Source organism: Sparus aurata, chromosome 24 (genome assembly GCF_900880675.1).
Source record: "Sparus aurata chromosome 24, fSpaAur1.1, whole genome shotgun sequence".
Lineage (NCBI taxonomy): Eukaryota > Metazoa > Chordata > Actinopteri > Spariformes > Sparidae > Sparus > Sparus aurata.
This window is the reverse complement of record NC_044210.1, coordinates 16054275-16126363: the sequence shown is the minus strand read 5'-3', so window position 1 is coordinate 16126363 and position 72089 is coordinate 16054275. Positions and strand designations below refer to the sequence as shown.

The 72089-nt window shown below is 41.4% G+C and overlaps 2 protein-coding genes and 1 long non-coding RNA gene across 4 annotated transcripts; all 3 read right to left on the bottom strand.

The window, feature by feature from the left end:
- Positions 1 to 29774: 29774 nt before the first annotated feature.
- Positions 29775 to 32609, bottom strand: LOC115577250 (uncharacterized). Its single transcript, XR_003983056.1, has 3 exons — positions 32563 to 32609; positions 29978 to 30056; positions 29775 to 29823 (listed from the first exon to the last, which is right to left on the bottom strand). It is a non-coding gene; the product is annotated as an uncharacterized LOC115577250 (long non-coding RNA).
- A 3782-nt stretch (positions 32610 to 36391) lies between these two features.
- Positions 36392 to 39029, bottom strand: jagn1b (jagunal homolog 1b). The gene is made up of 4 exons (XM_030410231.1): positions 38872 to 39029; positions 38183 to 38280; positions 37650 to 37722; positions 36392 to 36955 (listed from the first exon to the last, which is right to left on the bottom strand). The coding sequence occupies exons 2-4, from the start codon at positions 38269 to 38271 to the stop codon at positions 36566 to 36568; spliced, it is 552 nt and encodes a 183-aa protein (XP_030266091.1). The 5' UTR covers positions 38272 to 38280; positions 38872 to 39029; the 3' UTR covers positions 36392 to 36565.
- A 256-nt stretch (positions 39030 to 39285) lies between these two features.
- On the bottom strand, positions 39286 to 59853 carry LOC115577234 (collagen alpha-1(VIII) chain-like). Of its 2 annotated transcripts, none has more exons than XM_030410216.1 (4): positions 59591 to 59852; positions 45162 to 45329; positions 42711 to 42999; positions 39286 to 42453 (listed from the first exon to the last, which is right to left on the bottom strand). In XM_030410216.1, the coding sequence occupies exons 3-4, from the start codon at positions 42994 to 42996 to the stop codon at positions 40505 to 40507; spliced, it is 2235 nt and encodes a 744-aa protein (XP_030266076.1). In that variant the 5' UTR covers positions 42997 to 42999; positions 45162 to 45329; positions 59591 to 59852; the 3' UTR covers positions 39286 to 40504. The 2 variants fall into 2 exon arrangements, with proteins under 2 accessions (XP_030266076.1, XP_030266075.1); XM_030410215.1 differs by having other exon boundaries at positions 40505 to 42453; positions 45110 to 45329; positions 59591 to 59853.
- Positions 59854 to 72089: the final 12236 nt, after the last annotated feature.

Here is a 72089-nt window from a genome sequence, read left to right as displayed (position 1 = left end):
CTTTGTCAGATGTTGTGGTTACAAATACAGGCTCCCCACAGGGTTGCTCCCCTTCTTTTTATTTTGTATACAGACAGTTGCAGGTCTCACAAAGAGGGCAGCTACCTGGTGAAATTCTCGGACGACACGGCACTTCTGACTCTCCTCCAGGGGTCAGAGTCAGACCACGGTAGTGCCCTGCCAGACTTTGTTAGCTGGTGTGATGAAAATGTCCTCGATCTTAACGTGAACAAAACCAAAGAGCTTGTCATTGATTTAAAAAAAAAAAAAAAATTGGTGGAAAACCTAAGGCAAGTACAATTCATGGGAATAAGGTCGAAATTGTTGAAACTTATAAGTACTTAGGCACTGTTTTTGATTCACAGCTGAAGTTTGACCAAAATATTGAGTCCATTGTCAAACGAGGCCAGCAGAGAATCCACTTACTAAGAAAGCTGAACCCTTTTAAAGTCTGTAACAAAATGTTGTGTATGTCTTATCAGTCTTTTGTCGAGAGCATTTTAACTTTTTCCTTCATCTGCTGGTTTGGTGGCCTGGCTGTAAGAGACAAAAACAGCCTCTGCAGCATTGTAAAGGTCTGCTCTAAAATAATTGTCATCCAGCAGAGGGACTTGGGGTCTTTGTGGGAGAGGCAGGTGGTTCAGAAAGCCAAAGGAATAATTTCCCAGTATGGCCACATCCTGTCCTCTGAGTTTACGACGATGCCTTCGGGCCACCGTTTTATAGCACCTATTGGGAGGACAAATAGGTATGCCAATTCTTTTATCCCATCTGCTATTAGGCTCTTGAACATGGACAGTGGCAGCCACTATGTAACATTGTAAACTTGTGTCCCAGTGTCCCTGTAACTTAATGTGCCACTTATAATTTATTACTTTTTTTACTCTTATTCTTGGTCTCTGTTATTTAGTTGTGCCACTCCACACTAATTATGTGACAGTGGCCTAAGTGCCTTGGCCCCCTGGGGATATGTACTGATCTGCATATTAGTGTACTCCTGTTTGTCGCCTTGCTGCTCATTATTATGTCATGGTTGTTGTTTGTGTTTTTCTATGCCAGAACTGCTTGAACTGAATTGCCCCCCGGGGACTAATAAAGTTGTCTGAACTGAACTGTCACCAGATTACTTTCATACTGATGAAACTTAAAAATGTGAAGTTTCTGAGGCGAGCAGTTCAAAGATTTCTGAACCATTTGTCCTCCACAATAGTGAAGGGCTGTGAATCCTCAGTAACCATGGTGACCATGTCTCATCCACATCAGTCTTCCCTCCTGATGACAAAAAAATGCAGTATTCAATTACAGATGTCATTAATTAGTCACAATTTAAAACATGAATTAATGTTGTAGTTGTATGTTTGTATGCTGTCTCATCATGGCATCCTAAAATGTCTTACCTGAGTTTGGTCCACCTTGGTTGGTCTCCTTGTTCCCATGTAAGGCCCCATAATGCCTCAGCATAGAGGAGGTGTTGTTGTATCCAAGTTCTTTGGAACACAGACACTTCACCTTTTAAAATACCAGACATAAGAAAGAAATCAGAACAAGGGATATGCTGTGTTGCCACATTTATATTACACTAGTAATATACATTATTATGGGAGATCAGCTCAAATTGTTCCCAGACAGGGAAAATCTTTTCTTTCTTGCAGGTTCCATCATAAAGTTAAAAAACACTCGAATAGATCGCAAAGAAAAAACAGAAACTACACAAAATGTGAGGTAACGGGGGACCTCCATTGCATTTTGTTGCCCCTTAAATTTAGAAACCACGAAACAGTCCCTGAATCAGTCACGTGGTACGGCCGGCTCGTGAGGCTTCGAACAAACCTCGATACGCGCTTCACAAATATCTTCCTGGACTACTCGACACAGAAGACACATCACTACACACGCCACACTGAAGAACAAAAGACCGTCTGTGTGGCAGCAGCTCAGCTTTATAGGCTACAGGTGGCTGATCAGGTGCACTGCAGTGGCCCCGCCCCCGGAATGTACCATTTCTGTGGGGGAGTTTGATTCTCTTTGAACAAATCCAGTTCCATTGCCTCAATTCATTGATTCAATCAATCAATCAAAGCTTTTAAAGTTACTAAAATTTCCTCCCAGTAAAAGGTCTGAACCTCACAAAGTCCAGCTTGTGTCTTACAGTCTTCCCCACATTCAGTGTTCAACACTTGTACAGTCAACCAGATATTTTACCAGAAATAGAAGTCGTCACAGGCGAATGAATTAAAGGCCTTTATTTCAAGTTAAAGAAAACAGAAGCCTCAGTATAAAAGCAATAAAAAGTGCAAACAGAATAACATTTTTTACACTTCAATCAGACATTTCAAGTGAAAACACGTCAACATATTCAGAAAACAGTCAATAAAAAGTGCAAACAGCTTTTTCTCTTTGAATATCTGCTTCTTTCTCTCTTTGACTTGTCTTCCTGAGAGGAATGGGCATGTGATGGTCCTGCCACTGATTTCAATCTTGGCTGAATGGAGTCGGTGCCGTTCTCATGCAGATCTGTAGGTGTTCACCTGTGAGCCTGGAACCAGACTTGTTCTTCATATTGTTGACGGTGGAAAAAGCCGACTCACAGCCGTCAGTGGGTCCAAACGTGGTCCAGGTGTGCAGTGCTGCTTTGGTTAGACCATGAAAACAGTGTGCAGCAGCCAGAAAGCAGCAGGTCAGTGGCCTCTAAATGCTCTTCATGCATCACTTCCTCACAGATCAATGAGCTCCAGCTGCAGAGATCCCACATGAGCCCACCTCAACGTCTGTGTCACCTCCTGTGAAAAGTTCTGTGATGAGGAGAGGATTGTGGGTCAGCAGGAGGAGCTGCTGCCCGAGGCTGAAGCTGTCAAAGCTTTTACTGAAGTTTCCACTCAGCTTGTGTATGAAGTCAACACGGGGAGGAACATCTCTCTCAGACTGAGTGTGTTCTGCAGCTTTGGGAAGTGTGTTCACTCTCCTTCAACATCTGCTGTGAAAATGTGCAGCTTCCTGTGGAAACATCTGACAGCTTTCATCCAATGAACCACTGAATGTTTCCGGTCCTGCAGCTTTAACTTGAGCTCATGAAGGTGTGATGTGATGTCAGCCGACACAGCAACCGTCTCCATGTTGTGCTCATCTTGCAGAAACAGTGAAATCTGTGTTGCTGTCTGACTCTTGAGCTGCTCTTGTTCATGACTTCAGCGCACAGAACAGTGTGATGGATGAGACGGTGGTGAGCTCTGAGATCAGGGTCGTCTTCTCTCTTCCCACCATGGCAGGGGCTCCATCTGTGGTGATGAGACCACCTGGTTCAGATCGACACCTCTCTGTCTCAACATCTCCTTTATTGCTGCATATATGTCCTCTCCTCTCGATGTGTCTCAGTGGTGTTACAGACAACAGCTCCTCACAGAGCTCTTTATCATCTCTGGGAAAAGATGGAAACCTTTTAGAAACAGGTGAGCATCATCAAAGATCATCTAGACTCTAGACGATCTTTGATGATGCTCACCTGTTTCTAAAAGGTGAAACCAGGTGTTTCTACTGACAGAGGAGATCATTCCGGCTCCGTCTACTTCCTGCTAAGACCCTCAGACTATACAATCTTTGATGATGCTCACCTGTTTCTAAAAGGTTTCCACCTCTTTCATTCTTCCATCCTGAGTATTTTCAAAGTAAAAGTGATCAAACTCTGGTTTAACATGTCACATCTGTTGTCAGAACGGTAAAAAACACTTAAAACAATAAATAACAGGAAGTTAACAGTAGAAAAACACCACATCAGCACAATGAGACATTTTAATGAATATATATAATAATACAGACTTGTTTGTTTGGTTGTATTCTAATGAGGTGTTAATATTCAGTTTCTGTAATAAAACATCCTGATAAACAACCTGTTTTTACATCCATCTGTTTATTATGTCACCATGGAAACCATCAGATGAGTTTATGAACACGATCACAGGTTTTTTTTTTCTTCTCATCATTATAAAAACACATAAAACAACCAGAAACATCAACATGTGAGTGACACACATCTTGTTAAATAAAGCTTCAGAGACGTTTGATTTTACGTCCTGAATGTTTTTCAGGTGAAAGTGTTGAAATATAAAAACTGAAGTCGTATGGAAAGTATGACATGTGTTATTTTCAGAACATCAGTAAACGACAGAGTAAAATAAGATATTTAGATGTTCTGTAGATACGGGTCGCTCCACACCGACTGACCCAGGACCTGCCAGCTCATGTCACACATTCTTTTAAAGACATTTGTGTTGAAACTTTTGTTCAATTCATGACAACTTGTAAAATCCAAATAGTTGTTTTGTCCTGAAACTTAACCAAAATCCTGAAATTGAGTTTAGAGAGTCAAAGTTCAAAAATCCACGAGTTAAAAAGTATTTGGAGTTCAGCTGCACGATCACATTCAGTTCATTTAAGTTTCTACATGAAGTGTTCTGGAGAAGCAGGGAAAAGTTCTGGATTGTGGGTGAGTTGGCTGGTTGGAACGACCCATAATCACTACATGACTTATTGATTCACACACATGTTGAAGCATTGAACATATTTGGTGAGAACTTAAAGCGTTTAACGAAAGAAATGAAGAGAAAATGAATGATTGAATGTGAGTGTTAAACAAATGAGTCACATACAGATTGATGAGAGTCGTCAGGACAGAAGATCTCTGAGTCCCACTGATTCTGTGCTGCCACCTGCTTTCATTTCACCATCAATTCATGTCTCATCAAACTTTTACACTCATTCTGTTTTGCTTTTATTATTTATTTGTTCCTTCTCTAAAAGAAAACATGTTTAAGCTTTAAGAATATTAAAAATCTGTTTTAAAAACACGTCTTTTATCCTGAAACAAGTCAGAATAATAAAATAAAAAGAGGAGTTTAAGTTGTGCTCGCTGTGCTGCAATCAGACAGAATAATACTTGTTTCAGATATTTTCTAAAATCAAGTCAAAGTTTTTGTTCTTCACTCGATTTCTGATGCCAGGAAAGAAAGTTTAAAGGAGCAGTCTGTAGTTCAGTTGAAGAAACAACAACGAGCAGACAAAGATCTTCATCAGCTGATCAACAAACTAAATAAACAAACTTTATACTGTTTGACTGTGTTTATATGTGGCGGACCCTGCCACCTCTCTAGCTTCAAACAGTGTTCTGTTGGAAAAAAAAATGGTCTTATTACCTCATTAATATTGTAAATATTTGATTTTCTTACATTGAGCTACTTTAACAGAGGAGAAACATTTCAGTGATGCTGTGCGACATCTTTCAGTCTGATTATAAACTCGTCAGCTGATCGTTTCACAAACAAAGTCAGTTTGAAAGGAACAATTTGTACAAGTTTTGGACTCTTTGCTCTGAACATCAACGTTCAGAAGCATCAAACATGAGCTCAAATCTCTTCAGCACTTGTTTAAAAACGTCATCAGGACAGTTTAGTTTGTGATCTGTGAAAGTGTTTCAGTATTTCATCCGGCTCTCAGACTTCCAAACATCTTCAGCCAACCGGGTCAGAGAAAGACTTTTCTCACAGCTGTTTAGTTTGACGGACCAGATTCAAATCCAACAAACATCCTGAAAATACAGCCGGACTTCAACAGCCACAAAACACTGAGAGAAACACAATGAATGTCACTTAAATGGGTTTTCTTCTCATATAATAATCAGACAGAAATGAACAGATGTTGTGCAGTTCATCACGTCACTACGGACATAATTACATGTGTTAACTAACACCATCAAACTTTTAGTTTCATCATCAGAAACACATGAAACAAGTCAGAGTGTTTCAGGTGGAGTGTCGAGTACATTTGATCAGATTTTACTGTCCATTCACAACTTTGTTCACAATGATTCTTTACAATTAAAGCTGCAGACGAGTCAATGTTTTCTGTTTCTTACATTTCACTAATAGTTGTGGATTTTATTGTAACAAGAGCCAGAATTCAAAACAACACATGACAGAAAGTACAAGTCAACGCAATTTACACAATTTAATGGAAGAAGTTTAAAATGTAAATGAAGAATCTTTTCAATCAGTTTGAATCATTTTGTACAAAGTTGAATGATGAATTTATTACAAGAAGCTGAAAGATTGATGTGACTGTGATCCTGTACAGACTCAACTGTTCAGCACTGACAATGTTTCTGTGACAGGAGGAGACTCTGCACACTAAACACCACACAGACACACTGAGGAACCAGAACTGGACCAGATGAACCCAAATCCAGGATAAAGAGGTTCAGTGAATGTGGTGTTGAAGGTGTGGAGGTGGATCAGTGAGTCAGAGGAGACTCTGTAGAAGGACAGAGTGCCAGCAGGACAGTCCACATACACTGCTACTCTACCAGAGGAGGAGGAGGAGGAGGAGGGGGAGGTGGAGGAGGAGGAGGAGGAAGAGGAGGTGGAGGTGGAGGAGGAGGAGGAGGAGGAGATGTCTGTTTCTCTCTTATTGTGACAGACAGAGTAATGACCATCAGAGCACCTCAGACGCCAGGACTGATCATTCTGTCCAAACCAACAGTCATTACTGTCTCCTTTCCTTCTGATTCTTCTGTAACTCACTGATATAGAAACTCTTCCTCTCCACTCGACCTCCCAGTAACAGCGACCAGTCAGACCAGTTCTACACAGCAGCTGAGGACACAAAGACTCAAACCTCTCTGGATGATCAGGATATGACTGATCCTCCTCCACACGTGTCATCTTCCTGTTGTTGTCAGACAGTTTGATGTTTCTGCTGACTGTGTTTGTGTCGACTGTGAGCTCACAGGAATCTGATGGAGAGAAAAAGAAAAACACAGCTGCAGTTATTAATGTGTCATCAGTGTGATGATGACATCACAGATGTGAATGAGTGATGTCACAGTGTTTTCATGAATGAAAGTAAAAAGACACTCACACTTCCTCAGACCTGGTGTCAACCATCGGACTCCAGCAGGCTCCACCCTGAAAGGAGGAGGGGGGTCAGAGCAGCACATCCTCTTTCAGCATGCAAACATGGACATGACATGACTCTCATACACAGAAACACAATCTGTCCACCAGGCTGCTTCTCCCTGTTCTCCCTGAACCTCTTCACCTCTGCCACTCTCCTCACACACTGAGAGTGAGCCACAGGATGTTGGTGTGTGTGAAAGAGGACGACAACATCTGAGAACACACACAAACCTCCTGTTGGATTTATCACTTCATCTTTATTTTATTGGATGTTGTTGCTGTTTCCTGTGGGCGACCTTACGCTTGCTGTTTGATCCAATGTCAACTTGTGACCAGGTTTCTATATTATAGGACTTTTGGATTTGGACGTCAGAACTTTTGAGGTCCGATTCCTGTTTGAAGCTTGGAGGGCTTTACTGAATCTCAGCTGCACAGTCTGCTTTTTGTTCTTGCTGTGTTTCTGCTGCTTTGTTTTACTGTGCAAAGAAACAAATACAATTTATACGTAATAAATCAATCAGAAAACATTGGACGTTGGTTCCCGACCTCTGCCACAAAACCAAGTGACAGAGACTCCCAGACTGTTTCCCTCCAGAACCTCACAAGTGTCACTGAACCTGTTTGTGATAGAAACAGCTTCATGGTTTCATGTGTTGACATGTTAAAGCGAAACTCTTACCAAAAAGCAACCAAGGCTTTATTTGGTCGACACAACATGAAACTTTGCTCGTAGCATCACCAGGGTCTCTACACATGAACACGAGCATTGAGAACATTGTTTGTGTACACAGAGTTTATGAAAAAGAAGGTTTTTGAACTACTCACGTTAGCTGCTCCAGCTCCTGCACGTTGCCGTCATGGCAGGCAAAAAGTGTCGATCCCCGAGTGCGACCTGACAGGCAGGAGAGTAATGGTGACGGCAACGTGCAGGAGCTGAAGCAGCTAACGTGAGTAGTGATGCTACAAGCAAATTTTCATGTTGTGTCGAGCCTTCTTAGTGTTCTAAAAATACCGATTTTGATGCTAGCATATCCTGCCCCATGCACTCCCGTTCAAAATGAACGTGCCCAAAACCGAAACTACGGTAAATCTTAAAAGTGCCTCTTTCGTCATAATTATGCTTTTACACGAAGGTTTGACTCATATTCAATCCCAAATAAAGCCTCGGTTGCTTTTTGGCGAGAGTTTCGCTTTAATGAGAGTTGCAGAGGAGAAAAGTGTACGAGCCAAGTCATCAAAAGCGTGGCAGCACTTTATATTAAAGTCTTCAGAGAAAACAGCTACAAGATGTGCAGAGCTGATCTCACATGGCCCTTTAGTCACTTATTGTTCAGAGTTTTAATGAGCAGCAGGATTTGTTTGTTGGACAGGCTGACTGACAAAAGTTTGGACAGGATGAACTTTTGGACCTGATCCACTTCATCCATTAGTAAACCTGTTGTTCCTGAAACACAAGATTAGGGCCCGGCTACATTACAGGTTTCAATTTAACAACCAACGTTTAAGACAGAAACAGCTTCCGTCTGTGCTCTCAGGTCTGTGATGGATCAGTGTCGCCCCCTAATTAGCTGAAGTACGCTCAGAGACACTGGAGGACATCAGAGGAGGTTTTAGAATATTTCATGTCGTAGTCAGAGATCATCTGAAGTCAAGTCTTTATTTCTTCACATAGAAACTTGAATCTGTTCTGTTAAAATATATATTACATGTCCTTTTTATTCTCAGTGCATGGCTCAGGCTGTATTCACAATGTACATTTATCTTTTTATTTGCTTTTCTAAATTCAAATCCAAATTGTAAAATGTCTTTATTGGCACGATGTGACAAAAAAATGTCGCCAAAGCAAGAAAAGAAGAAGAATTTTGCAGTGTAAAGACTAGTACAGCAGATCAAAGCACAACATATACGTGTAACCAAAGCTGACAATAACAGCACAACACTAAATAATAAGTGTCATCACATATAAGATGAACAACTGTCAGCTGACTGTCACTCACTGTCCCTCAGTTTGTGGCAGCAGAACATAGACTGCTGCTGGATCACAGCTCTTTGGGTTCTCCCCTAGTAGGACTGTTCATGTTTCTGCATCTACTGGCTCAACAAACCCTTTGTAATCTATTACATGTTTAATATGTAATCTATTACATGTTTAACCTGTAATCTATTATGATATGACATATGATATGATATAATATCGTGTCTGTCACTTCACAAAGAAACAAGTCAACATGATGACTACGTTGTGAGGAAGGACGCCCCATGACACCACAGCCAGCAGCTGTTCGGACTGATGGTATCCTCAGTATGCTGCTAACACACATGAGACCACTATCAATAGTGGAGGATGAAGGAGTGCTATGTGCACTTTAGAAAACAAACTACATTTTACTTTTGCATTCTTCATGGAACAAACATTTTAGAGGTGTGAATCTTCACCGGTTCCACGATTCCATTACGATTCAGCTGTCAACGATTCTCGATGCATCTCAGTGTTCATCATCTTCAATGATCTATATCACTGCACAGGGCTGTCAGTCCACAAAATAAAAGCTGCATCTTTTCAATCATCAAACAAAACCTGCATCCATCTGCAGCGTCTTTCACGTTTGATTATGCTCCTTCTCAGCATCTTGACGCATCTTATAATGGAGACATTTCATCACCTCTAATATATTTATGTTGCTTTTAAAATTTGTAAGTTGTTTGAAATTGAACTGAACAAGACTGAAGGGGAAAATGTAAGGGAAATGTTTTATTCTTTTAATAAAATGCTGGACATTTAAAAAACTAAAACTTTGCTTTTGTCTTTAATTAATGGGTTATGAAAATAGTTGTTAGTTGCAGCTCTATAACTTGTGACATCAAACACTACTCTGTGTTGAGTTGGTAGGGAGTGAGTCTCTCTGGTATGTGACAGAGCTACGAGCACGTTGCTGCAGTCACAGTAAAGTGCTGCTGTTATTACTGTAGACCGACATAAAGTGTGTGGATAGACTCAGTTAGTGACTGAAACCATGTGTTGTTTGCTGCCACAGAAGATAAATTAAAAGTCCAGTCATGCAAAGTTGTCGCGCCATCTTCCTGCGTTTAATAATTCCTATAAATCCTTCACAATAAGAGTCCTGCATTATGCAGTTATTTCAAAGCTTTTATTTTGAAGCAGCAAAATCAGGAAACATTGGATTTCCACGAGCAGAAGCTTAACACAACTCCAGAACAGCTAAGAGTGAAACTGATTCAAAGTTTAATGTTTTTTGTCGGTGACAGACGCTCTTTTTCAGGCAGAAATGTGATTTAGAGTCGGAAGGACGAAAGAGACGACAGACGGGAGGACAGATGCTTCTCCACGTATAACTGCAGTATTTATTTCCTCATATAAGCTGCCAAAGACAGATACAGTTACTACGTTACATTTGTTTGGTCCTGTAATGTTGCTTTGTTTGACATTTCCAATTATTTAGTTGAGTGAAGGACCGACATGTGGCGATCAGCGCTGGAGCTAAATTTCACCCCTAACCACCCCCGAAAAATTCTCACAGAGGCGTAGGCAGAGAATTGGCGCAGCAGTGTGAATGGGGCTACTGACTGTCTGTGGCTGCAGCAGGACTCTTCATACCTGAGAGTGTCCAGTCTCCAGCCTGGATCCTCCAGTCGAGCAGACAGCTGCTTCACTCCTGAGTCTCCTGGATGATTGTAGCTCAGGTCCAGCTCTCTCAGATGGGAGGGGTTGGAGTCCAGAGCTGAGGCCAGAGAAGTACAGCCTTCCTCTGTGATCTTACAACCTGACAGCCTGCAGACACACAAAACAACACACATCACAGATCAGCTGAGGGTCATAATGATTAAGTGCACATCTGTGTTTAAGAGTTTAATATTTCTTATATTCATCATCTTAGTTTGATAATTTACTAATCAGCAATGAACACAGAGTCTAACTGAAGCTGATGGAAATGCCATCAGGTTTGCAAATATTTGGTCATGAACCAACATATTGTACAGATTAAAATAATGATGATGAAATGTGAGACGATCACCAAAGTAATTACAGTTCATCCTGAGGGGAGCATGAATGTCAAAACCCACATGACAACCCATCCAATGGTTGCTGAGATATGCAAGTCAGGATTAGTGCAGAATAGACTGACTGACCCACATTTTAAATATATATATAGATCAGCGGTGTCATTGGTTTTGTATTATTACTTTGATGAGTGAAGGATCTGAAAAGTTGTCAGACTGTGAACACTATCAGAACATCACACTCCTGTCCACACAGATGTCGTCTCACCTCTGTTGTGGCTCTGTTCGAGGATCAGAGGCAGAATGAAACCGTCCCCCCATTCCACCTTTGTAACTTTCACATCTACAGTGAGGTGGAATAGGGACGCAAGATTCCTGCCTTGAAGAGGCAGTGTAGTGGGGCTTCTGTCCGGTTCTGCTCGAGGTTTCTACCTGTTAAAAGGCTTTTTTTTCTGACCTCTGTGTCAAGTGCTTGCCCATGGAGGAAATGTTGGGTCTTTTAAATAAATTGAATTATATTAGGAGTGTGATCAAGACCTGCTCCAATTGTAAAGTTACATAAAATAATGAAATAAAATAATGAATCCTGACCTGAGAGTTTCAAGGACACAGTGTGGACTCTTCAGTTCAGCAGAAAGTAGCTTCACTCCTGAATCCTGCAGGTTGTTGTTACTCAGGTCCAGTTCTCTCAGACTAGAGGACTGGGAGCTGAGAACTGAGGACAGAGCTTCACAGCTTCTCTCTGAGAAGTTACAGTCACTCAGTCTGAAGTGTGAACAGTAAAAAAAAGACATTTATATTTTTTATAATAACATTGTAGCACATGTGAACTTGCTTTCTGTTTTACTCTAAAATGTCAGAGATATGAAAAATCACCAAGACTAAATCTGGACTAAACAGACATGAAACAATAATAAGCAGCATACTTTCAAAACACAAGAGTTCTGACATGAGAGAGAGAATTGAATTCAAACATTAAAGGAATACAAAAATAGTTTGAAACAAACTATGGACTATCTGACCTGAGAGTTTCAAGTCCACATTGTGGACTCTCCAGTCCAACAGAAAGTAGCTTCACTCCTGAATCCTGCAGGTTGTTGTTACTCAGGTCCAGTTCTCTCAGACTAGAGGACTGGGAGCTGAGAACTGAGGACAGAGCTTCACAGCTTCTCTCTGATACGTCACAGACACTCAGCCTGAAGTGTGAACAGTAAAAAAAAAGACATTTACATTATTTATAATAACATTGTAGCACATGTGAACTTGCTTTCTGTTTTACTCTAAAATGTCAGAGATATGAAAAATCACCAAGACTAAATCTGGACTAAACAGACATGAAACAATAATAAGCAGCATACTTTCAAAACACAAGAGTTCTGACATGAGAGAGAGAATTGAATTCAAACATTAAAGAAATACAAAAATAGTTTGAAACAAACTATGGACTATCTGACCTGAGAGTTTCAAGTCCACATTGTGGACTCTCCAGTCCAACAGAAAGTAGCTTCACTCCTGAATCCTGCAGGTTGTTGTTGCTCAGGTCCAGCTCTCTCAGACTAGAGGACTGGGAGCTGAGAACTGAGGACAGAGCTTCACAGCTTCTCGCTGAGAGGTTACAGCCACTCAGTCTGGATAAAGAATAATGAAGTAAATTATTTCTATTTAGGTCAACAACAGCACAATAACTGCATTCTGAAAAAACTTCTCCACACTTACAGAGCTTTCTTGGAGGCTTTGACCACTGGCAGCAGCCTCAGAAGAGCCTCCTCTGAAGCAGAGTATTTCTTCAGGTCAAACACGTCCAGATCTTTTTCTGATGACAGTAAAATAAAGACCAGAGCTGACCAATGAGCAGGAGTCAGTTTATCTGTGGAGAGACGTCCTGATCTCAGGGACTGTTGGATCTCCTCCACTAAAGAACGATCGTTCAGTTCATTCAGACAGTGGAACAGATTGATGCTTCTCTCTGGAGAAAGATTCTCACTGATCTTCTTCTTCATGTACTCAACTGTTTTCTGATTGGTCCCTGAGATACTTCGTATCTGTGTCTGCAGACCTCGTAGGAGATTCTGATTGGTCTGCAGTGAAAGACCGAGGAGGAAGCGGAGGAACAAGTCCAGGTGTCCATTTGGACTCTGTAAGGCCTCGTCTACAAAACTCTGGAGGTACTGTATCAATGCAACTTCGTTTTTTCTTGCTTCAGACTCCTGGGAGTTGATGAGATGTGTTGGGTCAGGTTTGTATCTAAATAGTTTAGACCACCAGGATGTTGACTGCTTTTCTTCTACTGGCAGATTGACTCTAGAGTTCATGAATGTCAGATGGACATGAAGAGCAGCCAGAAACTCCTGAACACTCAGATGGACGAAGCAGAACACCTTGTCCTGGTACAGTCCTCTCTCCTCTTTAAAGATCTGTGTGAACACTCCTGAGTACACTGAGGCTGCTGTGATATCGATGCCACACTCTGTCAGGTCTGATTCATAGAAGATCAGGTTTCCTTTCTGCAGCTGATCAAAAGCCAGTTTTCCCAGAGACTCAATCATCTTCCTGCTCTCTGGAGTCCAGTGTGGATCTGACTCAGCTCCTCCATCATACTTGACCTTTTTCACTTTGGCCTGAACCACCAGGAAGTGGATGTACATCTCAGTCAGGGTCTTGGGCAGCTCTCCTCCCTCTCTGGTCTTCAACACATCCTCCAGAACTGTAGCAGTGATCCAGCAGAAGACTGGGATGTGGCACATGATGTGGAGGCTTCGTGATGTCTTGATGTGGAAGATGATTCTGCTGGTCTGCTCCTCGTCTCTGAATCTCTTCCTGAAGTACTCCTCCTTCTGTGGGTCAGTGAACCCTCTGACCTCTGTCACCATGTCAACACACTCAGGAGGGATCTGATTGGCTGCTGCAGGTCGTGTGGTTATCCAGAGGCGAGCAGAGGGAAGCAGTTTCCCCCTGATGAGGTTTGTCAGCAGCACATCCACTGAGGTGGACTCTCTAACATCAGTCAGGATGTCAGTGTTGTGGAAGTCCAAAGGAGGTCGACACTCATCCAGACCGTCAAAGATGAACAGAACCTGGAACTCCCCAAAGCTGCAGATTTCTTTGGTTTCAGTGAAGAAGTGATGAACAAGTTCCACCAAGCTGAACTTTTTCTCTTTCAGCACATTAAGCTCTCTGAAAGTGAACGGAAATGTGAACTGTAGGTCCTGGTTGTCTTTGTCTTCAGCCCAGTCCAGAGTGAACTTCTGTGTTAAGACTGTTTTCCCGATGCCAGCCACTCCCTTTGTCATCACTGTTCTGATTGGTTCGTCTCTTCCAGGTGAGGCTTTAAAGATGTCTTCTTGTCTGATTGTTGTTTCTGGTCTGTGTGGTTTCCTGGATGCTGTTTCAATCTGTCTGACCTCATGTTCATCATTGACCTCTGCAGTCCCTCCCTCTGTGATGTAGAGCTCTGTGTAGATCTGATTCAGAAGGGTTGGGTTTCCTGCTTTAGCGATCCCCTCAAACACACACTGGAACTTCTTCTGAAGCTTAGATTTAAGTTCACACCGACAAACTGCAGCAAGATGTTCTAAATGAACACACAACAAAAAAGATCATTAAGTTATTTATGAAGAAAATATGTCAATCCCCCCCCAAAGATTGTATATATGAACAGATTCATCATCAGACTTCAGTAATTGTCTCATTGATCCATCATGTTAAATCTTTAGAGAAATCCTCTTACTGCTCTGCAGACGGTCAGCCAGCTCCTCCTGCTTCATTCTCCTCAGGAAGTGAAGTGTGATCTTCAGAAATGCCTCTCTGCTGCTCCTCCTCTGTTCTTCATCCTCACCGTCCAACACCTCCTCATCATCACTTTGACTGTGTAAGTATTCAGAGTGATCTGAACTCAGAATCTTCTGGACCTTCTTCAGCTCGTTCTTCACAAAAGTCACAATGTTCTCCTCCAGCAGCTGAAACTGAATATTATGTGAATGACAACATTTAACATCAGATCCATGTTGGACAGATTCACCACTGGTCTGTAAAGTGCAGCATGGAGATTATTGTGAACAGACTGGATGTAAAAGTAGTTGTTGTTCATGTACAGACCATAAATATGGAGTCCAGGTGTGTCTGATGCTGCTGGACAGACGGACCTCTGGGAACCTCTGAGCTCTCCTGGTCGACTCTGTGGAGGAATCATGAAGAATCAGTCATATTGTGTCTGCAAATCTTTGAATCAGATACCAAAAAACTAAATTACTGGTTTGCTTTTCATACAAACTCTATCCTGAAATTTATTTTGTCTGCTTTGTGTTACCTGAAAGTCATTTATTGAATATTTTGTGGGTTGATTTTACGTGATTAACAACACAACGGCATAAATACAAAGCAACTAGTAAATTCATCATTTGTAAATATAAGCTATATTCATGTCAACATGACTTGTGGGAAGAAAAAATATTTAAAGTCTGAGTTTTAAAATGCTCCATGTGATTTTAGACATATTTGTAAAACTTTATTATTTTTGCGTATTTAATAAATATTGTAAAACAGTAAAATGTTCTGCCTTCAGTTCATATCTTTGTCTCAATTGTTTAAACTATATTTAAGAGATCAGAAAATAAGTTATTTGTTTTTATATATTTTATATCTAATCAGCGGATATATCAGTTATCAGAGTTTTTTACTCCTTAATATGGGTTTCGGTACCGGCCCCACAAAGTCCAGATGGGTCGGGCCCTTGTAACATCAGATATAACACACAGCCCTTCCTCTCCTCAGCAGCAGGCTCAGATTTCAGCAGGAGGTGAGTCACTGCTGTTTGTCCACAGGAGGAACACTGTCCTGTCAGAGTTGTTTAGGGACGGACATGAAGAAATGTGAACCTGTCCTTTAATACTAATCCTGCTCTGACCTCCATCATCACTCTGAGAACATGAAGACCATCAGGACAACTGGTCAGACTGGATTTAATGAGGACAGACATCAACAGAGAGCAACAGGGCAACAACTTACTGTCTGTCTGAGGAATGTTCTTGTTTGAAATCAATGATCTTATCCATTGATCGGTACAAGCAGGTGTGAAAAGTATATATCAGGTAAATGTAACAGCTCACCTCTTTACAGCAGGAGGTTCTTGTCCTTTAAAATGAATGAAACGATCTTTTGACTGGTCACTCTTGAAGGACACACAGCTGGGCTCAGGTCCAGGTCTAGGTCCAGGTCGAGGTCCAGGTCCAGTAGAGGCTGGTCCCCTGTTGGACAGAGAAGAAGACCACCAGAGATGTTAATTCACTTTCTAGTCTTCAAACACAGAAGCTTCTGTCCATAAAATAGTGGAAAACATCAGGAATAAACCTTCAGAGAATATTGGACCAAACTAATTCAATAAAGTGAAATGAAGAGTTGAAGACTGGTTCTATTGAGCAGCTTTCTAAAGTGAGAAGATAAATTTAAGTGAAGAAGAACGAAGCTGAAAATAAACATCAGGTTTCAAAAAACATCTTTCTCCACAGTTAAACATGAATCAGTCACATATTAATGTTATTAACAGCTCACCTCTTTACAGCAGGAGCTGGTTGTCCTTTAAAATGAATGAAACGACCTTTTGACCGGTCACTCTTGAAGGACACACAGCTGGGCTCAGGTCCAGGTCCAGGTCCAGGTTCAGGTCCAGGTCCAGGTCCAGGTCCAGTGGTTTTAGAGGGAGGGCCTCCCTCCTCTCTGTCCTCACACTGATTCATGCTGCTCAACTCACACACACTTTCATCTGGAGAGGAAACACAAATCATTTGTCTGCACATCAACTGAAATCAGCCTTTCCATCACGTCTCCTGTCAGAACATCAGCTGCTCCTCCTCTGATTGGCTGCTTCATATCAGTGTCACATCAATGCTGCACTTCTAAATATTCATTTCAGCTCATCGGTTAAATACAAACATTATTTCATGTCCAGATTGTTGCTGTTTCTAGTGTTGCTAAGCTAACGACAGCTTGTGTTAACGAGTCAAACATTTTAAATGTGTAACATTACCTTCAGCTGGAGGTTCACACGGACACGACTGTCTGCACCAAAACCATCACAGTGAATGAGACTTTGGACCGGCGCCGCCTGAAGATGCTGTTAGAGTTACACATTAATCACATCATATGAATCATATGAGTGAAATCTGATGACTTGTGTGTTTAATGAGAGTGTAAAGGTCAAATACATGTTCAGTTGTTGTTACTTTGGTTCAACAAAGCAGCTTTAGTGACTTTTACAGACCAACGTCACTTTAACTGACTGTCAGTTTCTATGAGGTCACTACACAACAACTCACACAACTCACAAGTTGTCATGAAGAAACATTCAGGTAACAACTTGTGTTATAAAATCCTTCAGCTGTGCTGCAGATACTTTGTGAGTTTTTAACTAGAACCTCATAAAACACACAGTAAAGTTACATGTTAGTGTTTGTGACTGTGATTCAGTTCAGGTCCAGTTTGAATGAAGTGTGTCTGACGACGAGTTAATAAGCAGATTAAACTGATCTCAGTTCAGTCAGAGAGAGAAACTTGAGTTCAGATGGTTGGATTTTTCTGTTTATAATGAAAATAGGAGCCAAAATATTTCCTTTCTTGACATTTAGTGAGTTTATGTTGTTGACTTATTAGACTCAGTAGTGAACTGGCTGCTTTTCCATCTCCAGCTGAAGCTACAGGCTGTCAGACTGTAACCTCTGAGCTACAGAGTGCTGTTAGGAGACAGGACGGACACACAGAGACGTCTTTGACAGGACGTCAACACTGTTGTTCTTCACTCTGCTCAGAATGTTAGCTGGTTAGCTGAATGTTAGCTGGTTAGCTGAATATTAGCTGGTTAGCTGAATGTTAGCTTGTTAGCTGAATGGTATTGTAAAGTTAAATCATATCTTACCTTTAAAGGACTGAAAGCAGCAGGTGAGAGCAAACACAGTCCATCCTCAGCTGCTGACGGTCTCTCAGGTGTGCTTCATCACAGGAGGAGGAGCCCAGGTGAGCTCTCACACTCTGTGTACACGCCCTGATGCCTGCTGGGTCCTAGTGCTCAACCCTGTGCTGCCTTCCCCTCCACATCAATAACAGTCCTGACTGTTGTGAAACACATCAGACCTCAGATCAGACTGAACTCACCTTCTTATCACAGTGTCATCATTCAAAGCACCAGGACAAACCACAGCTTCTCTCTGCCTGCTCACACAGGCAGCCATCTTGGCTCAAAGACCAGGCAGTTTCCCAGCTGATGTTTGTGTGTGAAAGCAGTTCAGGCCTTAAAGTAACTTCATGTCACTGCTTTACCCTCAGATAACAGCTTCAAAACCACTGTGATGCTACACTGACTTATAACAGGGTGAACCCTCTGGGATTGTAAACAGTCTGTGTTTTGTTTCTATTACAAAATGAATCAATAATATTGAGACTTTATTCTTTCCTGATTTTAAACAGCGACCTGCCTTCTTCTGTCTGGTTTCAGGACAAAACCTCATTCAGAGGAGATTTTTGAAACAATTGTTGATTTTACACTAAACTGGTCAGAATCTCGCGGCTTCTACGTGTTTTCATTTGTTTTCAGAAAATGTTTGTGTTGCTCAATAACAGGTATAAATGAGTCCATTCAATGTGTTTCTGATTTATAGAACTACAGTGTCAACATGTGAAGTTACTGAGAAACACTTCTAATCCTTTAATGACTGTTTTGATTCATCATTTGGGAAACTGCCGCTGACTGATCTGGAATACTAGCAGGATCTTGCATCGCTGCTGTGAGGAGAAGTTCTCTGAGTTTTGGCGACCTGGTCAGTCACATTTTTGAAATCCACAAATCCCCCCTTAGGTCTCAGGATGTTGCTTCACATGTGATCCTGAGAGCACAAATCTACTTGTATAATCCAGAGTTTTAAGGAGTTCATCTGTCAGTTTATTAATATTGGTAACATCTGGGCAGTTCAGTAACCAGCTGGGCATCGGCTTAGTCTCCATCTTGGTTCAGCAAGAATCATGAACAGAACATCAAGATCAGAAGTTACACAAAGAAAAGGAAAACCCAGATAAACACTATAGTTCTGACACTGAATTCACTAAATACTGTGTTTCTCAGTTAATCTCTGGGTTAGTGAGAACAGGAAAGTTAGTGATATCAGTTTGTCAGGGTGAGATGCAGAGAGTGGCACCTACAATGATAGAGTCATTTCTGGAGTGTCCAACAGTGTTTGTGTTCACTCCTTGGATTACAATGCTCATTAAGTGGTAGTCAGACTTATTTTGGCAGATTTAAAATTTGGTCCTTCAGGCAGGTTTTGCTGCTGAAGGGCGTCACAAATGTGTCAGGGGCAGGACAGCTGTTATCACTGTCATGGAGGTGCAGAGAGGAGGCGGGGCACTCCTGGACTGATCTGGTCTCCCTTTCAGAGGGATGGGCACTGATGAAGGTGTCATGCATCAGAGACTGGGAACAGTGGCTAGAATATCTTCTGGGGGAAAAACTACCTGTGACCTCACTGTGTGTTTCAGAAAGATGGAAGTCATGTAACTTATCTCTGTGTCTGGATGGAGGTTGAGGAGCTGACTTCATTCCCAAGGACTAAGGAGGTCAGTCAGGAAGTGTTCACATGGTCTGAGTGGAGAGGGAGTTAACCTTCCATCAAGGGAGGAGTGTGAACCAGAGGAACCAGAATCACATCGGCTCAACGACTGTGGTGGGGAAAGACGTTCTGACCCAAAGCCTTAACAACTCCTTTATGTGTGTATTAGAGTCCATTTTGAAATCCACAATGAACGACTTCATCTGCTGGTCCCAACACTGCTCTGAATCTTTGAATCTGCTCTTCATTTCTGTGATGTGATGTCGTCGTCTTATCGTCCTTTATTGATCTCATTCTTTTATTCATCTCTTTATTTGCATTACCTTTTTCTGTTCAGTGTTTATTCTGTAATGTTCTTGATTCTGCTTGATTGTCAGAGCACTTTGTAAACTCTGTGTTTAAAGCTGCTGTATAAATAAAGTTTATTGTAGTAAAAATCATATATTTGTGTGAAGCCTCAGCTTTCAGTATTTCTTTGAAGTGTTCTGGAGAACTTCGGCACCTTTTCAGGTTATAAATTAAATTTGGGGAAAAGTGAGTGTTTTCCCATTAATACTGCAGCACGTCATCTTCAACAGTCAGATTCACCTTTTCAGTTTTGTCCATGGGGGTATAAATACTGAGGTATTAACGTGACTCGTTCTTTATCGAGCCTTGCATCTGCTAATTTCACTCCCCTTATCTCAAAGATTACATCTGATATTCAAAGATGGGGTAACCTCCCCCTTTCATTAACTGGCAAGATCAATGTTGTTAAAATGAATATTTTATCAACATTTCTATTTTTATTCCAGTCAGTTTCTCTTTTTTTGCCAAAATATTTCTTTGACTCACTGGATAAGATCATTTGTTCTTTTATTTGTGGTGGGAAATCACAGAGGGTTGTTAAACTTTCCTGCAGAGATGCAGACTTAGTGGAGGACTTGCATTACCTCATTTTTTTAAGCTTATATGGCGAAGTTTCAGGAGCAGGACCACACCTCAACAGCGCCAACTTCCGATATTCCTATAAATAACCACCTGACCCTCTCCTCGTCTTCGCTCTCGTATTCTGCGCCTCTCCCCCCCACCCAATTTCTCTCTCCCTGTTTCTTCTTTTCTTTCCTCTCCTTCGTGGGACCATGAGGGGGTCCGTCGCTGCCCGAGTGCTGCGGCGGATTCTCTACTTCCCCACAACTCACTCGAAGAGCTCGAAGAACCAAGATCTTCAACGTTTTGTTTTCTCTTTCTTTCATAATAAATCGCTTAAACGTATCTTGTTGAAGGTGTGGTCCTTGCTAGTGAACTAACTTACTATTGGGCTGCTCACATCCATAAACTTTGCTACTGGTTCAAATCTCCTGAATCCTCTTGGTGTAAATTGGAACTATCATCCTGTAGGGGATCTTCTATACCAGCTCTACTTTATTCCTCTTTACCTACAAAACCCTCTATATACTGATAATCAAGTGGTTCTTGTTGGACTTTAAAACTGGTCTGTAACAAGTGGAGCCACCGGCTCAGACAGAGAAAGACTTTTCTCACAGCTGTTTAGTTTGACGGACCAGATTCAAATCCAACAAACGTCCTGAAAATACAGCCGGACTTCAACAGCCACAAAACACTGAGAGAAACACAATGATTGTCATTAAAATGTGTTTTCTTCTCATATAATAATCACACAGAAATGAAGAGATGTTGTGCAGTTTATCACGTCACAACGGACATAATTACATGTGTTAACCAACACCATCAAACTTTTGGTTTCATCATTAGAAACACATGAAACAAGTCAGAGTGTTTCAGGTGGAGTGTCGAGTACATTTGATCAGATTTTACTGTCCATTCACAACTTTGTTCACAATGATTCTTTACAATTAAAGCTGCAGACGAGTCAATGTTTTCTGTTTCTTACATTTCACTAATAGTTCTGGATTTTATTGAAACAAGAGCCAGAATTCAAAACAACACATGACAGAAAGTACAAGTCAACACAATTTACACAATTTAATGGAAGAAGTTTAAAATGTAATGAAGAATCTTTTCAATCAGTTTGAATCATTTTGTACAAAGTTGACCGATGAATTTATTACAAGAAGCTGAAAGATTGATGTGACTGTGATCCTGTACAGACTCAACTGTTCAGCACTGACAATGTTTCTGTGACAGGAGGAGACTCTGCACACTAAACACCACACAGACGCACTGAGGAGGAACCAGACCTGTACCCAAAGAGCCCAAATCCAGGATAAAGAGGTTCAGTGAATGTGGTGTTGAAGGTGTGGAGGTGGATCAGTGAGTCAGAGGAGACTCTGTAGAAGGACAGAGTGCCAGCAGGACAGTCCACATACACTGCTACTCTACCAGAGGAGGAGGAGGAGGAGGACGAGGAGATTCGCGTTTCCATCTTATTGTGATAGACAGAGTAATGACGACCATCAGAGCACCACAGACTCCAGGAGTGATCATTGTATCCAAACAAACAGTCATCAGTCTCTCCTCTCCTTCTGATTCTTCTGTAACTCACTGATATAAAAACATATCTCCTCCACTCGACCTCCCAGTAACAGCGACCAGTCAGACCAGTTCTACACAGCAGCTGAGGATACACCCACTCAAACCTCTCTGGATGATCAGGATATGACTGATCCTTCTTCACAAGTGTCATCTTCCTGTTGTTGTCAGACAGTTTGATTCTTATGTCAACTGTGTTTGTGTCGACTGTGAGCTCACAGGAATCTGATGGAGAGAAAAAGACACAACACAGCTGCAGTTATTAATGTGTCATCAGTGTGATGATGACATCACAGATGTGAATGAGTGAAGTCACAGTGTTTTGATGAATGAAAGTAAAAAGACACTCACACTTCCTCAGACCTGGTGTCAACCATCGGACTCCAGCAGGCTCCACCCTGAAAGGAGGAGGGGGGTCAGAGCAGCACATCCTCTTTCAGCATGCAAACATGGACATGACATGACTCTCATACACAGAAACACAATCTGTCCATCAGGCTGCTTCTCCCTGTTCTCCCTGAACCTCTTCACCTCTGCCACTCTCCTCACACACTGAGAGTGAGCCACAGGATGTTGGTGTGTGTGAAAGAGGACGACAACATCTGAGAACACACACAAACCTCTTGTTGGATTTATCACTTCAGCTTTATTTTATTGGATGTTGTTGCCGTTTCCTGTGGGCGACCTTACACTTGCTGCTTGATCCAATGTCAACTTGTGCTTCTGTTTCTATATTATAGGACTTTTGTATTTGGATGTCAGAACTTTTGTCAGTGACACTGAACATGTTTGTGGTAGAAACAGTTTCATGGTTTCATGTGTTGACATTGTCATGTGACTATAGTTTGGTGCTGGATTGATATCTGATGTATATTACAGCAGTAATACTTACTGTGAGGAGAACTTAATGTCATGTTTGATGCCATTAAACGCAGAAACAATGAAAATGTCTCTTAGTCTGAAATCTGCTGTGGTAAACATGATGTGTCCAGATGTGACCAGAGGAACATCTGACTATGAAGCCAGGAATCTGTCTTTCTTTCTGTCTGTCTGTGGTTCACATGTCTCAATTCAATATTGATTTAAATGCTTCGATATCGATTCAGTAATAAGTGGTAATAAACAAATAATTCATTAGTACCTAATACCTGTTGATAATTTTTTAATTCAAAAAAGTCATCTTAAATTATAAATCTTTCCTCTGGGAAGTTCTAGTTCGAACTGAAATGTAAACAAAGGCACACTGTGTTTAGTTATAAAATAATGCAACCATAGTGAAGCTGAGAAAGTGCCATTGTGTCTCTGGGCAAACCCTATTTTCTGATTGGTCGATTTTTGGTGTGTTAATTACATGCTGCTATGGCAGTGCATAAACACGCATGCTGTGTGTCCTGCATATGGCATTTGACTTCATCAGGAGGAAAGTACCAAGTGCAGGGTTTTCCCTGCCATTATACGGCTTAGGCGCGGCGCCCAAGCATTTTTGCCTCCCGCCTAAGCAGGATTCTCCCCAGATGGTGGAACAGCGGCACTACGCCGCTATACTCCGCGCGTGACGGTGACGAGCGTCCGTCCGTCCCCCAGGTTGACGGCTAGGAGCTCCCGGCTGACGGCAATGAGCGTCCATCCGTCCCCCGGGTGACGGAGTTGATGACCGTCCGTCCGTCCAACCCCCCCCGGACTGATGTTGACGAGCGTTCGCGCCCCATTTTTTCTTAAAGTGGACTTGCCTCTTGTGTTTAAAAGTAAAAGTTTTAAGTTAATAGTTTGTGTCTCAGCCACGAAGCTGAGCTCCTGTGTTCAGTTGGCACACAGACACTATCACAGACACAAATGATAGTGTCTGTGTGCCGACAGACTTGAGTGTGTTAATTAATTAATTAATTAATTAATTAATTAATACATTTCACTGCAAAATAATAGGGTCAAAAATGATCTAATCTAAAGCAAATAGACTAATAGTCTTTATGTTTATTTTGGATTAATTAAGCAGAAAGCTGATTAGTTGATTTTTAGTAGTAATTTCACGGCCTCGATCGACCAAGGATTTCTTTGGTTGATTACAGTAATAATTACATTACCCTAGAAACAAGTCAACAGCAGGTGGAGTAAATGAAGCAGACCTCTGACAGTGAACCCGTGGATAGTTTATAATCATATGGATGCTGTTATAATGTGTAGTGATTGAGATCCTGACCCACCAAACATCCTTGAAAGTGACGAAGTTAAGTTTTTTTCTCTTAATTACATAATTAGATAATTACCATCAGTAAACTAGGTGCTGTCTGATTCTGTCACTCACGGGGACAGAGGCTGTTTACTGGAGGAATGTTCACGTCTCGGTCTGGAGGGCTGACCTTGCGGAGATGTTTTTTTTTTTTTTTTATTTCTTTAAGATTTTTGTCGGTGAGAGACCCTGTTTTTCAGGCAGAAATGGGATTTATTTACGTTGCTTTGTGGGACATTTCTCTTTATGTAGTTGAGTGAAGGACCGAAACGCGCCGATTTTTAATATAATTTCATCCCTCACTGAAAAATTCACACAGAGGCGGAGGTGGAGAATTGGCACAGCACTGTGAATAGAGCTACTGACTGTCTGTGGCTGCAGCAGGACTCCTCATACCTGAAAGTGTCCAGTGTCCAGCCTGGATCCTCCAGTCGAGCTGACAGCTGCTTCACTCCTGAGTCTCCTGGATGATTGTAGCTCAGGTCCAGCTCTCTCAGATGGGAGGGGTTGGAGTCCAGAGCTGAGGCCAGAGAAGTACAGCCCTCCTCTGTTATCAGACAGCCTGACAGCCTGCAGACACACAAAACAACACACATCGCAGAACAGCTGAGAGTCCTGATAATTCAGTGCACATCTGTGTTTAAGGGTAGGGCTGGGCGATAAAACGATAACGATATTTATCGCGATAGACACGTGATCAATAGAAAATACGTTGTTCGATAGAACGTTCAATAATTTCACTGAACAGCGGCAAAATACTGTGTGAGGCCCAGTTGCTGGACGAGAGGTTTATGCACGCAACTCTGTTTACTTTCAATCAAAACGAAACTCAATTTCAGACACAGACACAGACCTTAGAACCTCCATATCCCTACGCATTAGGGCAACAGCCCAGTTGCACAAATGCGTAGGGATACGGAGGTTCTACTGTTGGGAAAATATAGTGCAAAAGAAAGGGCGGTCTGACGGAGATGTAAAGCGGTGTGAATTTTCTCTATACAACATACACTTGCAGCAATATAGATTTTTTAAGGTGGGCCTCATTTTAGGTGGTTAAAATTTGATTCTGAAATCCTGAAAATGATTTTTTTCCCCAAAAATCTCACCCGTCATCACCATGAAAAGGGTTATTTTTCAAATTTTACTTATTTCAAATGGGTAAAAAAAAAATCTATAATTATCAATATCGACTGATATGAAATACATCTTTCAGCCATATTGCCCAGCCCTATTTAAGGGTTTAACATTTATAGAATAATTATCAGAAGTAGGGCTGCAACGATTAGTCGAAGTAATCAATTATTGAGACACTAAGTGTGTGCGTCGACACGTCGTGTTTATTATTGTTATTATTATTTATCATCATTTGAAAAAAAAAAAAGATTTGAGCCGGAGCAAATCGCTTTAGCACCGCTACTAAAATGCGCACCACAGTGTGGCACAGCGGAAGAAGATGGTTCCGCAGGCGAAGAAGAATATGAATGATGGCGGAACATGTTGAGGAGAGCAGGAAAGCGAAACCAAACACGTCCAAAGTTTGGGAACATTTTCGGGCGGTAACCTCACATCTTCAATATATGACATTAAATGTACGTGTGACTAGAGTTTAGATCGAGCCCACGTGTAACACCACACAGCGACAACACAACAATGGAGGGAGGAGAGAGATTTGCCCTTTTGTAGCTGGAAATACAGTCATTATTTTGAGTTATTTAAAAAAAAAAATAAAGTTCATAGTTGCTGCCCCAAGTGTCATCAGACAAGAGGACAGCTGGAGACAAGCTCTTTAATACATTCATTGGCTAGTAATGTGTAAAGATGTGAAGGGTGGCCAGTAAAATGATTCTAAAGAAATAAGTCAAATTTGCAAATAAGAGGTTTCTGTCTGACAGCAGTGATATCAGTAATAATTCATGTGTAGGATATTAAGTCAGTAAACAGTAATAATATAAATTGGATAAAACACTGAATAGTAAACCCCCACTTAATGCAATGATTTATAACATAATAATTCATTTGTAAGATATGTAATCAATTAAAAACTGTAATAAATTAGTATTAATTAGTTCAGTTGACATATTAAAAATCCAGTTGTGTTTCAAAATATCATGTTTTCAAATGGATGTTTCATGGGTTTTTAATTTGCTCTGAGAATATGAAGGTAAAACCTAAGTAGAGACAGATGCTGCCAAAATAATTGTGACTAATCGACTAATCGAAAAAATAATCGATAGATTAGTCGACAACCAAAATAATCTAACCCAGCCCTAATCAGAAGCGGAATGAAACCTCCCCCGCATTCCTCCTTTGTAACTTTCACACCTACACTGGTGGAATATCGAATCAAGATTCCTGCCTTGAAGAGGCAGTGTAAATGTGGCTTCTCTCTCTCAACCCCACCAGTTGAGACAGATGGTAGTCCACCACTTAGTCTGGTTCTGCTTGAGGTTTCTGCCTGTTAAAAGGCAGTTTTTTCTCAACACAGTGTTGAGTGCGTGCTCATGGGGTGACTGTTGGGTCTCTTAAATCAATTGAATTAAATTAGGAGTGTGATCAAGATCTGCTCCAATTGTTAAGTTAAATAAAATAATGAAACAAAATAAAGAATCCTGACCTGAGAGTTTCAAGGACACAGTGGGGGCTCTTCAGTTCAGCAGAAAGTAGCTTCACTCCTGAATCCTGCAGGTTGTTATTACTCAGGTCCAGCTCTCTCACACTAGAAAACTGGGAGCTGAGAACTAAGGACAGAGCTTCACAGCTTCTCTCTGAGAGGTTACAGACACTCAGCCTGGAGCGTGAACAGTAAAAAAAAACATTTACATTATTTATAATAACATTGTAGCACATGTTAACTTGCTTTCTGTTTTACTCTAATATGTTGGAGACATGAAAAATCAATAAGATTAAATCTGATTTAAACAGACATGAAAGAATAATAAGTAGCCTGGTTTCAAAACATCAGAGTTCTGACATGAGAGAGAATTTAATTCAAACATTAAAGAAATACAAAAATCATTTGAGACAAACTATGAACTATCTGACCTTAGAGTTTCAAGTTTACATTGTGGACTCTTCAGTCCAACAGACAGATGCTTCACTCCTGAATCCTGCAGGTTGTTGTTACTCAGGTCCAGTTCTCTCAGACTAGAGGACTGGGAGCTGAGAACCGAGGACAGAGCTTCACAGCTTCTCTCTGAGAGGTTACAGTCACTCAGTCTGGATAAAGAATAATGAGCAGAACAAGAAAATAATATTTCTATTACAGCACATTTACTGCATTCTGAAAAAACTTCTCCACACTTACAGAACTTTTTTGGAGGCTTTGACCACTGGCAGCAGCCTCAGAAGAGCCTCCTCTGAAGCAGAGTATTTCCTCAGGTCAAACACGTCCAGATCTTTTTCTGATGACAGTAAGATAAAGCCCAGAGCTGACCACTGAGCAGGAGACAGTTTATCTGTGGAGAGACGTCCTAATCTCAGGTATTGTTGGATCTCCTCTACGAGAGAATGATCATTCAGTTCATTCAGACAGTGGAACAGATTGATGCTTCTCTCTGGAGACAGATTCTCACTGATCTTCTTCTTCATGTACTCGACTGTTTTCTGACTGGGCTCTGAGCAACTTCGTATTTGTGTCAACAGACCTTTTAGGAGATTCTGATTGGTCTGCAGTGAAAGACCCAGGAGGAAGCGGAGGAACAAGTCCAGGTGTCCATTTGGACTCTGTAAGGCCTCGTCTACAAAACTCTTGAGGTACTGTGTCAATGCAACTTTGTTTTTTCTTGCTTCAGACTCCTGGGAGTTGATGGGATGTGTTGGGTCAGGTTTGTCTCTGAATAGTTTGGACCACCATGAAGTTGACAGCTTTTCTTCTACCGGCAGATTGATTCTAGAAGAGAGGAACGTCAGATGGACATGAAGAGCAGCCAGAAACTCCTGAACACTCAGATGGACAAAGCAGAACACCTTGTCCTGGTACAATCCTCTCTCCTCTTTAAAGATCTGTGTGAACACTCCTGAGTACACTGAGGCTGCTCTGATATCGATGCCACACTCTGTCAGGTCTGGTTCATAGAAGATCAGGTTTCCTTTCTGCAGCTGATCAAAAGCCAGTTTTCCAAGAGACTCAATCATCTTCCTGCTCTCTGGAGTCCAGTGTGGATCTGTCTCAGCTCCCCCATCAAACCTGACGTTCTTCACTTTGGACTGAACCACCAGGAAGTGGATGTACATCTCAGTCAGGGTCTTGGGCAGCTCTCCTCCCTCTCTGGTCTTCAACACATCCTCCAGAACTGTAGCAGTGATCCAGCAGAAGACTGGGATGTGGCACATGATGTGGAGGCTTCGTGATGTCTTGATGTGGGAGATGATTCTGCTGGCCTGCTCCTCATCTCTGAATTTCTTGCTGAAGTAGTCCTCCTTCTGTGGATCAGTGAACCCTCTGACCTCTGTCACCATGTCAACACACCCTGGAGGGATCTGATTTGCTGCTGCAGGTCGTGTGGTTATCCAGAGGCGAGCAGAGGGAAGCAGTTTCCCCCTGATGAGGTTTGTCAGTAGCACATCCACTGAAGTGGACTCTCTAACATCAGTCAGGATCTCAGTGTTGTGGAAGTCCAGAGGAAGTCGACACTCATCCAGACCGTCAAAGATGAACACAACCTGGAACTCTTCAAAGCTGCAGATTTCTTTAGTTTCAGTAAAAAAGTGATGAACAAGTTCCACCAAGCTGAACTTTTTCTCTTTCAGCACATTCAGCTCTCTGAAAGTAAATGGAAATGTGAACTGTATGTTGTCTTTGTCTTCGGCCCAGTCCAGAGTGAACTTCTGTGTTAAGACTGTTTTCCCGATGCCAGCCACTCCCTGTGTCATCACTGTTCTGATTGGTTCATCTCTTCCAGGTGAGACTTTAAAGATGTCTTCTTGGCTGATTGTTGTTTCTGGTCTGTGTGTTTTCCTGGATGCTGTTTCAATCTGTCTGACCTCATGTTCATCATTGACCTCTGCAGTCCCTCCCTCTGTGATGTAGAGCTCTGTGTAGATCTGATTCAGAAGGGTTGGGTTTCCTGCTTTAGCGATCCCCTCAAACACACACTGGAACTTCTTCTGAAGGTTAGATTTGAGATTACGCCGACAAACTGCAGCAAGAAGTTCTAAATGAACATACAACAAAAAAGATCAATTTATTTACAAAGATCCTTATCCTTACCCTATTTTAGCACATATACATATGTTTGCCATCTTTTTCCTCCATCTGTTGAGACATTACAAAGTGTCTCATCGATCCATCATGTTAAATCTTAAGAGAAATCCTCTTACTGTTCTGCAGACGTTCAGCCAGCTCTTCCTGCATCATTCTCCTCAGGAAGTGAAGTGTGATCTTCAGAAATGCCTCTCTGCTGCTCCACCTCTGCTCTTCATCCTCACCGTCCAACAACTCCTTATCCTCCCTCTGACTCTCTGAGCATTCTGGGTAATCTGAACTCAGAACCTTCTGGATCTTCTCCAGCTCGTTCTTCACAAAAGTGACAATGTTCTCCTCCAGCAGCTGAAACATAACATTATGTGAATGACAACATTTAACATCATGGAGCCAAACATCAGATCCATGTTGGACAGATTCACCACTGGTCTGTAAAGTGCAGCATCAAGATTGTTGTGAACAGACTGGATGTAAAAGTAGTTGTTGTTCATGTACAGACCATAAATATGGAGTCCAGGTGTGTCTGATGTTGCTGGACAGACAGACCACTGGGAACCTCTGAGCTCTCCTGGTCGAGTCTGTGGAGGAATCATGAAGAATCAGTCACATTGTGTCTGTCCACTGAGAAACAAACACAAGCTTAAGTAGTGTTGCACGGTAAACCGATACTAGAAAGGTACCACGGTACCCAGCCATTAAAACAATACTTTTTCACTTTTTATCAGTATCAGCACTTTATGAACTTTTAGCGACAGCGGGGCAGCGTGTCTGTGTGCAGCTTCTCTCTGCTTCCTCACTGTCTGCAGACAGAGTGGGCGTGGTTTCACAGGGACAGACAGTCATGGAGCAGAGCGAAAAAGACATGGCTGAAAGTGGCATGAGTGCTCCTGCTGACCGTCCTAGGCTTGTTGAAGAAGCAGACGCACGGAGCAAATCTGGAAATATTTAGCTTACGTTGCCGACAGTAAGGGCAAGCCCACAGACACCACAAAGGCCGTCTGTAAACGATGTTTAAATCCATAAGAGCCAACACGTCCAGGATTAAAGCTAACTGTTTAACAGTCCGATGTGGTTCCCCACATCTCTGTATGCAAACACAACGTTCACACTGGTAACATGAACTTCACCAGAACATGCGCTGGTGTTCACAAGTATGCTGATCAACAACACCACTTATAAATGATCTATTTTAAGACAATGAGTACCAGTAATATAATCATATCTTGTACATTTTTGTTAATAATCTATAATATATATTGTAATTTATATTGTGAAAATATTATAAATTATAAAATTATCTGATTAGAGCACAGACCTCCACCAGGTCTGGGCCATTTGTGTTGTACTTTAGCGCACTGATGTTGTTTGCAGGCTGATAATCCAGGGTTTGAACTTTATCAACATGAAATGCAAATTGCAAATTTCTCCTTTGCGGGATGAATCAAGTATTATCTTATTTTATGAATTGCCAGATTTACAGTTAATGTCATTTATGTTAATTATTTTTATGCTGAACAAAATTGTAGTTAACGTGCTGTTCACTTTTTTTCTACTACAAGCACTGAGCTTTTAATGGAAAATCAGGTTATTTCATAATCTCTGAGAGCAAACATGACAAATGAACAAAATGAGAAGACACTTGTCTTCTTGGATAAAGAGATGCTTGTAACCACATTGGCAGCAAAGTTAAACAGCTGCATAATCATTTCAGTGTTGTTCTAACAGGTTAATTAACTGTAAAGCTCAGCAGTTTTTACAAAATAGACGTTTTTATTTTCACTTTTTTAAGTGTTTTATCAATAAAAAGAAAAACATAATTTAAAGTTCCACATTCTGTCATCTAATATTATTTCATTACTTTTGATGATGTTTTAGTTTTCCGCTGCGGTATCGTTTTAGTATCGGTATCGAGATATCTTTCAGGCAGGCATCGTACCGAAGTCATAATTTCGGTATCGTGACAACACTAAGCTGAAGATCCTTTGAGTTAAAGTGTTGATGATATCATTGAATCAGATGGTTTCCTCTGACATCACAGTGTTGGTCGTACTGCTGATCCCACTGTAAATCAACAGTCAGTCAGTTAACTGGGTTGGTTCAGCAGCTTGTCTGGTTTATTCCCTCCAGCTCTTGACCTGTTTAATACTGTGGACAGCAACACACAGCTAACACAAGCTAGCTGGATGCTAACTGTCCAGTGCAAACTGGTGAAGAGTCGGAATAAACTTGTATTCAATCTAGATTCCAACGTTGGAGAATGAAAATATGATTCATTATGTCTTTTTGTTTTCGTTTATATTATTTTTGCAATAAATTTGAAACCGACCATCAAATTACATTTGATATTGGATTTGTCTGTTTTGTGTGACCCGAAAGTCATTTATTGACTATTTTGTGTGTTGCTTTTGGTTGATTAACAACACAAATATAAAGATACTGATAAATTCAACATTTGTAAACATAAGCTATATTCATGTAGACACAACTTGCAGTAAGAACACTTCAAGTTGTGTCTTTGAAACATCTGAGTTTTAAAGTATTCCACGTAACTTTAGATGTATTTGTAAAACTTTATATTTTTTGCATATTTAATAAATATTGTAAAATAGTCAAATGTTCTGTCTTCAGTTCATCTCTTTGCCTCAAGTGTTAGAACTATATGTAAGAGATCAGAAAAGAAGTTATTTGTTTCTATATATCTAATCGGCCGATGTATCAGTTATCAGAGTTTTTTACTCTTTCATATGGGTTTAGGTACCGGCCCTACGAGGTCCGGATGGGTCGGGCCCTTGTAACGTCAGATATAACACGCAGCCCTTCCTCTCCTCAGCAGCAGGTGAGTCACTGCTGTTTGTCCACAGGAGGAACACTGTCCTGTCAGAGTTGTTTAGAAATGGACATGAAGAAACCTGTCCTTTAATACTAATCCTGCTCTGACCTCCATCATCACTCTGAGAACATGAAGACCATCAGGACAACTGGTCAGACTGGATTTAATGAGGACAAACTTCAACAGAGAGCAACATGACAACAACTCACTGTCTGTCTGAGGAAAGTTCTTGTTTAAATTCAATATAAAATTACTTTGACTGGTCACTCTTGAAGGACACACAGCTGGGCTCAGGTCCAGGTTCAGGTTCAGGTCCAGGTCCAGTGGTGTTAGAGGGAGGGCCTCCCTCCTCTCTGTCCTCACACTGATTCATGCTGCTCAACTCACACACACTTTCATCTGGAGAGGAAACACAAATCATTCATCTGCACATCAACTGAAATCAGCCTTTGGGTCAGAAACACTCTTGAAGGACAAAATGTCTGAAAGTCGACTTCCTCTTCTAACATTTAAACTCAGAGCACATTATTCCAGAACTCACTGACTCTATTAATACATATTTCACTAAATGGCTGCTACAGGACATCAAACCAAAACTAAATCATGTCATTAAATCATTTGTATTCTGTTTTTTACTGTTCTCTACTGATAAAGGCGCTCACAGCAGTGACGTGAAATCTGGAGACAAATGTGAAAATGTCTTCTGACAGAAAAGAGACAGTGGACTGATCCAGGACCTGTCTTCACTGATCTGCAGGAAGGAGAGTGATGTCATCAGTGTGAGTTTTATTTCAAAATAAAAGACTTTTGTCACGAAGTAATACCAGAGGACAATCTCTCAATACATGTCTTATAATATTTACTTTGAATTTTAGTTTTGTCATTTCCACTAAATATTATTACATTTTAAAGGGTATAAAAACAGTCACTGTCCTTCTGTACATGACCGTGGAGACTGTCTGTGGAGCTTGGAGTGTTAAATAACTGATTAAAAACAAATACTGACAAGTTGATTTAACCAAGAGGCAGAAATTGCTCATAGTACTACTCAATACTCAAGTAACGTAACGGGCACTTTAAGTACTAACACTGAGAGCCGACGTGTTCCTGCTGACTGCTGCTCAGTGATGAAGTTATATTTGTATTAATTAAATAAACCTTCAGACTCCTGGATGTCCTCTTACTGCCTCCTCATCAGTCCTGGACTGTAAATACAACCACAGATTATTCACCGACACCAACAGCTGCTCTCCAGCCGCGTTTAGTGCACCAGACACAAATAGGCGGGTGTGTCCGGACGCTCCCAGATTTAAACTTGTGAGTTTGGAGAAATAAACAACGAACTTCACTTTTTGTGCTGTTTCCGGTGTAACAATGAACAGTAGAGCTTGTGTTAGCGAGTCGAACATGTCAGATTCGTTACATTACCTTCTAGTCAATGTGTCAATCTCCACCAGGTCCGCTGCGCTGCGTATCCGCTCCGTCCCAGCACCGGCAGTCCGGAGCCCTCCGGCACAGATAGGCAGGACTCCTACATCTGGCGGATGCCGGAGCACGACCCAGCAAATCAGCTTTATTTAGCACCGAGCAGACAGGAAGTCAAGCGCTAAAATAACAAACAGCACCCGGTTACCTTTCAAAATAAAACACTCCGTGTTGACGCCAGCACACAAAACTCACAAAAGAGACAAACACAAGCTCTTCTGCTGATCTTACGGTTGGGAACACTTCATGTTGTTGTTTTTAATAACACAGACCTATAACTGCGGTCGTGAGTGATTATGTGATTATCACGGGAACTCCTCTGCCTCGTCCAGCTGTCTATCGTACTGCGCTTAAAACCGGATCGGAGCCGCAACGCAGCGGACACATATCCAGTGGAAATTTAGGGTGAGGGGGCTGCAGCACCACTCACAACGAGCTGAACACATGCCGAATTTACAAGCAGGCCCAAATAATGAAGAATCAGTCACAAACAGCTTCACTGAGTTTATAAAGTGTCTCCTAACTCAAAAACTCACTAAATGGAGAGATTTCATAAGGAAGTCTGGGAGTTTTCTCTCCCTCTTCGCCTCCTGATGTTGATGTGACTTGTAACATGCTGGTGTATTAATTATTTGCAATTTCACTTGGACAAATATTGGAAGATTTTTACAAACACAGAAATTCATTTGATGACTAATTGTAGTAAAAGTACTCAATGACTTCCGTCCAGCGCACTGACAGAGACAACATGATGATGATACAAGTAGAGTTTTATATTCAGCTGCTTTAGCAGAGGAGAAACTTCTTCTGTGTGCTGATCCAATAACAAATCAATACATTCATACTTAAGTTGTGCTGTTGTACTGACGACTTTAACTGTGTGGCAGCTCTTTATTTACTGCAGCAAAGGATTGTGGGTATTTCTACCCCTATTATACTCAACAAACAGATGTGGGCCTGAATAAGTTTGTCCCCTTTTTAATTTTGTGGACGTCAGGTTTGAAAATCATCTGAACTACCCAGGGATTGAACCTACAACCATCAGAACTGCTGATCAGGCCTCTATCAGCCTGCACTACTGGATCTGACTGATAGACTTAGTTTCTGTCAGATTCGACTCAAATGAATCTCAATCTAGACTTGAACCCACAACCTCCATCTCTGGTTTCACCTGCTGAGCTAACAGGACACAACAACCAATGAGTCTCTCAGAAGTTTTCACTCCTTCTGAGCTCAAAACACCCTGCTGGGATTCAAACCCTGAAGCTCAGAAGAAGAGCAGCAGCATCTCATCTTACTGAGCTATTTCACTACACAATAAACTCACTTCACAGTATATATAACATGAATAAATGTGCAGGAGAGCAATAATTTGGATTTTACAACATAAAGATTATCAGAAGATTTAACCCAAAACCTCACAGTCTGAAGGCAGCAGTGTAACAAGCATGAAAACATCATTTCAGCCGTCGATCTTAAATTCTGCTTCTAGTGGTTCTCTGCTCCCAAAGGTGGAAACCAGGTGTCTCTAAAAGGTTTCCACCTTCCCCCACCTTTTCGGTGAAAGACAACCCTAAGACTATACAATCTTTGATGATGCTCACCTGTTTCTAAAAGATGGAAACCTTTTGGTGGACAGCAGCATTCAAAACTGACTGTAAGTGTTTATTGTGTTTGTGTTGTTGATCCTGGAGAGACATGATCTCATTTTGGTTGTACTACTCTTGTCGGTACAACTAAATGACAATAAAGCTTTGATTGATTGAAGCAAAGTGTCCAAAATGAGGAGCTAGATTTGTTCAAAGATAATCAAACCTCCCACACACAGAGAAATGGTACATTTGGGGGATGTGCAGCCAATCAAGCCACCTGTAGCCTATAAAGTTGAGCTGCTGCCACACAGCCAGTCTTTTGTTCCTCAGTCTGGCGTGCGTACCTGCTCAGGTGAGTGATGTCATGACTTGGTGTTGGTTGACGTGATGCTACTTTAGGTTTGGACACATTCTGGGAGCTGCTGTTGGGTTCTGGATCACATGTTGCTCTATTTAATGATAATCATGGTTGACTGTCACTTATGATGCTGCTAAAGAGAACTTTGGTTAAATCAAACCATAATTTACCATCATGAATTTCCTTTGAAAGTCAACAGTCTGAGTTTGTTACTAAACATTTGTTTGTTTTTATAGGAAACCTACTGAACTGTTTCCAAATCATCATGCTCCATCTTCAATAAAATAACTGAACAGAATCTAAAATCCTGAATTTTTGATTCTAATAGATCATCTATGGTGGGTTAGTTTGTCTGCACTGCCAAACGTTATTGAGGAGAGCTGAAGTCAGCCGATCGTTCTTTACAAGATTTCTTAGAAAAAAATCTGATTTTCTTATTTGAGACCTTACATCAGAATAATTCCTTCATAGCTTAGTTCCTCGTTGTCTTTGCATCTTCCTGATGCCTAACTCGCCTCCAGATTATATATTCACGAGTTGTCTTTTCCACACAAGCTGGACAGTCAACTCTATCTTTAAACCATGTTTGACTGCATGAGACTTTTATTTCACAATGATATATGCCTCACAGGCTGACAGACGATCCAGTCTTATTTAAATGTATTTAATGTTTCCAAAACATCAACTTACATGTTACAGTTTTAAATGATTAATGTACAGATGGATGGCAGCAGTCCAGGGACAATTTTAATATAAATATAGAAAAAGATGACAATTTTGGGAGTTGCTCCTCTTTGTCCTCACAGAGAACCTCAGATGAGTTTATTTCTTCTTCTTGTCCTGTGTGCTGGTGAACCACTGGTCCAGCAGCTTCTTGCTGTAATAGATCTGCCAGGCGTGCACCTGCACAGCAATGACGATCACCAGGTACATGACCGAAACAGCGGAGAAGCCGAAGATGAAGCGGTAGGCTTTGCCGTGCCGATAGAGCTGCTGCGCCACCGGGAACATCTCCATGGAGCCGTAGATCAGCGGGGCGATGCAGACGAGCCCTGAGCTGATCATGGAGATAACCAGGTAGCTGATGTTGTTGCGCGGCAGCGCCAAGAAGCAGAAGACTGTGGGGATGATGCTGAGCAGGTAAGGGTACTCCCACTGGTAGGGAGAGGCCACCACCTTGTGGGACACCAGGCTCAGCTGGCTGACTGTCACCTGAGAATGAAAAAACAACAGTCACAACAAGTAAAGAATAAACTGTTTGAAGGTTTGTGTCAATTTCTAAAGCCTGTAGTGTCTGATTCTGTATGCATTTGTTTCAGAAGTTTTAGGACCCCGGGACCAGGAACTGCTGATGAGGCCTGAAGGACTCACTGGTGAGAACAGGTGATGCATTTGTAAACATCCTGTAATGAGGAACTGAGTTATCTGCTTATTCCTGTTTAACAGTAAACTCCAACTTTGTCTTGTGTCAATGTTTGTTTTGTCAATAAAGCTCTTGAGTTGAGGCCCTTCGGCTTTTTTCAAATAAATGGTCATCTTCATAGTTCACATGGAATACGAGGGGTTCATACAGCTGAACTCCATTTTATTGTGAAGGCTGTTATCTTCTAGTCATATTCTACATTTTAAACATGTTTAAATGTTAGTTTTGTTTAATGGGTATGGCAGTTTTTTTTGTACTTGTAATGCTAAGAGAAAACCTGCCATTTCACTAGAAGTCTTCATTTGTTTTAATGACTTTTCCTACATGTGTTTGTCTCAAATGTTGTGTTTTTACACCAGACAACAATAAACTTCATTTGACTGCATGTGCTTTGTCAGCTGTGACCTCTAGTTCACAATAATACATGCCTCACTATATAAAGAGTGTTTTTACTCCAGAACAGGCTGAGTTGCAAATATTTACCTGTGCTGCCATCAGCACCCAGATCAGCAGGTGGACGACGTTGAGTTTACGGATTTCAGACTTCAAGGCAACACTGCAGCACACGAGACATGGTGGTTAAACACATCAACTCTTAAATGCTACAATGTTTATGAATCAAATGCGAAGACCAGTCTTCTCATTTGATCCATAAATGGTGTACAAACTGCACATTTTGGCTCAAAAACTCAACTGAAACAAACAGTGTGTTTTTATTTGATGGATATAAGACAGGTACTAGCACTACATGCTAAATCTAAGGACAAACACTCCTATATTCATCTGCATTTCACTTTTATGAAACTTTTATTTCTAAAAAGGTAGCAACAACTAGTTGATGGAAACCTTTAAATGAGCTGACAACTGGTCAAGCTGCGATGTGGTGAAAAATGTTTTTCTAGGTTAGGATACAAAAGGAGCAATCTAACGATGTCAATTAGGGCTCTCTGAAACTGTTAGTTGCAGACTAATGAGTCTGACTTCCCTCTGAGACTGTAACGGCAAAAAGAACGGACCTCATCTGGTAGTGTGAAGCGACCCGCTCCCGGTGCTGGAAGTCGCTGCCGTCTGTGCCCGTCGCTCTCGGACCCGCTCGAGAAGCCATAGTGGGAATCTGAAAGCAAAACACAAGTTTAACACAAATGTTACATGTTCAGTCAAAGAGGTGGTTGATTGGGTTTAAAAAAGTGAAGAGAATCAACTGTCCCAATTATAAACTTATAGTCGTACTATTACCTAGTTCTGTGTTTGTTTCTTTATGTTTAAATCGAAAGTCCTTGCCTCAATCAAACCTGGGTTCATTTCGTCACTAGTTGTTTGAAAGTTTGACACAAAAGAGTTTAATTTGTACCTGAGTAACTGCAGACTGAATGCTGAGTTACTTTCAATAAATGCTCATTTGCTAGCGTTGCTAAGTTAGCATGGAAAACGCTTGACAGATGCCTTGATTTGAAGCGTTCTTGCCCCTCAATTTAACATTATGTGAGTCCAAATGTGCACGTAAACGCTTCATTTCACTCCGAGTGCCATCATTCTTCACTTGAACGGTTTGTTTACGGCACAAGACAGCTGAGCTAACAAGCTAATGCTTGCTAGCTGTTAGTTAGCTACACGGACAGCAGTGTTCGGTTACTGTCGCTTGAGCGACATGCGAAGTATCCAGACAGCCGGTGAAAACATGTAACAGATGAATGACAGCACTTACTTTATTTATCTGCTGCTCACACGAAGCATTAAACCGTCAGTATGTTGGCGGACACACAGAGAGAGCTGCTAGCTGACTGGGTCCATTCGAGAGAGAGACCGGAAGTGTGACGCCTCCAACTCTGATTGGTCGAACGGCCTCAACTCAATTCAAAAGAGCTTTATTGACAAAACAAACATTGACACAAAAGCAGTGTGTTGCTGAAATGCAAATGCATCATAAAGCAGGTTATTTTCATACAAAACATTTGAATCTCAGGCGTCTGATCACTGAGAATTTTACAGTAGAGGTGATGAGGCAGATGTGAGCCTAAATTAAAGGCAACACATGTTTTGATTTAGTAATGTTCATTGCATAGAGTAGACAAATAAAGTTGTAAGCAAACTGTGACAATAATGAAATTGAAGTCAAGGCAAATGTTTCTGTTTCTTTATTAAACCATTATCTAACCAAAGCAACAAAGAAAACAAATCAAAATTCACATACTTTAGGCACAGTTTACCATTTAATGCTGTGCACCATTGTCCAAAGTAAAGCAAACAAAACAGGTAGAGCAAAAAAAAAATAAAAAAATTGCACATCCACAGTTTGAAAAAATAAAGCACAAAATAATAAAAGCTGAAACTTGGTGGTATGAACGGGTATGAGTGAGAATACATTTTTGAATATTTGTGTAGGTTGTGTTTTGCATTTCTGAATGTCTTTTACTGTTAATACAAAGAAATTAACACACGTAATCAGTAGTCAAACAAATAAATTACAGAGAATACTGACAAATTGACAAAAACCTTTCAAATAAATCATATTTATTACAAACAAAACAGGACAAATTGTGACACCAAACTGTCAAAAGCAAATAAAATAAGATAGTTCAACTGCCAAATTGTGGACAAAACTGCAAAAGGTGTTTTTTTTGTTCCATTCTGAACTGAAATGTGTAAAAACCATATGAAAGTGGATTTTAAAAAATCACCCAAATACTTGTTTTAATGTCAGATTTAGCCGTTTAGAAGCTGCATTGTCAAAAATGACGTAAAAAAGACTAATAATAACTTAACGGTAAATGTATGATGACTTCAAATACATAACCCACCATTATGTACTGATAGTTGTGACTAAATGCATTGTACAATGTTCTAGTATCTTTTTATGTGCCCAGAATACAGTATATAACTGTAAAGCGTAAATTAGTGAAAATGTGAAAACAATTCTGCAACATATAGTCTCATTGTTGCAGGAATTATTCCAGCCATGTCATGATATATTGTGTGTGGACGGATATACGAATAAATGCACAATGTAAACATACAAGAATTATGACATTATTAAGACAACTGAAATATTTGGTAGTATGTGTTTTTTATTGTCATTTATTTATCTTTATTCTATCTCTGCTCTCCACTACTCAGAACCCTCACAAGACACTTTGCTTCTTGCATATCGTAGCCAATGACTCTGACTCTAGTCTAGTTGCTACTATATAAAAAAAACAAGATTATCTTCCAGCACTCATTGTAAACCATTTAACTTGACCTACTTAAACTGTACCTTTGAGACTGCAGTAGTTTTACCAAAAATATGGTAAATTTGCCTTCAATAAGTCATTACAATCACCTTTGTTTGTACACATTCCTTACATTGGGTACAATAAGTACCCAGAAAATGTGGAGTGGACATATTGACCAGCATAAAGTCCTGCAGCCTGGTCGGATGGCAGCTGTATATGCACAGTATCTCCATGTCGTAACGGGAGTACAGCACTCCCTGATGCCTGATCCAGCAAGCCCTTTTTGTATTCATCATATGTGTACATGACCGGTTCATTGTTCTTCATCAGTGCCACCCACACATTACCTCCTTTGCAGTGGACGTGGTAAGCAAAGTAGTAGATCCCTGGTACGCTACAGGTGAAAATGCCAGTTTGGGGATTGTAGTCCTGATTGCCATTGTGAAGGAGTTTGTCAAAGATGACAGGGGAACCAACAGGAGGGAATGGATTTGTGAGCTTAGCCGTGAACGCAGGCATCTCCGGGCCATTTCCACTAATGTCCCCTCCATTCTTTTTGTACACTTGTTTTTGGCTATTGTGTGGGCCGGATACGGGAAGGATCTGTCCAAGGTCAGGAGATGTAGCAGGTAGTCCTGGAGGACCAGGGGGTCCAGGTTGTCCTGGTGGCCCGGGAAGTCCAGCCGGGCCACTTGGACCGGGTTTACCTTGAGGACCAATTTGACCAGGGACTCCTGGCTTTCCGTCACCAGGATAGCCAGGTGCACCATGCACACCTGATTCGCCTTTCTGTCCAGGTAGCCCAGGAGGTCCAATTGGTCCCCCTGGTCCTGTAAGCCCTGGTATACCCTGTGGTCCCTGGTGGCCTTTTTCTCCAGGTTGTCCACTCTCTCCTCTTGGTCCAGATATTCCTGCACCACCAGGGGCACCAGGTAAACCCCTCATTCCAGGTTCTCCTTTGGGGCCAATGGGCCCTTGAAAACCTCTTTGTCCTGGTTGTCCATCTGCTCCTGATAGACCTGGCTGCCCTGGAAGACCTGGAGGCCCTAATTCACCCTTAACTCCAGGATATCCTTTTGATCCCATTAAACCGTCCTCTCCCTTTTGCCCTGGGAAGCCAAGACTACCGGGAGGCCCTATTGGACCAGGTGGGCCAGGCATACCACTAGGTCCAGTGGGGCCGATAACCCCAGGAAGACCTCCGTGACCTTTATCACCTTTAAGACCTGGAGGTCCAGGGAGACCAGCATGCCCCTTGTGACCCTTAGGTCCAGGAAAGCCTGGTTTACCATAGCCTGGCAAGCCTGGACCCCCTGGTAAACCAGGAGGGCCTGGTTCCCCTTTACCTCCAGACATTCCTGGTTGCCCTCTGACACCGTCTATTCCTGGTTTTCCAATTCCTGGTAAGCCTGGTGCTCCTGGTTGACCACTTTCACCTGGTTGCCCTGCCATTCCTGGCTCTCCAGGAGGACCAGGCTTTCCTGGTATCCCTGGCTGTCCAGGGAGACCATTTAGGCCAGGTTTGCCAACCCCAGGGATGCCTGCATTTCCAGGTGGGCCTGGTGGTCCGTTAGGTCCTTTTAAACCTGGCAAACCAGGTAGACCAAGTCCTCTCTCCCCCTTAGGGCCTGAAGGACCAGGAAGCCCCGGTGGACCTTTTTGGCCAGGCTCCCCTCGATGACCTCCCTGTCCGGGCAGCCCCTGACCTCCAGGTTTCGATATCCCAGGTAATCCAGGAGGACCTGGGAGCCCTGGAGGCCCAGGAAGTCCAGTTGGTCCTTCACCACCATTAGGACCAAGGTCACCTTTTGGTCCTGATAATCCAGGTCCTCCAGGTTTTCCTGGCAATCCTGGCATGCCAGGTTTTCCGATTCCTGGGTAGCCTTGAGGACCAGGAGGCCCTGGCTTTCCTGGCAATCCTGGCAATCCTTGGCCTGGTTGCCCCGAGGGGCCTTGTGGTCCTGGTGGTCCTGGTGGTCCCGGGGGGCCCTGAACTCCTTGAGGTCCCTCTCTGAGACCTTCTCCACCAGGACCAGGGGGAGGTGGACCTTTAGCCCCTCTGGGGAATGTTTGTCCTGTAAAAGAAGGGAGACAGAAGTGAAGATTTACTAAATCAATCAACACTGATCAAGAACATACATCAATCACAGATGGTACTGATATACTCAGATGACATATCAAGGCCACCAGTGAGTTTACATGAACATTAAAGTAAAACATTCTTAATGATGGTATATATAGATAATTTTACTTAATTAGTCATTTGTTAGCATTGTCTTTTTATTACATCAAGCATCAAGAACAACATAGTTGACAGGAATCTTGACCTCACCTTTGCTATCAGTCAGCGGCCTCTCTTTGCCCATTTGCAAGGGCAGGTGAGGAAGCTCTTTTCCATACTGAGGCAGTGATGGGCCTTCTTTGCCGTAAGGCAGGTGTGGCATCTCATTCCCCATAAACTGTTGCTGGGGATACCCATCATTGTACTGTGGTAAGGGCTGGTGTTGTTGAGGCGGTTGTTTATGTCCATAATACGCCCCACCATGGGCAAAGTGTAGTAAACATAGCTGGAACACTGTGATGAGCAGATAGAAAGAACAGAGGGGGACAGCCACCATTTTCTGCAGTGGAGAAGAAAATAAGTTAAAAAGGTAATGCAGTTTCTTTATAAAGGTCACTTTGTAACTGAGAACTTATGGAAAACATATTATATTTAATATTTAAATGCATCTTGTAAAGGTGCATCTGGTCACGACTTTTAAATCAATTCTATGAAGCAAGTTAAAAACCATTAGATCCTACATTTCCCATAATGCAATGAGAAAGTGTATTTTGTTTTACCTGGCATAGGCTCTTTGACAATGACACACCTTCAGTTTTTAACAAAGTCTTTCTGGCAAAGCCAATATAACCCTGGGGGACATCACTACGACATCATCACCACCAGCATAAAAAGTGCCACTTTAAAGCTTCAGTAGGTAGGATTTGGTGGCATCTGGTGGTGAACTTCCAGAATGCATCCAACTGATTACAATTATGGAATTTTTACCATGTATTATACAACAACAAGCCTGGCTTTACTTGGTTTGACTTGGCACAGCAAGGATTTGCATTTCCACCACAACTAGGTTTCATTTTTCATAACTTCTTCACAATGGTTCTTACTTTCTGGTAATCATACAGTTATGGAAACCTACAAATATCATAGACCACTTCTGCCAATAGATCCCAATAAAAACCTTCATACTGGACCTTTAAATGGTCACTCATATCCACACTTGAAGTCCTGCGGTTAGTAATATACAGTTACAGTATACTAGTGCCATCAAATCAGAGAGTCAGCCATCATGTTGGTCCACGACCAGCAGGCTGTGCTCTTCCATCCTGCAGCCAGTCAAGAAATTATTTCAAAAGCCAACACACACACACACACACACACACACACACACACACAGAGCGGGTCTTATGAAACCCACTGCGGTCAAACCAGAAAAGAAACAAAAACCCTCCACCGCCTGACTCCGGGAGCTCACCCTCTCGTCCTTCCTCCCCGTTGTTTACACATCTATTCAAACATACTGTGTAAAAGCCTCAGAGCCTCATATCCTTGAAGTGAATTACATACAGCACACGCTGCTAAAACATATATATCGCAATTAAGAGGCCCCGCAGGGGATGTGGTCACTTTTGAACATAATCCTTAATCCTTTAAACATGTCTGCGCTAAAGAGATTGGCTAAGTGCTGCCAAGAGCACGGTGTGAAAATAAACAGTGATGGCTGAGTGTATGTTTTTACCCGCTGTGGTATTTGTGCGTCCTGAAACAGTCCCAAAGAGATCAAAGTTATTGGAGAGCTGAAATAATTGAAATAAGACTTGCGTACATTTTTCTGAGCAATTATCTAAAGAAAGCAAACTAAGTCAGGCTGCATATGATAAGTGTAGAATATTATTAGCACATGATTTCTAATCTATGTAGTTATATGTGTACACATTGGTATCGGTGTGAGAACGTATATGGTGTAATGACAGAACTTATAAGTGCAAAATGGATTCGTGTCAGAGAGGACTGGATCCATAAAATCAACCTCCTTTTAAAGAACTGCAATTCCCCTCGCTAATTAAACCATCATCCGTTTCAAGCTAATTATTATACAACTCTTTTGGCTTAAACAACAATACGATATATTGTAGGACGATAAGATTTACTAAAAGTGATTTTGTTATATTATACTAACATATTTTTTTTTTTTATCAAATTGTAGGACCAACATTGATTTTTGTTAAATTTACCCAAAATTGTATGGAGTTTGTTTGGCAGTTGGTTTTGAGGGAGGCAAATAAGACTAATGACTTCAGCATTTAACTATAACCCTCATAAACAACTCACACAATAAAAGATAAATGTGATACATTTAATATTTACTGTAACTGTGATTTTGTTGCAATTACGACTTATGACACCCGGTCAGTAATTTAGTTTACCAAATAAATGTATTGTTAAACTGTTAAAAGTTGTATGGGGTTTGGTTGGTATTTGGTGGTTGGTTTTGTTGGTGGGAATTGGATGTTTTAAAATTTCCTGTTATACCCTGTTCATCAGTCACCATAAAGAAAGTTACTGACTGCAGCTGCTGCTCATAAAATCATATATACATCTACATAACTTCTGGTAACATCATGTTTTTGTACTTTAAAGTAGATTTGAACAGAATGAACACACAGATTCACCTTTATAATCTGATTTATCTTGTTTTGAGTGCAGTGTGACAGATTCTCTCACTTTCAGATTTTTCCTCCTCTCTAAACTGAAGCTTGTCGCTCCCTCCGGCCTCCTTCCTCCGGTCTCTCCTCACTTTACGCTGCTTTTCTGGGTCTCTTCCAGGAGCGTGAGCGGGACGGTGGCCATGCACAGGATCCAGCCAGGTGTTAGCTGCAGTCCTGCTGGGCCCTGTGAAAATATGAATGTCAGCTTCGATGAATGTCAGGTGGTGACCTTTCGCGGAGGCCTGGGGTTTGTAACACTAAGCTGCCATCTCCACCTGGTAGAAATATTTTGGCCCACATACAGTTATGCTGAGACGCACCTCTTTGCTTGAGGAATGCAGGGACGGGGATATTAAAAATAAATGTAACAGAAGAGTAGAATCATAAAACTGTGTCTTTGCAGCCTGTCTAGAAGCTGAATATCAGTATGAAACATGCTCTGCTTCATGAGTGCAGACCACTGACAAGTCTCAGGCTACGAAATTCAGTTTATCTGCTGTTTGGTTGTCTTGTGGCTAGTTTTATAATAAAACTTAGGAGCAAAATATAGAGCTTTATCTTTTCAGTGTGCGACCAGCAACACAATCCTCTCCTCAGGTCCTGATCTACGACATCTGGTGCAAAACAATGCTAGAAATAAATTAATTAGTAAGTATATATTTAAGAATTTGAATATTTGCAAGATATAAAGGGCTGTGAAGTTTAATTTCACATCAAAACTTGCTGCAAAAAAGTCCAAAACAGGACGTCAAACAGATTTTAACGTACGGTTTTGTAGCTCTGAATCTTGAATCCCTAAATGCACATCATTTCATATATACACACAAATAAAATTAAAAGTGTGAATAGAAGGGAGAGCAGAAAAAAAGGAAGTAACACATTCAATAATAATTTTAGTCAAACTGGATTTTTCCTCATATGTCATTAACTCATTCATGCAGTCTATAAACTAGTAAATAATAAAAAGTAATATAAAGCATATTTTAACAACACAGAAGGGGAACTATGTGTTGATTCAGTAAATGTAAATCGACCTCATATGACAGACTGAAGTGTGACTGATGTGAACAAACTCTCAGAGTAAAAGACGGTAAAGACAATGTACAGATCCAGGACCATGGACAGAGCCTGCAGACAGTCTACCCAACAGAGTCTGTTTACACTGTCACTGACCACTGATCTGTTTGACTGTTCATCAGCTTCATGACAACAGCAGCTGGAATGTTAAATGTTAAAATGAAAATATATATATATTTTTGAATTTGAGTAGATTAGATTGGCAGTTCACTATGTGCTGACATATCTTGTTTTTTCTTTTTTGGTTATTCATATGCTCTTAAATCTTTAAAAATGATCACTTTAATTTCAGTTTTTGACATTTTTTGTTACAGTTTTGATATATCGATATGTTCTATTTTCATTCTACTTCAGTTTTTTCTGTCTGCCTTGTCTATTTTTTTGTAGATCTTATTTGTTCTGTTGAATCATGATTTTAGGACATTATCCTTTTAAAGCAGAGCTCACTGGCAGTATTAAAAAACTGGCTTCATAAAGGTCCTGATGAAGGCTTCACGCCAAGTGAGCGTCTGACCTTAAGTTGAAAATAAGAAGTATTAAAAAAGAAAGACATGATGTGACTTTTTCCTGAATTTCTTAGGAAGTACTAATGCGCAGCAGTGAAAAATAGGAAGGTAAGTAGAAAGTCATTCTAAAAAAATAAACGTACTTGTTGTAAAATAACGCAGGTGAGGTGCAAAGGGACAAAAAGATGTGAAATAAAAAACAACCTAATGTGTGTTTTTACGTTTCTGTTGAGAAAATGTGACGGCGTAATTGAAAACAGCTCGTCAACTGACTGAAACTTGTGTTTTATCGCCAAATACAACTAATACAGTCAAAATAAACAGTTTTTTTCTACTACTCCAGTGCTGGAGTGAATTTGTCAGACATGTTCTCCAGATATAAAACCACCATGGGGCTGATCCTCACATATTGATCCTCTAAACTGAACATGATATCACCCACGAAGATGTTGAACTGATCGTCACGCTAGACAAAACCTCTTGTTCTCCCCACAATGCGACCTCTTCTCTGCAGGCAAAGAGGGAACACATGCTTTGGCGAGGAAACGAGACGACCTCCGCAAAAACGATATGTCAGCAAAACAAAGAGGACGGACTCTGAAACACATGTTCCCTCCGACCTCCACGGAGGCGTCAGACTCCAGGACTAACGGGGTCGCAGCAGACAAAAACACGCCAAACTCTGTTTAGTGGACGAGCTGAGCGAGGAACAGCGATCATAACATTTACGAAGTTGGACGCAGCTTTTGGCAGAAATTCATCCGTCTGAATGTTTTAGAGACACGTGGAGATGGGTTAAGGACTATTTGCTGTATTCTGAAACACTATTTTGTTTTTTGACTTTCAGTTAAACTTTGGTCATCTATCAAATCGGATAAAAACACTCCAGAAGCTTTCACGTGTTTTCTTTGCGTGCACAAAGATGCACTTCTATGCAGATGACAGCTGATTCTTCTTTTAAGAGCTTTGGTTTGGGCTGGACACCACTGAATGAAAAATAAAAGTGCTTTCTGCAAGTTGCCAACGTGAAACACCATTCAGAACATTTCATGTACAAACTGCATATATACACTGTAGAGATATGGCTTATAAAAAGGCTCGTTCAGGCTCGGTTTGTGTCAGCTGGAGTTCCTTTTCAAGCGTCATCCAAACAACCTTCACTTAAGAGTTCAGGCGGATTTCATGCAAAAGTCTGACACACTGTAAAAACTGAAGGCGAGTCACACAAGTGTAGGAACAATTTTTATCAGCTTTGATCGTCTCACATTTTGAATTCTGGCAGCCTGACAGTCAAAGTTCAACCAGAAAGAATAAAAGTGAGGTGGGACGGAGAACTGAGGAAGGGTGGATGCATCCGCCCATCCTCAGCGGAAATTACACCATTAAATCTGTGTAAACATCCAAAAAAGAGTATTGTTCAGTGAGACCATATTCTTTTAAAGGGTGTGCACAGTTCATCAGACTGACATGATGCCTGTCATGAACAAGAAATCTTTGTAAACGTTTGACTGTCGTCTTTAAGTGTCATTTGTCAACATTATTAACCTGATTACATGACGAACGTCTCCTTCCTGTTCATTACAGGCAGAAAGTAACTGATATCCAAGCAATTAAAACTCTTAATAAAAAAAACAGAATAAAACAAGTGTATTATGATATTTATCTATATGTATTTATTCTGTGCTGCTTGACTAGATTTGGATTTACCCGTGTGCAACTATGGCCAGAAAACTGGAATTGTATTGACTGATCAACAGGTAAATCTGTGAAACTTCACATTTTCTGTCCTCGTGTCATATTCATTTTAAATTGTTCTACTAAAAGGAATAACAATGAATAAATGCTGTGTTTAACGTGTACAATATTAGTTGTGTTAACCTCTCTTCAGATTTATTTCTTAATATTCAATTACATGTGCAATTACCATTAAAACAACAAATTTCAAAGATAAACACAATGTCCTGACGCTATGATAAAGCCAATATGTGCCCCATTATATGAAGTTCATTAATTCAATCCCTAAATTTGGAGCACAGCATTGTTGATGGACAGGTTTGCACATTGAATCTTGTGAGAACAGTGTAATAAAGTAATAAGAGCAGCACCCGCAAAACTGTCTCAACATCCACCCTCTCAAAAACATGCTGTGTTATTGCGTCCCGCTGCCAAGCGAACAATCTCTGCTTGGCTTCACCATCAAATACACAAACACGGAGGTTGTTTTGACTTGACAGCGGTGGAACAACTGGAACGATTTCACGGTATTTGTTCTTTAATTTTTCCATCCGACGTTCCGCCTGAGCGCTTCTTACACGAGAAAGCAAAAATATGGTATTTACTCAAATGTAGCTACCAATTAGTTTGAAGAGAGGGGCTTTGATTACAGGACGTCCGTATCATCAGTCATCTTTTGGTTTCCAGACAGTCTAATAGGATGTCTGGACCGCAGAATGAAAAGTATTGAGTTATACGGACATTACATGTCTGTCTATTTAGCTTTTTGAGTGCGCCGCATGGCAACAAATAAAGTTATCCGGTTCTGCTTTACTTCTGTTTTCCATCACACGGGCTGTAGTGAAGTTCTCACAGGGTCAGGTGGAACGACTTTTTCCAGCAAAAACATAAACATTTGAGATTTCACCAAGGGATTGGAAGTTTATGCATTCACATGGTGTCAAATGAAAAGGAAAAGGTATGTTTTCTTTTTTTCTAGAAATGCACCCAAAACAGCAGAGGTGGACTCAGGATGTTCGAGGGTCAGGGGCAGAAAATATAAAAAGGACACCAGTGCAAAAGTCACGTTAATGTTTACGTTAACCGTTAGTGGGTGACCTCAAGCGACTGTAGGAATTATTACGGCAGCAAAGGAGGAATTCAGGTGAGTATAAAGGGCAACAAAGTCTGCATAAAAAAAGAGCTCAGGTTGGATTATTGGGTCAAACTAACACATGGTTTTTAACAAAGGAGATCGATGTTTGAGTCCCGTATGAAAGAAAACAGCAACGGTGATAATGGACTACTCCAAGAAGACTAAACAGGACAGTCAGGGGTTCGTGTTAGTGGCTCAGATCAGACAAGGAGTGGTTCTCATTGGCTGTTGCAGGCCACAGGGCGGGCATAGAAGCTCCTTACCCACAACCGAGTGGTCGAGATCGAAAGACTACAGCGTGAGAGGCTTCCACTGTGTTGGTCTCGCTTCATTGGCAGCTAGAAAACCCCGCTGTGTGCGTTTGTGTTCGAACGTCTCCACAATAAATATCTCGACTTGACATCCTTGAATCCCACTGTGTCCTCCTCACGTCTCCACAAAGACCGAACAAAGCTTCATTTTTTCGCACGACTTTCTCGCTTTCATGTCTCAGCTTGGATGAAAACTCCTCAGACACCTCCACACCCTCGCCTGATGACAATCCCATGCAACAAAGCCCGCAGGATGGATGCTGGTCCCTCTGAACCTCGCTGCCAACACTTACAACCACAGCGGCTCTGCTTGGTGATGAGCCACAAGTCTTTTATCACCTCCAGCTTGGCTTTGAAAATAATCAAATTTCCATTTCTGCTCCGTGTTCCCCCTCCTGACCGATTCCAGATGGGCGACTCTGCTGCTCAATAAACAAACACTGAGGAACAGAGGCATGTCATTGCTTACAGATACGGGTGCCAGTCTTAATTGCTTGTGGTCAGGCCTGGCTTTTGTGTTTTAAACAGATTGTAGAGGGTCGTTCTTTCACAATAAGAGCAGGCGGCGAACAGCGCTGCAGGACAAACTGTCATCGTACCGAAATGGAAACATCTGAGAACACGCTACAATGATTTACGATCATGTTGTGCTAACAAATTTTATTTTGGCAGTGATTCAAAGTGAATCCGCGTTGTTATTCTTTTTATATTTATACACATTTATTGTATTTCAGCATTTCATATTTCAGGTATTCCTGACAGCACACAATATCAACTCTACAATGATTTCCCCCTGCTTTATAGCTAGCAAACATTAGCTTGCAAGCTAAAAATAGGCTAATGTTAATGGATAATGGCGGAGTAGCTAAGCAGCCAAATGTTGCTATAAACAAAGATACAGGCTGTGTTTTGGAACAAATACTAGGCGACAAACTTTTCATTTATAGTGAACATTAGCCTTCTGGTTGTCATAACTAAGAAGCTAGCTGAGTAGCTAAGTAGCCTAGCATAAGCAAGTTATATAAACTGAAAATGAAATTCTAAATGTTTAATAACTGTGAGTCAACTCAAATATTCATTATAAAAAAACAGCATTTTTTATATACTTTTATACACAACATTGTATTGACACGTAAAAGCATTAAAGTATTACTATTAAAATACACTTAAAGTATATAAAAAGTACAGAATAAAGGACCTATTTGAAATTAGCAGATTATAATCATTGATGCAATCATGTTTGTACCTCTTCTCTTTATCCAACTGCATGCATCTTAATTTCTTTATTGATTATATTTTGTGCAATTGGTCTAAAACAGGAAAAAGTACACAATTTAAAAGTGTGCAGTCGCAGAAAATGAAAATACTGAAGTGTTGTATCTCAAATTACGTCCTAAACAATAGCTAAAAGTACAGTTATGATCAAATCCACCGACTCTTTGAGGAGCTTTTTTCACAATCACCTATACAAACTTTGATAAATGCAGTTTGGCTTTCAGAATAAAAGAAAAACAGGCTTTTATTCAAGACTGACTTATACTCTCTCGCCAAAGACGTGAATAATTTACGATAAGTAGCGATGGGATTGAACCAGCAACCCTACAATTACTGGCTGACCCCTCTGTATCACCTGAGCAGCAGTGAAACCCAAGAACAATACAGATGTTGTTCTCTTTTGCTGCGACCGACCGCTGCTACAAACCTGCTAAATTTACGAGTCGAAAATAAGTCCTCATGATACTTTTACCAGCAGAATAATAATGCAAAAAACATGCAACTGTTGTCAGCGCAGTGTGAAAGGCTTTATTCACACACACACACACGCACACACACACACACACACACACACACACACACACACACACACACAGAGGAATGCAACGATCAGCTGACAGGAGGGAGCTCGAGCGCCAAGACGACATCTGGGGAATGCACCTGTGTGTGTGTGTGTATGTGTGTGTGCGTTGTTGCTGTTATAACCTTTATATGAAAAACACTCCACCACCTCGGTCGTAAATTTGTCAATTTTGATTAATTTTTCAGGCAGAAATGCTTAACAGTTCCGTCTTCCAGCTTCTGAAATGTGAAGATTTGTTTATTTTCCATGAATTTAACGATAGAAAATTAACTATATTTGGAGTTCCAGCCCTGTTTATGACCTTAATAAAGAGTTTAAATCAGTTTATTGTGTGTACGTTTATCTACAGCTGATGTCAACAAGTCTGAAGAAGACATCACACCTCAGATTACGCCAGCAGGGGGCGCCAAACTCCATTTTTAACATTTAAGTTTCAACTCATCAATACTTTTATCAGTGTGTGTCAGTGGAGGACTTAATGTATGGAAGACAATTTCTGCCAGTCAGAAATAATAATAAAAATTAGGCTTGATTTAAGTCATTAAGTCACTTTTTTATGTCATAACCGTCTCATAACTTTCACTCTTTGTCTCATATTTTCACTTTTTGACTCATTATTTCAACTTTTTGTCTTTTAAATGTGACTTTTTGTCTAATTTTTTGACTCTTTATCTCATAATTTTGACTTTTTGCCACATGACCTTCATATTTTGTCTCATATATCACTTTTTAACTCATAATTTCAACTTTTTATCCCATATAGTTCACTCTTTGTCTCATATTTATACTTTTTATCTAATAATTTTGAATTCAGAATTCAGATTATCTCATAAAAAAAACTTTTATCTAATAGGTTTGACTTTTTATCACATAATTATTACTTTTTCTCTACTTTTCTGACTTTTTATCTTCTAATACTTACATTTGAATCCATAATTTTGACCTCATTTTTTCAACTCTTTAAATCATAACTTTGACTCTATGTGTCATATTTTGACTTTTTACCTCATAATTTCAACTTTTTATCTCATATATTACATTTTTTGTCTCTTATTTAGACTTTTTGTCTCACTCCTTTTTACATATCTAATTTATTAACTTTTTAGATAATCATTTTATACACTAATGTTGACATTTGAATGCATGATTTTGACTTTTTACCTCATGATTTCAACTCTTTAACTCAAAACATAGACTTTTTTTCTCATATTTTGACTTTTTATCAACTAAAGTTGACATTAGAATGTATAATTTTGACTTTTTACCACATAATTTTAACTCCCCATCCCCATTTTTATCTAATAATTCTGAATTTGTCACATTTATTTTTACTTTTTATCGAATAAGTTAGGCTCTTTATCTCATAACTTTGACTTTTTGTGTCATATATGTGTTATGTATTGTCAGTGAAGACCAATCTCCTTACTGGACAAATACAATTAAAATCAAAATCAAATCAAATCAAAAATATTTTCACTTTTTGTCTCATATTTTCACTTTTTATCTACTAGGTTTTGACATTTGAATGTATAATTTTCACTTTTAACCTCATGATTTCAATTCTTTATCTCATAACTTTGACTTTTTGCCTCATACGGTGAAGTTTTCATGTCTTCTTTCTCTTTGTTGCTGGCAGAAACAGGCCTCCACACTAAATGTGCTCTGAGCGACAGGACGAGATCAAGTCATCCCAACAAACATTATATTTTCTGTGATTTAAACATGCTTGTCCTCTCAGATTTACTGTTGTGTTGTGTGTTATTAATACCGGACGTCTTGGTTTTTGTGGATCACGCCCACCATTTTTCCAGCACCAGCAGCCTCTCAGTGCATTATGTTCTCGCAGACCACAAGTCATATTTGGAGTTCATTCTGGACCCGAAGCTGTTTTCCTTCCCTGCGCTCGCTGCCCTTTCTGTCTCCGAGCAGGTGATTTATCCCGCCTCAATCATCGGGGAACGTTTTCCCCCCACAGCTCGGCGTATCCTGAGGGGAAGGGAAGGAGAATATCGCTGCAGATCCAAGCAGATTTCAGCATTCCTTCATACCTACTCGATCTCTTTGCAGAGCGAAGGCCGGAGGCAGAGAGGTCAGCCGACCTTTAGGCGGGTCGAGGCGACCACAAGAGGAAGTAGCATCCTTTTGACGTACATACATGCACATAATCCCAGCGACACCTCCCTCCCCACTCCTCTCATTGACAGATTTTCCCTCTCCTGCTGCTCGGGGAACCACAACTCACCCGATGTCTGGCCACAATTTTCATTTCAGGCGGGGACCGGCAGCGGGAGGGGGAATTATTTTCCTATTAGCTTTGAGTTCTGTCAAAACAGAGTATCTGGTGTCGGTGGAGAGCATTAATAGCGATGCAGCACTAAAGGAGCACTTTAGGTTTCTTTCACAGGAGTTATAAAATTTCTTTTTGCGATGGGAAGCGAGGGTGGGAAGAATCTCCTCCTCCGTTTCAACACGACATGTTCCACCGGCTCGCGCAGCAGGAAGGAAACACTCTCAAGGTTTTTTCAGGCTCGTCCAAGTTTTCGGACCCTCGTGTGGGTTTTTTTTTTCCCCCCTCTCATATTTGAACTGGCTCTCGAAGGGACACTACCGCTAGCGAATGATTATTTTTATAGGCAATAACAACGTTTGGCCGATAATCAGATCTGATGGTTTTATACTACGCTTTAAACCACAGTCTCCAGCGGGGAATTCTGCCGCTTGCAGCTGCATAAATAGATTTTGTGTACTGTGTAAATCTGAACAGAACCTCCAGCGCTGTGCAGCGGGCCGCACGCTGTCTCCTGTCTGCTGGTTCTGACTCTTTCCAGTGAGTGGAAAGTAACAAAGTACATGCATATAAGTACAATTTTGGAGTAATTGTACATTTTTCGACCCTGTTTCACACTTCTAAGCTGCGTCTCAGCGGTGACATTTTACCTTTTTGCTCCACCACATTTTCCTGAAGTGCTTAATTGTTTTATTTCAGTGATGCAGAAGCTTCAAGTCCAAAGTCTGTTTCCACTGTGAATCAGCCAAAAACTCAGATTTTGCCCTTTTTAAAAAAAATGTCTGATTTCCTCTCAAAGTGTCTCACATGGTTTCATTTAAACGACCGTTTGAGGTCCAACGATGTGTATTTATTTCCGAGAAAATGAACAGATGTTTGGTTTCTTTTCTTTCTTCTTTCAGGCCAGTTAATCAACTGATGATGCCACGATCGTGATTTCATGGGACAGCATGTAAACAGCACCGCACTGTTTTTGCAGACATTTTGCAGGTCGTGTCTGAGCATTTAAGCTTTTCGTGCAGTTTATGTGCTTTTGACGTGCAGTAGAGGACAAAGTCAGGTGACCTCTGTCATTGTGCCGACAATATTAAGGCGGCATTTACCTGAAACATTGAGTAGAATCTGTCTTGGTGTCGTGCAGTACAACACGAATACACACAAACCTGGAGTCGCACCGCTTTTTCAATAGATTACATACGATGGCTTCACACGTGGCTGTGATTGGCCCATTAAAAGGTCATGTGTCACCTCCATATATGGACTCTCTCTGACATTCATGTGTCAAAAGACATTAGACATTGTTTTTCAGACACCATTTGCTGAGACCTCACACCTCGGCTGGAAACCGCCGGACTGACCTGCACCTCACCGTATATAAATGTTGAGCAGCTATAACTGTAAAACTCTGCTCCGACACTGGTGCAACAATCTTATAATGTAATACACAATAACACTTTTACTTCGACTCGTAATGGAGCAATTTTTAGCCCACTTACATCTGAACACTTCCGCCGGCGCTGCCAATGAACCTCCATCGCAAACTGACCGCAAATACCTCGGAAAGGTTTCCAACGTCGCAAAAAGACGACACGCGACACGCCAGACGTCAAAGAATACAGCACGAAGTGGGGCGAATAAACCTTCCAGAGGAAGTCGAATATTAAAAAAAAGTGATTATGCGTTGCTTTGAGAGGGTTTATTGCTCCCAATTTCACTTTGATGATGGATTCCCCAGAGCATTTCTTCAGTCGTAACTTCTGCGTAATGTGCAAGCGATCCGTCACGGAGGGTTTTCCGTTGTCTGCTTCTGCAAACTTTCTCCTCTTTTTGTTTTTTTGTGTTCACACACACACACATATCGATTTATTGAGATCATAAAAACATGGCCCCAGGATCATTCGGGGCCTCGCTGCAAACATGCATGCACGGACCGACCTGTGAGAGTAACGGGATACGACGACGGTCCCGGGGAGCTTAATGTGTTACACAGTCACACCGTAAAAACACGCCACTCCGAGAGAAAATACGATCCTCCCTTCCACTACTGTCCAGATGTTTTTGCAGCAGAGTATTTACGAGGGATAATAAGAGCTATGACTCCGTCTACTTAGGAGTTTAGATAAGATACTTTGCAATAAATCTGCACAATTTAAAACTGTAATTTCCAGAGTGGTGTGTTTGATAAACCAGGCTGCCACTTGTCGCACACAAAGGGAAGCTAAACGGATCACCGCGGCGGCTAATGTGGGAGATTAATCGCTCGCAGAGAAACGCCGCGGGCCTGAAAGTGATTTATGCTTCATAGTTTGAGACATTTCGCTCTGCACGGTAGCAGCCGGACACATGGCCTCGAATCACAGAGGCTCGCAGCTGAGGGATCAAGAGACACATTCCCTCTGAGCTGCATAAACACTTCCTGTTCGGTAGGTGAGAACGACAAAAAGGAGTCTGAGAGCGAGACGGCGGGAGAAAGCGCTGCCGAGAGACGTTAACAGAGTCGCAGATTTATGAAGTCGCAGGCTGTTGACAGAAGCGTCTGCACATGTTCTCCTGCTCAGTCTGGGGATTAAAACTTTACGGCTCTGACACGAGTTTGCTTGCAGCTTCCAGCTTCCTTCTGTGATGGAAGTAAGTGAATGCCAACACAGCACAACAAGCCAACAAATAAAAGTACTGATTGTGCTTTGAAAAGACTGCTACCTGTTATTAATGGTTAAAGGAACAGTTCACCCAAACATTTAAATTAAGTCATTATCCATCTCGAGTCATGTCGATGTAAAGTCAGGTGAAGTTTCGTTGTCAAGCAAACATTTCTGGAGCGTCACGGCAGAACAGTGTCCTCTTAAACAACTGAAGTAGACGGGGACTTGTTTTGAAACGTGAAAAAAACACCCAAAGAACTATATAAAATTGCTCCAATCAGCTTGTCAAGCATAATCCAAGTCTCCAGAAAGAAAGAAAAGATGTTATCTACCCCCGTGTTTGCACGGTCGAGCAAATGCTAACGCTTTTAGCTTGAAGCTACAGTGAAGATTTCTTTTTCTCGTTCCAATCATTTGTTTAGCAGAGTGCTGCAATGTTGTTTTGCTGTGAAGCTCCAGAAATCTTTTGTGGACAAGGAAACTTTTACCTGACACACATGAGGGCAAGTATATAATGACTTATTTAATTTTTTGTCGGTTTAATTTAGACATTTGGGGAAATATCCTTACTCATGTTGTTGCAGAACAAGTAGCTGGTTAGCCTAGCTTAGCAGCTAGCCTAGCTCTGTACAAAGATAACAACCACCTGTCCACCAGCACCTTTAAACGAGACCCATTTTGCTTTTTTGGTTGTTTTCCCTTTCCTTCAGTGTGTTTAAATGTTCTGGTACATGTAAAAGATCCTGAAAATTCAAAAATCTCTTCTCTCCCACAGAAAACACAGCTCCTAAAACTCCACGTCAGTAGTCCCGCCTTTAATTCCGTGACTTTGTGACATCACACTACATCACCATGTCACACATGATTGCATTATTAATGTCTAGCAGCTAGTTTGGCACGTTAGCACAGCTGCTCCGTTGTTGCAAGTGGTGCTGGCTCAGGCCTGTGTGAGCCGGCCAATCAGAGGAGACTCCTGGGTCTTAAAGAGACAGGAGCAGAAACAGAGCGTTTCAGACGGAGAGGGAACACAGAGCTGCAACTCTGGACAGCATGAGGAAAGTGATGTGTTTTTATGAGGATTATAAGAGTAAACCTGTTATAGTAGAAGTCCAAAATGCAATAATGAGCCTAGAAATAAGAACAACATGTCCCCTTTAAAGCTCACTAATCAGCATTTGATCTCAATAACTGTTCACGTTTCATTAAAAAGATGGCAAACGCAGTCAATTCCTGACAAGCTTATTGGTTTTCAAGGGATCCGGATCACATTTTTCTCCTACTGGACAGCAAGAACTTGGAGAGGTGAAGCCTCTCTGTGGCCAAAACTCAGAGTTCACATGAGAGGATCCAGCTAAGCCTCAGGCGCTTGGACACAAAAACACACAACACAATATTTATTCATTCCCAGACCCCAAAGTCTAAATCTCCGGTAGCTTCAACCTGATTAAAACACGTCTGATTGACCCGAGCTTCAAAAAAATTTAAATTTGCAGTGTAAGTCTGCACACGTAACTCCAAACCTCTTCCTGCAAGAAGCACGCAGTGGTAGTAACACAAAGCAAACACCCCAGTTCAGATGATGATGCCGCTAAACCGTCCTTAACCTCCTCAAAAACAACGAGCCGTGCACCAAATGTGCCGCCGCTAAACCCAACGTCAAGGAGCTCTAGATTCTCTCGACGTGAACTTCCCTGACCCTCCTCACATCTGCAGAGCGAGCCGTGTTGTGTGTGTGTGTGTGTGTGTGTGTGTGTGCGTGTGTTTCCACGGTGCTGCTGACAAAAATCCACAACAACATTGTGCAGAACAGCGAGAGGGGGTTCACAGCACGGCAATCAGAAACTATCAGCGAGCTAATTGTACAACTAGTTTCAACCTCAACCATGTGTGTTACCACATTTTCCCCCCCTAATTAGGAGGGTTTTTTTGCAAAGTAAGGAAAAACAGGATCATTTTAAATGGCACTCAGGAGCCGAGAGTTAGAAATTAGAAACAGCTGCATGAGAAGGTTTTTTTTTTCTTAGTTCTGTTAAAAAGTTTGCATTAAAGGAGGATTATCGCCTTGGCCCGTCAGGCGGTTTGGATGCAGGTAAAGAACCGGCAGGAAACGGTCCAGGAGCTTCACCGCGGACGTGTTTAACATCACGATAAATCCACGTCGGGTGTGACAGCGAGGGATTCCCGACTGTTTCTTGGCAGGTGCACATGATCAAGAGGATAGAGGGGTCGAAAGAATCTGACAGTTAATCTTAAAAATCTTACTGATGTTTAAGGTAGAAAAAAAAAAAAACTTTTCCATCTCAGCTGCAAGAAAACCCTCTCCCCCTCTTAAAAATCCTTTATCCTAATTTATGAGACACTTAAAACGACAAAACGTCTTAACACTTAATCCTTTTCCTTTCTTCGGCCCTGGATGGAAAACGGCCTGATTCCTTCCCTCCCATGTTGAAAGACGTGCAACTAAGATTTCTAAAAATGTCATGACATTCCATTAACCGGTGCTAAATCCTGTCAAGATGCTGCTGCCGTGCATTTATTTTAACAAGCTTAAGCCCGAGTTATTCTTCCCAGGTGTCTCCTTTTGGATTTTCTTTGCATTTTGAGAAAAAAAAAACTGTCTATCTGCAGAAAAGGAGGAGGCTGAGCTCTTATGAAACATTTTTTGGAAGTCAGGAAAATGAATCTGTCGTATCTCTGGGATCTTTTTTTCCCCTCTCACGTGCCGTCCCCAAAGTAAACTTTTTTTCCAAAGTGTGTCCAGAAAAACACATAAAAAAAAACAAAACAATGAGCTCAATCGTGTCTTCGGAGATGATGAGTCCTCGCTGAAAAGACTACACATGCCAACCAAAACATCATGAAGTCCTGCTGTGCCAGTGGTGACGCATCACTTACCTTTGTGCTGCTGCTGCTGCTGCTGGAGGATCACTGATCTGTGAGCAGTGCCGGGACAGACGCTGAGCAGCAGCTCTGCTCAGGGTTTGGCTTTTATCTGCAGGTGGGTGGAGCTGCACGAAAAAGCCCAGAGAGAGGAGAAAGCGCTGGATCTGTGCATGTAGAGAGGGAAAAAACTGTGTGTGAGAGAGAGAGAGAAAAACCACTCCTGGAGCTGTGTGTTTGCAGCATTAGAAAGTTATTAGAGACTGAACCGGGGCACAGAGAAGAGAGAGAGAGAGAGAGAGAGAGAGAGAAGGAGGGAGCCCAATCAGCTGCCCGACGACAGATCACGAGGAGGAAGATTCTCGTTTGACTTGGACCTCTCGGCGCATTCTTTGCATGCAGGGAGATTTGAGGGCAGGGTCTCGCTTTGGTTTTGGCTGAGGTCAAGAGCGAAGCTGAGAGGGGAAGGTTTTCGTGACTACCGCAGCGCACACACAGTAGTTGACCAAACAATTCGAAGCTCAGCGGCTGTTCTGGAGCTTTCTGCGGCATTAGACGGTCTTCCGCAGCAGATTTGTAGACGTTGACACTGAAGGGACCTTTAAGCCAAAATGGATGAGAGCATTTACTTTGTTGTTTTTCACACACTCTCTGTGCTCTTTGTTCTCATTCAAAACCAAGAGTCTTCAGTCGTGCTAGCAGATTAAAACAGAACAGCACTTTGAGCTAAATGCTAACACCAACAACACTGTAGTTGCCACGATGGAGTTCACAGTCGTGCTAGCAGCTCTAAGTAGAGCGTTACAATGAGCTGAATGCTAACTTTAGCAAGCTAACATGCAGACATTTAGAAGGAGTCACGTTCACCATCTTAGTTTAGTGACATATCATGCTAACATTTGCAATTAGCATCAGACACAAAGTCCGGTCATGTTCTGGATGGCAACCCTAGATTTGCGACACTCTTGCACATGCTAGCAATACGGATGTTTGTCTTCAGGGCTTTCTGCACGAAATCAAGATGTTAACAATGAATTTTAGCCTCACCTGAGACACAAACCGTAGTCTCCTGAGTAAAAGTCCTGTGTTCGATCAAGTCATCTACCAGACACTACTGGTTTTTGTCATTCTTTACACGATGTTCCAACGATCATTGTAATGTTCCAAATTGTGATTCTAGGGGTTCACATCCACAGAGTCCAACTGTGTCCGATGGTAAACAAACGTATTGGGCATTATATTCGAAAACCTCGGCCTGCTGATGGCGCTAGAGCAATATTTAGAGGATTGAGAAAGTCATCAAGATTCATCCTCTGGAGACCAGGAACCAAGTTTCACGGCAACCAATCCAATATTCTTTGAGATATCTGAGTCTGGACCAAAGTGGAGGACCGACGGACCTACATCTTTGCTAGCTGGGCTACAAAAAACAAAAGATGATTCAAGAAAACGATTGTCAGTTAAATGTTTGACAAATTATGTATTAAGTAATACAAATCTGAAATTCGTTTTTACTATGGAAAGTAGCCTTGGAAAGTGAAGTTACATGTTCGAATCCATGGCTATATGAGAAGAACTAAGCTAAGTTAAAGACTGGTTAGTTTAAAGTACAGTGTTGCCATATTGGACTGACAAAAAGTCGCCCAATCTGAGTCTAGAATCGCCCAATTGTCATTAAAGTAGACACATTTTTTAAATATTTTGGACTATAGCCTAACTTTTCGTCATTGGGGAGGAAAACATAGCTTGTAAAATGTTTTTTATTCACCCTGTTCAACAAAAAAAAAGCCCAATCTGGCAACACACACACTTCAATGGAACTCCTTCCCAGAGCTTTTGGTTTGAAATGTCCAGTAGATTTATCTTTTGTCCGAGATAAGTAACGAGCAGAGACGAGGGGCCGGACGTTCGCACTGTGAACAGCTGGTTCACATTTGAGGGAATTATTCTTTGTGTTTTTGTTTGTGTTGCTATTTCAGTTTCTTGAACGTGTTCTCCCCACGAAGGAGCTGCTTATAAAGAAAACATTTTGGTTTCCCACCCGGACCAATTTTTCCTGACAGCTTCTTTGTGCTTGAAATTCACTGTTAATTTGTGCTTGTTAAAGTCATTCACAGTGCAAATAGTCATGACTTCACTCACTGCTCAGCTAACACGGACAGAAAGACATATTTTCCTTCACTTACATACAATCTACTACTTTTTTTTTTGGAACCTAGTCTTCATTTTTCACTGTCAGTCATCACTTTCACTTTTATGAAGTCCAGAGCGGCGAACTGTTTTAGAGAAACAACAAGCAGTCAGCTGCGTGGAAACCCTGATGTCATACCTGTCTGCGTGCAGACTTCCTGTTCATGTAGTTATTAACCTGCGACTTAGATCTCAAGGCCAAACTGCCACAGCAAAGGGTAAAGCTACAGCCAACCTTGGCAACGACTCTTAATACTCCCCGTTTCCTGTTCCACAATCAACTTTCTTTCATCGTGGGATTGGTGGCTCGGAGTCATCAGCAACACTCACAGATGGATTCGCTGCCCAAAAGCACGAGTTTGGTTTGTGTTGTTTACAGAGTATGATGTCTGTCGGACATCCACATTGTTTCCTCGAGTTTTGGTTTTGAAAAAAATGGCACTATCCACGAGAATCTCCCTCAAAACTGAGACTGCACCCTGTCAAAGAGCGGTAACGTATTTCAAAACGTTGCAGCGGCTATAAAACGACCTCCGTGTGATTGACTGAAATTTGATTAATCCAGTCGTGAATATAATTTGTCGGTGGGCATGGAGTCTGAAATATGTTGTTCTCCAAAACCAACAAAACACTGAGACAAAGTGAAGTGGACACTGGGAAAAATAATCAACTCTTCATGGGAGAACTTTTTACTTCTTTTCCTGGCCCCTCAAAGTCAAATCAGTCTGTATTTTAACCTTCTACTACTGGTTCTGTCAGCCCGATGCTCAAACATGTAGATAAATACAGGAGTATACAATTATACAGTGCAGAACTAATCAATGATGATGCAAAGCGTAAGATTTTTGCCTCTAAACTTCCCAGATAGCACAAATAAATCCTCAGACAAAGAATATTGTTTGATTATTGGAAAGACGTTCGATACGTAACATGCGCCGGTGATGTGCTACTGTGGCTGTAAGTACAACGACTTGGGATTTTATCCTGAAATAAACATGATCATGAGCTCAATGGGTCTAAAAGAGGAAAATACTTTAGCTTGTATCTTGTGTGAAAACATGAATCAGAAAAAAAGTCTGCAGCCATCCCAGCAGCTTGGCGAGCTTGGCTAGGCTGCCACATCAGTGTTGTGTGCGATGCTAACATCTGACAATGCTAACATGTTTATCTTTATCACAATATTTGTCATGTTGACCATCAAACCAAAAGTACAGCTGAGGCTGATGGGAATGTCACTGATTTGTAAAATGTTGACCCGCTGTTGCGTTGGAGGAAAAGTTAAGAGTTCGCCTACGTTAAAATAATAAATCCTAATCGGGGGATGAACGTCTGTAAAACACTTGATGGTGAACGATCCCATAGATATTTTAGTCTGGACCACAGAGGCTAATGTTCCTAAAATCACTGCAACATGTTCGCACATTTGACAAAAACTAAATTGAAGACGCTAGATTAAATCCTCCACCCTGAGTTGGTTGCCTCAGAGTTTGGGGCATTTTTTAAATTTTTTGCTCAGTGTGCATTTCCTCAGACGAGACATTGAACCCTGGCTCCACTTCTGCCACCACAGATTTGAGTTCCACTTAGTTTCTGCCCAGAATTCCTGACTTTTCTCAAACTAGCTGTCGTTTTTTTCTAGCTGTTGATTGGACCGGTCTGTGAGAACGTCTCATAAAATCACCTAACGACTCTAAAAAATGCAGACTTTCCTCTTTCCACCCGTGTTTACCTCTCGGTTATTTGGTGGAGAAAAGAGAAATAACTGAGCTGCAGCAGAGAGGAGGGGGGAAACAGGATCAGCTGTGAAAAATGTTAAAACCTGTCAATTAAAAGTTTTATGCTGATACGCTGTGGTTAAAAAACTTGGATGCAGGCATTTCATTATAGATTGCTGGAGGAGTGTGACAATTCAGACTGGAGCCAATGATCTAATTCACGAGCACAGCCATTATTACAATCTCTAAATCAGTGGGGTTGTGTAAAATGTGACCACCGACTTGGCAAATGATCCTTTACTTAAGTATTTATGTTTGTAATGCAGTTCTTATCTTCAGGCTGTCAGACGACCAGACAAAAATTGACAGCGACGACAAATCTGTCCTGTTCTTCTGACTCCTCGTCTATCAAACACACCCTCGACTACGATCAACCCTAAAGCCTTGTGGAGAGATTTACGAGCTCTTGCTGGATTTCCTGCATGCCAACATGTTCATACATCAAGCTTATATGTAGGGATTTCCTTTCTGACACCTCTGTTTGGTAGCTTGCCAAGTGGAAAGTGGAAATCTGACATTGTTACACTTCCTTACAACTCATTGGTGAGGTAAAAAAAAAAGCCTCCTGAGTTTGAAGTGTACGCACGGACTCATTTGTAAATGGCTAACAGAGCTCTGGTGCATTCTGGGTCTGCTTTTTGTCCTTTGTGGAGCGCACTTTAAAGATGTTGGCCCAAAAAGGACTTCGGATGCAGGTCCCGTCTGTAGTTACATGATATCATCACACGAGGCGATGAATACCGGTTACAGCTGTTGGCTGAGACGGGCTCATGGTCCTGATGCGATGAGGCAGAACTGCGTATGTGCTCCAGACAACAACGTCCATATGGTGAGCAAAAAGTGGAGGCCATACGTCAGTCAACGCCGTCTGCAGCGCTTCCTCACAGGGAAACAAGCACACCTGATGATTCCTGCTGGAACCAGTTGCTTAATGCGGCGACGAGCTGCTTTCTCTCGTGACCACCTCTGGATTTTTTCTGTCTGGCTGTTAATCCGGTCGTCTCAGGGCCTTTGCTTCGAGACTCGAATGTTCCTCGCCATCTTTGGTTGAGGATTTGAGAGTCTGGCAGAGGGACAGCGATACAAAAAGGTTCCTGAGACGACAGATTGTCTTCATCCCTCCATCAAAGCCAGCAGGCTGTGTGAAAAAGCACAAGGCCTGGCGAAAGGCTCTCGCAAAGAAAATCATTTAGCCCCTCTTGCTTTTCCGTCGGAGCTCTTGACTGTGTCTCGCTGGAACTGGCGCGAGTGATTGACAGATAGCAGCGGAGTGAAATCATGAGGCAGCTTAATTGGCTGTAAAATCTAAAGCAGCGCCAGCAGCTCTGTGAGGCTGAACACGGGGGTAGTTGTGCTTTGAACATAAACCCACAATATCACATTTCTGCCACGAGGGATCAGAACTAATAACAAAAACACTTTGGGTTTTTCTTCTTCTGTCAATTCCTCAAGAATAAACAGAACCTTCTGGAGGAATAAACAGCTCTGACCCAGAGCAGTTTACCAACGAGGAGAGCTCAGAGATTACTTTTTAACTTTAGGGAACAAAAGGTGGATTCATCCTCACTCAGGTGTATTAACCTGACTGCAGCAGCGATCCCGAGGTGACCTCCATCGTTGGGTATTTACATATGTACTGAAAATGCCGATTGCCGACTAGAGCTGGAGACATTACGAACGACACTCCAGAGAGGAGAACTGGTTTCTCTCTGGTGAGTGCTGAATTCAGTCAGAGTTGCTCGCTAACTTGCGGCTAACGTTAAGAAATCTGGCTGTTCATGGTGAAAGAAGGAAAGATTCCCTGCAAATAGCAACAACAACAGTTTGAGCAACTGCAACACATATTAAAAACAAAGGTCCAGACATCTTAATGACGAATTCCTGCATATTATATCTTTAACATGCTGATGTTTGGCCTGTTCACCATCATAGTTTACTGTTTTAGCATGCTATGGTCTCCTCATTAGCAGTAAACAACTGGAGCTGATGTAGTTTGGATTATAGCACAACTTTTGATCCAACTAACAGAAGTAGTTGTTGAGGTAATTCAGTCTGGACAAAGTCTGATTGGCCTGACAAGACATTAGCATTGCAGCTAGTGTGGCAAAAAGAAAAAACATGGCTAATCTCGCCTTGACAGGAAACCCACAATATACTGATAACATTAAAGATGGCTGACAAGTGTAGCTGCGAGCCCTGACCCTGAAACTGAAGCATATGTAGCTGTTTTAGTACTTCCAACTGATCTCAAAACATCTCTATGATAACGGTTTCCTACAGACATGTTTCATTTGCTAATGAGGTTTTATCGTTCACTGTGTGAGATCATCCTCAACGATCCAGAAAACCAGAGTTCAGAGACGGCGTCGCAGCTGTCCCGCTACGTTTCCAAGAGCATTAAATCACAAAGAAATCTGTTTCTGATGAGCAGTAACCACGCTACACGTGTGCTTGTAAGATAAAAATGTATTTGCTGGCACAGAACGAGTGAAAAGTTTTCAGACCCTTTCAAGCTTTGTCATATTTTGTTGCGCTTTGAGTTTAAAATGGATTTAATTTGTCCATTTTTTCTCAATAATATACAGACAAACTAGTTCAGGCGAAGGTTTAATTCACAGTATAGTGTAAGGTAAGCTATTTGAGAAAATAAAGAACCCTCCCAACCCGTGTTTTAAGAAATGTTAGTTGCTCAGGCGTTCAAATATTATCATTAGCATCTCACGGTTGTGCTCACTGTAGCATGCGACGCTGTTCAGCTTGGGAAAACACAACACAAGTGAGCGGTCGTGTCGGGCAACAGAACGCTGTTTATTCATGTTGTCACCGCGTGTTTTCTCTTCAGGTGAAGTCAGGCCAATTATTGTGCAAAAACCAAAAGGCACCCCAGTTCCGCGTGATACGGCAGGAAAAGGATCATTAGCCGCTAACCGCCTTTACCGACATTTCCTGTGCTCATTAGGACAGAAGAAGCAGGGTTGTATGAGGGCGAATCAGCTCCCGTGGAAGATTTAAGCCTCCTTTTTTCTTGCTTTGTCCGTCGCTGCACTGGAAACATGTCAGCGTGTGGAATGTGTGCATGTTTTCTTAAGTATGATGCAATCGTCTCAGGCTAATTCACTGTTTTACAATAATTTGAAGGCTGAAGTAAATGACTCGACTAGCTCTGGTTCTGGGAGTGTTGCAGTGTATTTTACATTCTTTAACACAGTAAGATACGATCCGTTCGGGTTGTTAACTGTTTCCAGGTGAGATAATTAACGTTTCTTGGCGCACCCACGTTTTCCTACCATTACTAGCCTAACAGTGGCGTTATTTATGTCCTACATTTACCATAACACCGCCCCAAAAAACAGGTAGAGAGTTTGTTTCTTGTAACTTTATAAAATAAGTAATTCAACCTTTCCTGTTTAAGCAATGTTACTCTTATTATCTTGCTGCTGCTACATGCTAGCTCTGTTAGCGTAGCTGTCGATGGCGCAAAGGAAAAACACAATTATATCTTCTTTACTTTTGTGCCTCCACAAATTTTGTGTTTTGCGAACTTCATGTGATTTGTTGTTGTGTTTTGCACTTCAGGGCCATCTTACCAAAAGTCCAGCATCCTACAATTCCCATAATGCAACCTGATAGGGTCTATCAAAGGATCTTTTGCATAATTATTACTTTTTTTCGATTCGTAAATACGCTTTTTTTATATTCAACTTGCAATATAATCATAAGGAAGTGTTTGTTTTTTGAATAAAGTTTCTAGTTATTCAAAGCGTTACTTCTCAATTTTGCATTATTTTTCACAACTCCAGTCTTCTTGAGCCTTCCAGTGATGTAACACATTAAGATATTTCCCTTCTTTGTCCACAAAAACTCAATAGAAACAAAGCAGTTCATTCAGAGTCTTCATCAGTACAGTCTGTGTGTCTGTGCAGGAGTAATCACATTATGAAAATGGTGAATATGATCCATAAATGCTCACTTTTTCTGCTCCTCTGCAGTCGGCCAACTCCTCCACGCTGCCTGGCTGCTGCACACACACACACACACACACACCTGAACACACCTGCCTGCCAACAAGCCTTCATAAATAAATGTGACTGGACACGACGGTAAGCAGATTAAAACATAGCGGGCTAAACGTGTCACTTTCACTCATACTCCCCGACGTATTTAGAGATGAGAAAGTACTTTGACTTCGAAACGAGTGTTTAAAAACACATAATTCAACCCATTAGTCAATAAAGTGTTTTTACTGGAGAGGATGACAATACAGTGAAATTAACGGTCCATTTATAACAGACTCAAGACCAAATATCTGCTTTTGTCAGAACCTTTAAATCAGCTCTGACTTACTGATCTTCTCTGGAGTAAAACAGGACTCACGGTCTCGAACACTGAGGATAAAAACTCTCCGTCTTTCCCACAGAATTATTTCCACACTTTCATCCACATCTTGTCAAACTATGCTGTCATCCGACTCTGAGCACACGCTTTCGCCGGCCTTGGGCATGAAGGTAATCTCTGTCCGTCAAGATTACTGCATGTATGCGAGAGAATACCACAGCTCTGGGAGAGCCTCCCTCCTCCAATGTTTTATTTATTTGGCTGCACGTTTAAGCCAAAACGCTTCGGTTTGCATTTCATTCCCCCCGCTGCCCTTGGAAGCGTGGGCCAGATATGTGGACTGGAAACCCCCGGTGTTTGATGGTGGGAAGTATATTAATCAATTTTAGGTGGGGGAAAAAAAATGGGGCTTTGCTCACAGCGTTAAAAGCCGCTGAGTCATTGTCTGTTCATCTGGGACGGAGGCTGGCCAAAGTCTGGGTCCACTGGGTTTGAGATGAAAGATTTGAGTTTGTCCTCGAAGCTTAAAGTAAAGCTTGTTTTGAAATTTATTTTTAAAGTGTTTTTGTTTTTTGTTAAAGTGTTAAAAGCATGTTTTTGTCCATCAGGTTGTGGGTTCTGCAGCGAAGTCGCAAATACACGGCCACACCTGAGACTGCTGACCCAGAAATTCCTGCATCTATTACTCATTTTTTGCTCCGTGTCTCTACTTACAAACAGACGTGTTATGAGCTCCATGTTGAGTTCCTCATGAGAACGCTGTTTGACCAAAGACCAGACAGATGTCTTGATAAACACTCGTGATTCCCACCACACACCCACAAACAGACGTCTAAATCCAACACTGTGTTCGGCTGCAACCTTATCTAGAGGATTGAAAGTATTTTGGGTTACGACTAGAATATGTTTACTTGCTTTAGTCATCAAAAATACTCATACCACCCAGTAATGCAACGCTCCTGTCTCTTTAAGGCCCGCAGTCTTCTCTGATTGGTCGGCTCACACATGTCTGAGCCAGCACTACTTATCATATCTCAAGTCAACTCCATTGTCTCTACAGCTACCAGTTGGCTTCACTACTACTTCAAATATAAGCGTAAATTATGCAAATGTGACATGGTGATGCGGTGTGATGTCAGGAAGTCACAGAATTGGAGGCGGGGCTATGGAGCAGGTGTTTCAGGTACTTCAGGAGCCGTATTCTCTGTAGGAGCTCCTGTTGGCTTGGACTTTGACCTCTCACTGATCTTTTACATGCACAGAATCCAACATAACACACAAAGGGTTTTAAATTTCTAAAGATATTGTGAAAATTGCTTTTTGCAATTTCCCCAAATCCCAAAGTGACGCCGTCCAATTGCTTCTTTTGTCCAACCATCAGTTTATCAAAAGGTTTCAACACAAAGATCTTCTTTCACAATCATACCAGTTTTTCTTCTGCAGCGCAGATATAAAAGGGTCCAGACGGCAGAAAACAGAACATAAACATACGTTTAATAGCAGGTTCTTTCTTTGGGACTATTAGCAGAACAGAACTGTGCGGTTTCAGGAATTAGCTCTGCAACATGAAGTCGTGTCCAGGGGATCGAACCAATGTTTGCTTTGTGTTCGAGGCTGCGTTCCCACACTAAAATGAACTTAATAAGGCTAAAAATAAGACGGTATTCTCTCTCACAGAGGCTTTGCCTCATTAAACATATACACTGGATGATGGTGTACGTTCCCAGAGTGAAAAAGTTTAGTGTTTGCCGTCCTGGACCTGTTTTTACTTCACTGGGCAGGAAAACAGAATGTCGTCTGACTAAAGTGACGCTCCATGTTGAAACCGATGTTGGAATATCAAAATCTACAAGTGCATTTACTTAAACACTGTACTTAAGTACAATTTTGAGGTACTTTGACTATGAAATGGAAGAAGCTGAGCCCTGTTTGAGTGCGCAAAAATCTAATCTTTCTGTTTATGTTACAGATTTCTGCTTTATTTTTTAGATTAATGCTTAATCATCTGTAATCTTACAAACATAGAATGTGAATTTACATGTTTAATGTAAAATAACAAATCTGTGTGTTTTTTTGCAGATATAAACATGTTATATTGAGTTTTAAGACTATAGTTTATTTGTAGAATACCAATTCAGACACAAAGCAACTCAAAGTGCCTTACAGGAACATACAAATTACATTAATAGACATTAAAAACAAGCTGAGAAATTGGAAAATTAGATAAAATGACAACTAATAAGAAGACCTGGTTCTGTGGTTACACTTACAAGTATTGTGCAGTTACATCGATTTGTTTAATTGACATTTATTTTGTAAAATTATGGAAGTTTTCACTACGTAAACTAAAAACAGTACTCTTCTATATAATGGTAATTGTGTGTGTGTAAATATCCTTCATTAAACACTAAGATTTAGTTTTGAAATTAAGCGTAAAATGTATTTTTGATTACGGTATATTACTGTTTTTTTTTATACAAGATGTTATTTTACAGTATTTTTTGTGTCCTGCTGTCAGAACATGTTTTACAGTGCGTCACCCTAAAGTGCCAATATTACACTAATTGGCTGATTCGTTGCCTTCAGAGCTCCAGTGCCGTAAAGTCATTCTTGTAATTACGTCCCAGGAGGGGTGTGCACACTTCCTTCAAGTTTCCAACATGAACGGACTCGTATTATCCTCCGGAGTCAGGAATGGCAGCTGTCTCGCATTCATGCCACTGTAAGCAAACGGATGAAATATAGCAGCCCGAAAAAACGAGACGACGGGCCAAGATCTTGTCTCTTTTCCGTGAAAGCTCCGAGAGCCCTTCCAGACTAATTAAGGGATCGTTTTCAGACGAGTGATGGATTCTTGTTCCTCCACCTCTTCTTACAGGTCACGCTGCAGTGGGTGGGTGAGAATTTACAGCCACCTCCTTTACGGGTAATTTGCAAGTCGCCCCGCTTTGAAGCACGAGCAGCACCGAGCACCGCAGGTATTTCGGCCTCGTGTTGTGAAACAGTCGAAAGCATCATTAGAGAGTCTCGTCGTGTGTTTTCAGGCAGCGTGATGTTGGGCAGGAGAAGCAGCTCGTACTCATGCCCGACGCAAATTCCTCCCCATTTGTGTGTCAGACGAAGCCACAAAGCCCTGTTTTATTTCTGCACTTGGCAAAATATTTGCGTTTAATATCCCCAAAACAGGCTCACTTTTACGCCTCGCCAACCAGAACCGGATTGCTGTGATCCCAGATTCTGTCTGTTACGGGTTGAAAAGAAAAAAACAACCCGAAACTCAGACATAATGCAGAGACATTCGCACACACCAATCCTACATCCATTAAGAGAAATAGGCCGCAGCTGACACACCAAAGCCGCCCTGGTGCAACATAAAACACAGATGCAGGCAAAAAGAAAAGGAGCCGATGCATCCAGAAACAGCCGAACTGAACCGGTCGGGATCAGCAGAAGTCCAAGCAGACAGTGCAAATAATTCCCAGCATTCCTCTGAGGAGCAGAGCAAACTAAACCCCGGTGTTTTTCTTTCAAACGGGCCGAGACTCTGATACCTCAGTGTGGATCAGTGAGAGTAACAAGCATGAAGATGTGTCGACATTCAGTTTGGGGTTTTACAACCTGAAAATTGCTTTAAGCCCAGAACATGTTGGGATCTTTCCTGTTGACCCTGTGAGTGATCGTACGCCCGAGACTACTGCTGGTAGTAGTAGAGAGGATTAACCCCAGATGGTTCAGGGGGCGTTGGATTAGTATCGCTTCTGTTTTACCTAACAAAGCAGTTTATTTACTATATGTTACTTTGAGAATTTGGTGGCCAGAAAAACACAAAATGCTCCTTTTTCCTCTTCGGATTGTTTTATTGCCTCGTTTAACACCTTTCCATGAGTCTTAAGACTATGGAGGTTGAGATCTAGACACATGAAACTGAAGTCACTTTAAAGAAAATCAAGGTAGACTGATAACGTTAAGATGTTTAAACGTTTAGCTCGCAGCTTCCTGACCTCTTTCAAGTAGTAATCTTTTCAAATTTGCATCGTACGACCAATAAAACTGTTTTTATCAGTAATTTATTGCTAAAAAAAGCGTAAATGTTTGCGATTTCTACCTCCTTCTACTAAGAGCGCTAGCACCTGGATATCCAGTCCTCACCAGAACGGTTGAATGTGAAAGCAGCTTATTACGACCCATTTTTATTGTTAGGTGACCCCCTCTAG

Coding starts and splice junctions, on each gene's coding strand:
- jagn1b (XM_030410231.1), bottom strand. CDS start 38,271: ATGGCTTCTCGAGCGGGTCCGAGAGCGACGGGCACAGACGGCAGCGAC. Junction 37,723..38,182: donor GCTTCACACTACCAGATGAG/GTCCGTTCTTTT, acceptor CGTGTGCTGCAG/TGTTGCCTTGAAGTCTGAAA. Junction 36,956..37,649: donor GGGTGCTGATGGCAGCACAG/GTAAATATTTGC, acceptor TTTCATTCTCAG/GTGACAGTCAGCCAGCTGAG.
- LOC115577234 (XM_030410215.1), bottom strand. CDS start 42,996: ATGGTGGCTGTCCCCCTCTGTTCTTTCTATCTGCTCATCACAGTGTTC. Junction 42,454..42,710: donor GCCGCTGACTGATAGCAAAG/GTGAGGTCAAGA, acceptor CTTCTTTTACAG/GACAAACATTCCCCAGAGGG.